A 70,372-nucleotide genomic window follows, 5' to 3' on the forward strand; every position below is an offset into this window, starting at 1 on the left:
AATAAAATATAAAAATTTGAAAATAAAATAATAAATTAATAATGATAATAACAACACTGTAAAAATAATAATAAAGAAATACAAAAATGAAAAGATCAAAAGTGAGAAACAATATACAGTATGTACAGTATGTTGTGTTGTCAATAGTAAGAGAAACAACTGAGACCCTGCAATTGTGTGTAAATGAGGCAGAAAGTCAGATAAGCAGCCTGGGACTTGGTCACAATTTTTGTGATGCCATGTGGCAGCAGGGTCTACCATTAGACAACACATTATGTATCTTCCCAGGCGGTAGTACCTCCCTGTTTTGCGAGTTTCTTTTTTATCTATTAACGATTCTTGTGTATTAGCGATTTTTGCGTATTAACGATTCTTGTGTATTAGCGATTCTTGTGTACAGTATTAACGATTCTTGTGTACTAGCGATTCTTGCGCACTAGCAGTTCTTGTGTACTAGCCCTTCTTGTATACTAGCGATTATTGTGTATTAACGATTCTTGTGTATTAACAATTCTTGTGTATTAACGATAAGTGAAGTGCGTAATGTAAATGTCGGGAGCGGTTCTGGTGGTGATGATGGCCATAGAGAAGGTCAACAAGGAAAGCCCCAAGCCAAGCGTGAATACCGTAAAGGGGTAAAGAAAAGGAAATACAACCTTGAAATGAAACGAGTGATGCTTGAAATGATCAAAAGTGGTGCTCTTATCTTAGGAAGAACAAGGAAGCCTTAACTGCTTCTGTGAATGTATTCTCAAGATTTTCTCATAACAGGACATTCTCCGATACTCCACAACAAAACCTACTGCTTGTTTTCACAGAACATTACCTTCACAAGTGGGTGGAAAGAAGAAACTGTAAGAAAGGCGATCTGTCTGGGCCACAGATAAGGCATCAAGCACGTGTTTATTATGCTGCAGTTGCACAGAAGAAATACATTAACTCCACCACCGTTCAGTGCTTCTGTTGGTTGATTGGCTGCTTTTAAAAAGTGTTATGAAGTCAAGTTTGCCCACTACCATGGGGAGAGTGCATCAGCTGATGTAGCAGCAGAAAAATATCTACTTGTCTATCAAGATCTTGTGAAAGAGGGTGGTTATTGCCTAAACCAGATCTTCAATTGTGACGAAACTGGTATTTTCTGGACGCACTCACCTAAGACCACTTTCATTGCCAAGGATAAAAACCGACAAGGGGTGTAAAGACTTCAAAGGACAGGATTACAGTTTTATTCACAGCTAATACAAGTGGAGATTTCTTGATGAAACCCCTTGTTGTTAACCATGCTGCCCATCCTAGAGCCTACCATCATGCCAATCTGTTGCAGCTCAATGTTTATTGGACGTCTAATAAGAAACTTTTATGCACTGATTGGTTTGACAAGCATTTTGTTCCTGATGCCCAACAGTACTGCCGGAGGAAGAACATTGACTTCAAAGTGATCCTGGTGATGTATAATGTTCTACTATCAGTCACTCTATAAAGACTTTCGTCAACAGGCAGATTCATTAGACGAGTTACAACAAATTGAGGCAGAACTCTCTCACAGTGACCAGGCTCTATCAGCTAACCAGGAACAGGAGGAGAAGATAATAGACGACCCAACTCCTACCACCTCACCACCCCGCAACTGTGAAGTGTTATCAGTTTGTGAATTTGGGAAGAAATATAATATTAAAAATGCAGTGGACAGAATTGTTGAGGTATGGCGTAAGATTAATGTTGCAACAGTGCTACACGCATGGAAGCCTTTGTTCGGTAACTCCTAGGTAAGTGGGGCAGAGCAGACCAAGGAAAGTGGGGAGAGACAGTCTGTTTCCAACACTAATAGACACAGTGGAGGCAGCACGGTCAGTCCCAGCTCCAGGATTTTCGGTTGTTCAGGTTGAAAATTGGCAAGAAATCGTTGGTCAACATCAGCAGCAACCGACAATTGAGGAAATGTTGGAGGAGGATAAAGAACAAGAAGAACATCAAGCAACACGAGGATGACGTTAAGCCTGGTGAACCTACAACACGCCAGCTGACTGAGGTGCTCACAACCATCGCACGTCTCAGTGAGCAGCTTGATGATTATGATACCAGGCCTCATGCTCAGAACTGTATCTGCCCTGTCATTGATAAGGTTATGGAGGAATGTAAAGCCACGTACATGTCCTGTGTTAATGCTCGTCAGCAGGCCCTTATTACTCGCTACCCGCGCAAGGCTCAGCCTGTTATTAATGCCTTGGCAAACATCACTTTAAGAGATGATGATGGCACCACCGATGATGATATTGAAGTGTCGGGTAACTTACTGGTGGAAGAGCTATCTCAAGACCTTGAGAGATTTGATGCTGCTGTTAGAGGTGTAGATGAGGAAGCAGTAACCAGCCCTTCCTGCTTCGGAACCCATCAAGCAGCACCGTCAAGGATTTCACCGATTCCATCAAGGTAAGTTATTCTACAGTATGAGTGTATATAAATATTGTTACCAACAATATGTACAAAATAATATGTATGAATACATTACAGTAATGCCATTGTCTTGGTGGGTTGTAGGTCATTATGGCGGGGTTTGGGTGACACCGCGGAACTGATTAGGCTTATTTACATGTATTTCAACGTCACTCATTTTGCGATTTTAAATTTCGCGATGCTAAAACCTGTACCAATTAGTCGCGAAACTTGAGATCCTACTGTATTCAATTATCATAAGTATGGAGACAACCAATTAGCAACTTATTAAATAATAAAAAATTCTCCTTCCTTATATGACACTTGAAGTACAGTAGGTATATGAGAGCTAGCTCTGGATTACAATTCTGTTAATTAGATTTTTTCATATTTTAGTTTTAATTCACTCTTATTCTCCTTGCTGTCTATATAATTTTGCTTACATTCTTCATCTACATAACAGAGAAGGCAAGAAGTAGATGTTTCTAAAATTGTAGAAGGGTCCCCACTTATCACTGTACATACTGTACAGTATATACATTCCATAAAAGTGTGACTTTAAGTGAACACTAAATCAATAGACTTTTCTCCATCGATAATGTAAATACAGAAGGAGGTTGCTTGTACACTATTGTATCATGCCTTAGCTTGTATGACAGCCAGACTGAAAGGTACAGTATGCTGGTTCTGATCATCCATCCAACATGAGACAAGAGCAATGGCGGCTCGTCGGTAGGCACTGTGGAACTGCAGCACCCCCTATTTCACCCGATATATATGTATTATATAATATATCATATCATATATGTTTATTTATTTATACTTGTACAAGACATTTAAAACTATTATCAATAATCCTTAAACTTAATGTCAATGGCCATCCTCTAATTCAGAGAAAACAACAAAAATCCCTGTATGTGGAACTGTCTTACTCTACAGTTCCAATAACAGGCGTTTGCTTTGTCGCACGCATGGCATGTCCTGGAGGCAAGTGGGGGCTAGCACTGTGGATCACACAGTGCCGATCTGGTTATCAGTGTGGGAGGTAGTGTTTATGCATCATCCTGTGTGATGCTTACGTGCTGTCTGCTATATCAAGAGTATTTGAATGTGATAAATTGTAGATGATGTGATATCATACTGTATGATATCACATCATCTACAAATCCCATGAACTGATTTCAGGACCTACTAATTTTCTTTGCACTTAAGGATGCAACACATTGGGCACTGGCCCTGATCTTCTCAGCATTACCCAGAATAGATCTTCCCATGGTGGGATGCAAGCCTAGAGCAACACCAAAGTGGACAGCTCACTCACCATCATCAGACCACCTTAAAAAATCCAATTTGGCAACCAAGGTACAGTAATTATTTTCATAACATTCTTTGTGCTAGGCACTGCATTGTGACTAGCTGGGCAATTTGGTAGATTGACCAAAAAGAACAAAATTCCGCAGGGTACAAATATGAACATCTCTGCAGCCAAACTGAGGTGGAATGCTTCTTGGGTCTAAGCAATAATTAGACAGTAGCAAACTATGGCCATTGATACTTAAAAAAAAAAAATTGCACTGCTAAACAGACGTCTTCATTAGCAACTTCTGAACAAAATAACAATTAATGGGGAGACAATACACAAGCACCCCATGTTTCCATCGTAACTGAAGCCTACAATTAGTCAGAGCATAACTTTATGAGTTGAAGATAGTCCTGAGATGTATAAGTCTATATACAAATATAATGAGTTGAATATCAAAATAACTTTAAACCCCTTCACTACATCTTACAATATACTATATGTGAGCTATGGACATTTAAATATTGATGTATTTATTGTTTCATTAACAAAAATTAAAGCTGAAAAAAAATATACCGGTATATATAAATATATATTTTAAATTTCTAAATAAGTGTTCTTTTATATTGTTTAAGATCAAAACAAAAAATAGTGTATATAACACAGTACAGTATGTATACATAAATTTCCTAATCCTCTCTTTTTACACTAAATTATTCATCAGTAACACCATTATCAAATTGGGTGGTCAAATTCAAATTTTTCAACAATACTTCTTTTAAATTAAACATTACACCCTAAAAAAATTAAGGCAATGAAAATTTGGTCAATGAATGATAGCAAAGAAAGGGAATGCAGAAATTAGAAAGAAATATAGTAGTACTGTATATACAGTATACTGTACAGTACAGTATATACATTTGCAGATTTTGTTAAGTGCAGCCTAATATTGGCGATTATAACATGGTTGAATAGCAGATAAAGCCTCAGCAATTGACTAGAAGAATTTTTGCATAAATAACAAGAGTTGAAGATTTCACACAGTTAGTGTGCAGTACAGTAATACCCCGCTTTACGCGTTTCAGTTTTACGAGTTTCTACATTTACGCGGTACCCCGCCAGAATCGGAATTCCCACTTTACGGGGTGCATCTACTCATATACGCTTGAAGCGGCGTGGGCAGGGTGCGCACAAGGTCGCCCAATCATCAAAACATTACCGAGTTCTTCACCCGCCACCCACCACAGCCGGCCCAAGTCAGTGATAGTGAGGATATGGACTTTGAGGGGTTTGACAAAGAGGCCCTGTAAGCCTCTGTGGTGGATAGTGATACAATTGATACAAGTGATACAGGTGAGGGCCAATAATCTGCCCTCTGCCTCGGAACCAACCCCCCATCCCCGTGTGCCCAGCCATCTTTTCTACTAGTGTAAGTGTTAAAAAACCTAATATTATTGATATTTCTCTTAATTATTAATTGTGTGTGCATACCATCATAAAATTAAGAAGTTATTTTTACTACAACGTAGTGGAGTTTGGGGGTCGGCCCAGTCTCTATTTCAATTAATCCCATATGTTCTGTTGTTCCATTTATGCATTTCCCGCTTTACGCGGGCCTCCATGGGTTCAATTGACCGCGTAAAGCGGGGTTACACTGTACTGTAATATGACAATTGGTGATATAAACATACCAAAGTAGTGATGAGGTTAAAGTCAGAACTACTCATTAAGCTAAAATATTTATGTTTTAGCTTTAATGATATTCAGCCTTTATCAACCCCTAGGCTTCGGGTCACGTCACATGACGTTTTGATCATTTGTGGGCCTATTTGAATAAAAAGGGGCAGACCTGGCTTGATTATGTAGCCAAGTAGTATATATCTTTCACTCACACATGAGAGCCTCCCAGTCTCTTCTAAGTTTTTGTGATGTAGGAATCTTGCCCTTGGACTTGACTCACTTCATCATGTGTTTCTACCCCCAACCCCCAAGCACAAGTCTACCTGTAGTACAGGTATTGTGATCAATTAATAGAGCAGTAATAATGATTGTTAGTAGTGTAAATTTTTAATAACATAGTAAAACAAGTGTCCTGTACCTCATACTGACTACAAATTAATGTGTTTATCTCATACTATTTTGTCACACACACGCCAATTCACAAACATTCTCGAAGCCCAAGGGTTAATGATGTAAATTAAATCTGGTTCTATAACACTATACATATACACTACAAGCTATTCCTTTCAAAGTAAGCTTAAATAAAATTTCGGAGTAAAAAAATCAAAACTAATGAGCCATCTGTAACTTAATAACCCGGTACCAGGGTAATGACTGGAAGACATCGAGGTGACATTACACTGTCAAATATCCATGAAATATAATTACCTGTACGTATACCAGCACTTTTCATAGTACTGCACAGTATGCAATGACCAAATGGACCATCTACTAAAACGTAACTAAACATTTTCTTTTCTAAAAAATGACAAAGTACAATATTTTTTTACTGGCACAATTATTACCACTCAGATATGCAACAAATTAAATAGATTATTTACCTGACTTCACCACTTATTTCACTGTTATAGTATTCATAGCTATAGATAATGTAATATTGTACCAGTGACCGATCGCCCAAGCGGCTAACAAGCCGATCAGTGGCGAAGAGGATAAAAGTAAAAGAAGCACTACAACATGCTAAAGAATTCAGCAGTACAGTAAAACTTACTAATAGGGGATCTAGCCCTTACGAATTATGAGATTTTACGAAATATAAGGAACGCCTAAACAAAATTTAAACATTTCTAAGTACAGTATCTTTGTACCAGATTTAGGTTGATGGCCCATGGTTATCTGATATACCGGTAATAGCACAAACACTGGGAAATGACGGAAAAACAAGTGGAAAAAAGCTTGCGCTGTAGACCGTAAATGTACACTCCACAACGGACCAACATAACTGACCGTGACTGACACGCAGCATAGTACATGTACTTTGTTAACACCGAGATGGGTGGTTGGTGGTCACATCCCAAATATTAAAAAAATATATATAAATATATAATATTTTAAAATGTCTCATACAGGATCTGTATATTGAAATATTACCTAATAATATCAAATTTGGGTAAATTTTTACTTTAGGACACGAGTCCTTAGGGGTTGACCAATATGTTTTTCCAGTGTGTTTTAAACGCATCAGGCCTTCATTTTTGGCGGAAATTGCTCGTTTTGCCTCCCCCCTCCACACACACAACAATAATGGGAAATCGGGGTTTCTGTGGGGAAGAGAAAACAAGTCATCTAACCTAACAAAACCTAACCCTTAACAGGGGATTCCACCCCCGGTAGGCATAGCTTCAACAAACCTAAATGTTTCAGTAGTTTAAAACATTGGGGCATGCCATGTACAATACCTTAGTTAGAAGTGGAAGGACTAGGGATAAGTAAGAATTGGATATAATGAGCGTCTCGTAAAACTCGGCAATAAACTTAAAATAATCGTAGGAGACCAAATGACAACCAACCTCCACCACAACCATTGTGAGACTGGTCAAGGAAATTAAAATCGTACCCAGGCTACTTCTTTTGAAAAAAAGCAAATGTGATTGGTTGAAAAAAAATTTGCGTAATGAATCGATACATCATAGGTCACAACTGGATGATGTCAGTCAATATCGCACATGCGTGATGCCGATAAGATCTCACAGACGAAGACTGAAAACTATGTCAAATTAATTAAATTAAATTGTGTCGCTATTATCCATTTCCGCCTGATGTATGCTCAGAATAGGGAGATCTAAATGTTTCAGTAGTTTATAACTTTCGGGTGTGTGATGTCCGAAAGTAAAATAATACCAAAATTTGTAACATATATTTTGAAACAACAAAACAATGTAATCGCAGTCATAAACTAACCTTTCTTTGTTGTTTTTAAGAATACTACATTACGTTGTATTCCATTAAGCGGAAGCACCATATTGCTGTTTGCTGGCAAACCTCCAAGTCACTTCTTTATTCTTGTTTATGTCAAAGAACATGTCTTTTTTTTTTAGACCTTATGTCTGCTGCAATTTCTGATCATTTTCTCAATACTCATAACACTCAATGATTCCAACTTTGTTTGCAACAGAGTACTGTACTCATATCCTTCCTTCCCCATTGGGACCATGAACTCTCACTACCATAACATAACACAGATCACAAACTGAAGGGTATCACTGATAAATAGCATGCATAATAGATAATGTGAGTTAGTGTACATGGTAGCAAATGATTTGTGAAATAGACAGCAAAACAAAGTACTGTACAGTATACAAATATATTAAATAAATAATAATGTACCTGTAGTGCTTTGCTATTTCACAAAAAAAAATAAAAAAAATACTACCATGCTCTATTCTTTTCAAGAGAGTAGCAGAGATGAGAAAAGTTACCGAGGTAAGTGTCAGTGTTAGTGAAGTCTCCAGGTTCTGTGGGAGGACCACCACCAGCACTGACCCCTAATGTATCACACTCTAGGACAAGCAGCATCTGGTAGTATAAGTCAGCTCAAATCTTTAATTTAGTGACTAATAATATTTTAAGAATTATTGTAAACACATATTATTTTATTAATATAAAGGCTATTTATTTAATCAGACAAAAATTATTTCTGATATTCTTACTTTTCGAAAATGTCTCCAAACACTAGATGCTTCAGGGAGCCAAATGTTAACACCTTTAACATACAATGCAACTTATAAATATTAAATTTAACCTTTTTTTTTTAAGTACACATACCCCCTGTACAATAATATTTTCTATACAGTATTTAGTTACTTAAGAAGTAAAACTGGTCAATTTATAGCAGAGGACAAAAACAGGTGATTTTCATCTTTGACTCTTTTGGCATATTTTACCCATAACCCAGATATTATGAGCTGGAAGTCAGAAAGATACTAGAAGAATTCTAAGCTATTAATGCATTTGTTGCCACCAACTGAATAGTTATTTTTTCTCTGCAAACAATAGTTTAGAGCAGGGTTGTCAAACTCAAAACCTTTCGAGGGCCAATTCTTATTTTAGTTATCCTCTTCAGGGCCAACACAAGTGCTATATCACATATTTGCAGTTTTGAAGTTTACAGCTTCACACATTGCCTTACCAGGAATATCTCATTTGGGTTTATCTTATCATAAGGATGTAAAATTAATTTTACTTAATAAGCATAATTAATGCTAATAATAGAATAGCAAGACATTTTCCCTTGACAATAGTTATTACTAGCATTAACAATATAAATTCAATTATTGCCATAATGATGTAAAGATCATTTCGGAATTTACTGACTCATTCATATTTGCATTTTTTCCTTCATATCTATTTCTATCATAATTTCACGGGCCTGTGGGCCATGAGTTTGACACCCCTGGTTTAGAGCTTTAAACAATTCGAGGACAAATTTCTTCTATGATGTTTCCCTCGTAAAACTTTGATATTTATTATGCTGAGGGATCGGTTAGGAAGTTAGGCAAGGTTAGGCAGGTTTGATTAATGTAACTTAACCCTTAGGCCCCGGGTGATGTTCCAGAGCGTCCGACTAGCGCACCCTGGATGATGTTCCAGAACGTCCGCCTATTTTTATTTTTATTTTATTTTTGGAAAAATTAATTTCTTTTCTCAATTTATCCCCGCAGGGGGTTTACTGCCAGCAGCACCCTAACCCGGGGCTTAAGGGTTAATTGGGAAGACATGGTTGATAGCAACAAAGAAACCCATCTACCCTTACCTAAATTTCCCGCACCCCCCAGCATATTAAATATCTTGGTACTAGGTCGTTTGAGGGAAATGTCATGAAAGTGTCTTAGAATTATCTAAACTATTATTTGCAAAGAATAAATCATGAGATTCAGTTACGAGTATAATACGCCAAAATGTCCTCTACTATAAATTGACTGTAGAACTTTCAACTAACTTTGTGTGTGTGTGTGGAAGCAAAAGTCATTATTGCTCACAGATAAAATTAAACCGAATCCAGAAAAGAAAATGTCCATTTTTGGGTTCTACAGAATCCGAAGATCCAGTTTCAAGGTCGGTAATATTGGAGTAGATGGCTAACACCAGAAGGAGTTACAGTATTTGATTTCATTATTTTTTTCAACTTTTCCACATATGTTCTTTGGGTGAAAGTAAATAAAACAATAAAAAAAAAATAATTTAATTCTAATAATTTTTTATTTAGTTTTCTCTAACTATGATCATAAATCACCTGTAGTGGGCAGGATATGAAGGATGAAGGAAATTGACAAGTAAAATATGGTAAAAAACTGATCATATGATACTAAAATGGTGTCTCTACATGTTTTGAATATGAAGAAATTATTTACCAAAAATATTCCTCTGAAAAATTTGATGTTGGCGAGTGTTGTCGTCTCTCTTTATTTGTATACATGCAACAACAGATCCGCTCAGTCCGATTGTACTCTCACATTCACAAAAAATGTCAAAATACACCATGACGCTTCAACAATGTTGCTCTCATTGGTACCAGATATCAAAATAAGTAAGTTTTGTTTAATATGGCAGGGAGTCCGGGGGACTCCGTCCCCCAACTAGGAAGTTAGGTAAGGTTAGGTAGGTTTCTTTGGTTGGTTAGGTCGGGTTTAATTAGTTTCTGTACATTTTCCTATTGTTTTTATTACTGTTGTTACTATCATCCAAAGAACATGTGGGAAATATGAACAGAATGAAAAAATGTGTTCAGGTGTTAGCCATCTGCTCTGGGATTACCCAAGGTCTATCTATACCTGTAGTACAAAATTTGCCCAAAATTTTCCTGTACAGTATATAAAACATAAAATTACCCATCCTGCAGTGCAGTTGCTAATTACTCAAAGATGGCAGTCAGTACAGTACTGATAAACTGCACAGGAGAATATCTAAATGTGCAAAAAAGGAACATATAGCCTTACACGCAACAGTAAAAGTATCTGGGCAGATATAGAGGAAGGTAAACTCAAAGTATTTGCAACGAAATTCAACACTCACACATGCACCCCTAAACATGTAGACACTTTACTATAAACCAAATTTTGAACAGTGATGGTAAAAATAAAGTAGCAGTACTTTAATACTTGACTTAAGTAGACTTTAAAGGGATTTCTTTGAAACACTTTGAGTTTGGGATACTTTTACTTTTCTTATATTTAAGTACATTTTCAGATAAAATGATACAATTACATCAATGCTTTTTTCTGAGTCTCTTTATTTGCTCCAAGAACCTGATTGTCATAGTGGTGTAAAGGTTTTCAGATCATTGAGTTATTGGGTAATTGAAAAAGTTGTGCTCCAGCCAAGTAATCAATCAGCAGTTTTATGTCCCTCCACAAAGCACATCATCTGGGTGGATTAATGTAGTTTCTACTGGGAAGCATCAAACTCTGAGCAGTACAGCTGACCTACCTAATCCCACATCAAAGGACACCAATATTGCAAGCTAAGACATGGTCATAAGAGGTCAAGGCAATCATTGACACTATTGGTACCTGATTGCCAAGCATCACTGCCTGACCTAAAATAACCTTAGCCAAACCCTCATGAACATGCCTTCACATCAGGATGCATTTTTGTTGTGAGTCTATAAATGTATATAATGAATTTTTTAATATATATCAACACTCCCCAAAATGCTTCTGCAACATATGAATTCTTGTACAGCTGTAATACTGGAATTCAGCTTTGAAGATCACCTGTTGGTAAAACCCAATTCTTTGTTTTGCTAAAATAATGTAAATAAAGGCAAGTTTGTTATTCTTAACTTTTTCTCATTACCTAATATATTTATTTAATATTCAGTGAAGTAGTCTTAAAGAAAGCTACATTTATGCTTTTACTGGAGGCACATTTTCAAATACATTTTCCGTCACTGTTTTTTAATAAATACACACACATATGCACATGAATGTATGTACTCACACATAAACAAAAGAAAAGGACAGGATACTTGCGCACACACACTGTAAAAAAATGAGCACACTATCGGGTGTCCTTGACTGGAGTGAACAACCCCTCCTTGAAATAGCACCTTGCCATTAACTGCTATAGGCTAAGAATCAGGCAATTACCTGTCCAGCCACTCTACATCCAAACAGGAAAAGGCTTAAAACCATAAAAAAATATTAGTTCCATAAACCAATGTCAAACATGTTCTCAAAGAAAAATATATTTTATATACGTACATATTTGAATATAAAACTGCAGACTTCATATTAGCAGTAATCTCTACAATGTATGATACACAATATTAGTTTTCTAAATATAAAATAAGTCTTCTATACAGTATTAGTTTTATAAATATTTATTCTAGCAACTATACTATCCATTCACTAGTCTCCATATTTATAGGAGCATAAAAGAAAGAATCTTCCTGAAATATTAACTGCCATCCTCCACAATTAAAATAACTTGCATCTTCCACATCCTTGATACTTGAATCTTACCCGATTCTAATTTAAGGAGCCTTTGGTCTCTATGCAATTTTACATGGTGTAAAGTATTGCCTCTCTAGCTAAGACTAATGACGATAACACCTGGACTGAGGTATAGAGAGAAAGCTTCCCAAATCCCTCATAATCAGCAAATAAAAATGAAATCCTCTCAACATTATAAGACAGCAATACAAATATAAATGAATAAAATTAATTGCAAAGGCTGCACAAGTAATCTAAACCCCTATTTTACTTGGTTGATGTAGGGAAGCAGGTACGGACAGGTGGCATCAAAAACACTTGAACCCACTGTTTAAAAATGTTCACGAAGCTGATACAGCACGTGTATTTAGAAAGCATGCATATGTGCATTTATAAACTGGCAGATACATAAACACTGTTCTAATAATGAGATTAATATACAGAAAGCCATACTAAAGTATAGGCACCTCCAATATATTATATAATATTGCATTCACTTGCATAATGCCTCCCATCTCTGATGCGTGTATGGAACTTATAAGTCTATAGGGGTAAGGTGGGGGCAAATGGTCAGGCTTGGGTAGATTAAATACCAAAATAAGGGAACTTTGAAACGTGTTTTCTTACACAGTTTACATCCTTCATGGAGTAAATACTTCGAGCATAGTATCAAGAATACTTTGAATAAAGCAATATATAAAAATAAACCCCAAGAAAAATTATCTCTTATGTCACTCAGTGTGCATTCGGGTGTGTGTGTGTTTGGGAAGTGGGAGGGAGGTAAAAAGTATATTATGTGTCCGTATGTATGAATGGGGAGGTAAAGCCTAAATATGCTTGACTGCAATTCATGAATTCAAATCAGAAACAGTAATAAGCAAAATTTTCAATACTTTAAACAGAAAACTGTATAGCAAGCTCATAATTTCCAAAGTGTTTCTTTCACTACTACAGTATATAATCATGAAAAGATTTGGACATCTGACACCTCTTAATGCAACCTCAATGATACAAGTCTAATCTTTGAATGGAGCTTTGATGTTGGATTTAGTCAAATATATTTTGACCACAGCCAAGGTGTATACAGCCTGAAAATTATAGTTAGATTTTTTCCAATCAAACCAATAGAGTTTTCAAGGTGTAGGAGGTCCAAGGTAGAGAGGCACAGCAATAATAAAATAATATTAAATCTCATTATCAACCATCCTATATCCAGAATATCTCAAACAATTCAACATTATACACTATTGTACAGTACAGTATTTCAAACCTCTTCATTTCTCATCAGTCACGCTCTTAATCCAAAAACAGTCACATAAAATCTATCTCGACAATTTACTCTTTACTGGTCATATTTTGCTATGTGACACTTATATCAATAGTGTTGCTTATAATATTCAGAAAATATTTTCATTATCTTATTTATTTTCATTAAAAGAAACAAATATATTTATCAATGAATTTCACGACTAAATGTGAAGCAATCCAATATTCTAAGAGAAATGTACTTTAACCCATATGTACTAAGCTTGCATTTTTATCAATTAAAACAGACGGATACTGCAGACAAGAAAATTCATCCCACCATAACTCCCTGGTTACTATATACGTACTCTGTACCTACTATATTTATTCTCTATTTACCATTTCACTTAAATCTTTACAGTACATTGTAATAGTTTTTAATATACTCTATAATTCCATAGTAATACATCTTCCAAGTGAAATTAACTACAGTATAGACTGTACAGCTAAATGTATTGTTCCGGCTATTCCCCCAAAAGCTATGTAAATTGAACTACATAACCCATCCCTATTTTAATTCAAATAGGGGAAATATCTACTAAGTAATATTGCAGAAAGGCACCAATTTTCTAGGTTCTGGAAAAAATAACTCCCTAGGAAAACAGCCTCAATGAATACTGTACATATATTGTGCCAATGTCCATACTGTACCCATTTAACAAAGCTTTGAAATGAGCAAAGACCCAACCTCAATTGAAAAGAGGCATGGGTGGTGTGTCTGGAAGGGCCTACAACTGTTTCCCCCTGTACGATCCCTTCAGAGTGTAGATATGACCCATTACCTCTCCCCCCCCGCCATTTTTTTCTTTCTTTTATCACAGTGGCTATTGAGCTTTATCCAGTTGAATAGTCTGGTTCTGGCTGCATAGACAGGCAGGATATTCAGCCGTCACCGGTTGAATAGACTGGTCTATGCAGCTGGCTGGCTATTCAGCAGTGAACCGATGCATGACAAGACCAGACGTAAACACAGTTTTCAGAACGAAATGTCCAGTGCAGAGAATTTAAATACTCTGGGTATTTTCTTGTGTATTTTTACTGAACACATTTATTTATGCAATATTGTATACCAATATTTTTGCTGACCACAAATTGTGCAGGAGGGGATATCAGCAAACTATCTAATCACTCTAAAAGGTCCACTCATTAATATCATGCACCATATACCAACATGAGTAAACCTTAAACATTATCAGCTCTATGTAGAAAGCAGTGATATAGCCTCAAAAATTGTCATATCTATATAAGAATTACTATACTGTATAGTGTACTATTTGACAAACCTGGCAAGACCTTACTCTCCCTCCATGTGACAGCTGACTCACGGCCAACAGAAAAAGCCATGGAAGTAGGCACCAGACTCTTCCCACTGAGCCACAACTGAATAGCTGAAGAAACAGGTTTGTGTACGAAGTATATTTTACATAGGACTATTGTATTTATAATGGGTGGAGAACTGCAATGGTAAAAATGTTGGTGAAATAATGAAAATAATATATATATATATATATATATATATATATATATATATATATATATATATATATATATATATATATATATATATATATATATATATATATATATATATATATATATATATATATATACACTGTATGACTCCTACATCTGCCTTTCTTTGCTCTCTTTACAAGCCATTAAATTTTTAAGGATTACCAATTCTCCTTAAATCACAAAACAATTATTTGACATTTTCCTAATCACTATCACAATAGAATTGATTAATACATGCTGAACTGATCCTGAAATCTCTTCATATAACTGAGTGAGTTCATAGTTTGGTAACCTGTATAAATTATGATCTGGGATTAAGACCTAGGAACCTCTTACATTGTTATGACTTGGACCAACCTTATGTTCAATCTACTTCCCCATTGGAAGCAGGGACTCAACCTAATGGCAAATCAAGTGAGGGTTTCCATCATGGACAAGAGAGGGTTGGAGAATAAGAAGTTGTTGTGTCATAATGGCATGTAATTCCACCAAGTTGAATGAGTCATCCATCTTGGATGGATTCCAAGATCATCTATTAAATTCCAAATAACTTTCACTAACCTTGGGAGAAAGGAGGGTGTCACATTTCAGGATGCTATCATTCCGCCAAATTCTAAAATAGATATGCTAGGCCTCACTATTTCCTCTTATATGTCATGGAAGCCACACATCCTCAACATTGCTAAAGCTGCCTCCTGAAAGTTGGGAATGCTGTACAGAGGCCGTAGCTACTTCACTCCTGAGCAGTTGCTTTAAGTATATAAGGATTCATTCGTCCTAACTTGGGGTACTGCTCTCATATCTAGGGTGGCTCTTCTTTCCAACTGTTAGATAAGTTGGAATCAAAGACATTTCGTCTTATTAACTCTCCTCCTTTCGTTGACAATCTTTCTTCCCTTTCTCTTCGCCGCAATGTTACTTCACTCTCTCTTTTACAGGTACTTTAACGGGCAATGTTCAGTGGATTTGGCATCCCGTGTACCGCTGGCAAGACTGTGGGCTCCTAACATATGTCTTGCCCGCGGTGCCCACCATTTCTCTGTGGATGTCGGTCACACTAGAATAACCAGTTATAGTACATCCTTCTTTCCTCACACAGTCAAACTGTAAAATGCTCTGCCTTCTTCTGTGTTTCTATTCTCATACAAAGTCTCTCTTTAAAAAGCTGGTTTTCCGGCATCTTCGCGGTGTAGATTAATATACGTAACCTTATCCTTTTCTATTTTTAATTTCTTAATTTTTTTTTCGCCCCCTAGGCCCCGATGTGGGTCGTTGACCTGTGGGTGGGTGGGCCAATCCCCGTAAAAAAAAAAAAAAAAGCCTAAATCATAAAATAGAATTTTAGGATTCAACTTGCATTGATGACTTAATGCCTTCTGCTTGGTGAATCTAGTACTTCCAGTAACTAACCTGACCAAACAATGCCCAGACTTCACTGGCTGGAAAAAAAAAAACACAACTTTGTATACCGACACAAAAAAGGTATCAAGTTTGCAAGAGAAATAAAAAACACTTCACACTAACAGGTTAGATGATACGGGTAACAGTTGTGTAGAACTGAATGGGTGACCCTACAATGCACCGAAGATGGCTGACCCATTTGGCTTGGTGAATTGCATATCAGTGTGACATCAAGACCTGCTAGCTTCTAGTTCCCTACTCTCTGTGAGGGACACTTCTGTCTGTTTTGTGGCCTGAGGCCCTACTTGTGATGGGAAAGTAATATTGGTTATAAGATCAGTCCCAGCCTCATCTATGTTAGAGGTTCTTAGATCCTAAACCAGTGAAAGGCATTAAATCATAAAATACATATTACATGTGCTGGAAATTAGGTTTTTCAAATAAAGATACATATTCCTGTGCATGTAAATCTTAATACAAAAAGTTATCTTAAAAATCAACCATGATAAACTACAATTAATATGTTTTATTTGAGAAGCTTTCACTACTGTAATTGATAGATATTCTATCAATCTTAAGTATACAGTAAATCATAGTAAAGACACATAACTGTATCTACAATATACATGCCTTCAAGGTTATCATAGTAATACTGTACTAAGTCTAAGTACAGTTCATCTTTATAGTTACCATAGTGGAGTCACAACAATGTATTTCCACATATTCCTTGATGTCTGCCACATATAAAAACTCTTATGAAGACAAATGGCCAATTAAGATTGATATGGATGCAGTTAATTAGCAGTAACTGTACTGTACTCACAAACTACGAATACAGTCTGCCAGCAATGATGATAACATACTGCACTGTAAAATATCAACTCCTGTGAATGGCAGCAATACCAAGCTTATATCAATGTACAGTTTATTTTACATATTATATATTACAACAGCATAGCCTGTCTTTTTTTTATACAGTATATACTATTAACTTTGTTAAATAATTCCTTCACATTCAGTGATAAATTAAGCATTGTAACTCAGATTCCTTGTGAAGAAACACACCTACAGTATACAGTATTAAAAATATATAAGAAACCACTAATGCAGCCATGATGAAATTAGGGGAAACTACATAAAACTACCCGATTCTTTACTGCACTAATATTTCATGCAATTTAAGCATAGACTTATATATATGATTTATTACATACTTCTCTTAGTGCACTGGTGGACTGCTATAATGCCTAGATACAGCCTAATATTGTACTATGTAATGGACATCAAAAAATATTACCATACATGATGTGTCTGCTACCATTTTGTAAATATACTACACTGAACAAATGTAAGACACACTGGTGAACTACAGTTTTCTTCCTAAAACATACACTATACCATAATATTGCATTATTTATAACAGTAAATTTAGTGCTCTCTCATGGTGTCCAGAGTTAACTACACAACCAATGTACATTTGTAATGTTATATATTTACTCCTCCAAGCCAGTACTATCAACTAAATGTACAAATGGAGCTGCTATCTACTTAACAGAATTTGTTCAAGAGATAGTTTAAGCGTGTCAAATGTGGAGAAACTAATGCCCACGGCAATTGGTCCTTTAATCCAGTTCATGGAAAGACCTTTGTAGAGCCCATGGAAGAGCCCTTCTTCCCTGTAAATATATAACATAACATTAAAAACTTACAATGTCAAGTAATGTAATCACCCAAAATAGTATTATGACATCTTAGACTGAAATGCAATGAGTCCTGTGTGGGTCCCTCCCAAATGATGTTCTCTCAAATCAAGATAAAAGTCCCAGATTTGAGACCACAGTTAACTGGACAGACAATTTTCAACCCATTTAAATAAAGCCATATCCATATACAAGATGTGAAATGGATCCCATAGGCCTCACAGCCAATTAAAGGCAGTGCATACAAACCCTTGGACCTTGATACACAAGGAGTCTTTGGTTGGTACCACTCTCATAGTTGGGGTTGTTAAGTGGATATATAAGTTAATTTTTGTTTTTAGGATCACTGGGGCACCATTTCAGTATCTCCAATAGTGAGTATTGTACATACCTATCTTTACACCTGAGTAAGTGCATGTAGTTGAGTGCAGTGCTGGCCACACTCCTCTTATGTACCAACGTACTCTTATATAAGGTATAGTACAGTATATGCACTGCCCCTAACAGGCCATCAGGCCTCTGGAACTAAATATACTCTTACCTGTACACTTTGGAAAGGGTTCCTATAATAGTTTTATAGGAGTTTCCATTGCCTGTAACAGTTGCAGTTTGCATACGTCTTCGAACGATGTCTAGTGGGTAGGATGAAGACTGGCCAACTAAACCTGCCACAGCCCCAAACATCATTCTCTCTAATGGGTTTGGTTTGTCTCGATCAGAATGCACTGAAAAGAAATAACAAATAAAAATTAGTAATTAGTGCAAATGATAAATATTCATTAGACACTCGCCAATATGAAGATTAAAAAAAAAAAATTATAGTATTGACGTTGGGTTCCCACACTGTACAGATGGTCAATCACTCGGATTTTGTAAATGAATATATTATTTGTATGTAATAAACTAGCTGTGTGAATGCAACATCAAACACATTTTGAAGAAAAAAGTTAAGTATTACTACTCAATCTCTGTCTTGTAAATCATATCCCACTGCCTATAAAATGGTGTCGACAGTGCCTCCTCCTCACATTTTTGAGCTTCCCCAATCCTGCACAGTTTAGACAAGAAGCCCTCTATCTCATATAGTCACTTTATTCATTTACAGTACCTCATTTCCATAAACTTTTTGTTATCTTTACTCACCACCATCCTCTTCATATTCCCATATCATATTCAAATTTTACCATTAATTTTTCATCTATCCCACTCCTTCCTTTCATAAACCAGAGCCCAAAATTAAGGACTAGACTTTTAAAATTGAATTTGTTGAAAGAAGGGTGTGGCAGTTTCCCCTGTGCAAAGAAAGTTGAGCATCTTTACTGCCATGTGCTCCCCAATCCTCTTCTGTCTGGATTGGCAATAAAACATCAAGGGAGAGAGGGAATCAGAGTTAGAATAAAGAAGTTCAAGATCAATCCCTCATTTGTAGCCTAGTGCCAATCTCAGGTGATTCATGAATGCCTAAATCAGCTAGAACAAGGAGGTAAGAGGCACATAACAATGCACTCTACTTGGAAAATCACACTCACTACCAGGTATTAACTACAAAGTAAGAAAATTAGTAAAGAAAACTACCCTCACAGATTCCCAAGTGAGGTATCAGGCAATAAAGGTTTTAACTGATATCCATCTGATTCTATACTGACCTAAGAAACATTTAACACATAAGGACCAAGGCTAACAATACCTCTGATATAACAAAACTTGAGAAATGCTATCAGGTTCTGTCCCATGAATGGCTAAACTTCATTTGAACCTGACCTACTACTACTGGGCCACAATGCTATCTGAAATTCATCCAAGAGTACAACAGAGAGTTTTACCAAATCACCCAAGTGAAGTAAGCACAGAAAAACCCATGATAATGTAAGTGAAATGCATAAACTACACTACAGGTATTGCACTTGCTGTTCAACAATTCGCTCTCGGATGATGCTTGTCTAGGTCACTCTATCATGTAAGTGTCTGTAACATTTATCTTCTTCTATTTTTTCATTTAAACAAATTTTTTTGGTACTGTAGCCATCTATTCAAGTTACCGGTATGTGTTTTCTATATTAATATTTGAGTGGTCTTGAGATGCAACACATTTTGTAACAAGAATATTTTGTGTTAGTATTACAGCTCCTCCCCGACTTACGACGGGGTTAGGGACCCAAATCCAGGTCGTAAGTCGAAATGGTCCTAAGTCGAAATGGTCCTAAGTGGAAAATGCACAGAATATCTAAAATAGGTGTCTCCTTTTCTTCTCAGCACTACAAAACTCTCACTTTTAAGCTTGCCAGCCATTTTAAAGTGAATTACAAACGAAATTTTTTTCTGTGTACTGACTTTGGGACTCAAAAATACGTAATTTGACAAAATTTTGGTACGAATGAGGCAAGTCGTAAGTGCGGGTAGGTCGTAAGTCGGGGAGGAGCTGTATTTGCAATTTATGCCTTTCATGTGGGGTTTCATGATGTAACTTCAAGAAAAGTATGGAAATTAGTGTATTCATCATTAATAAGTCATACAAATTCAAATTTTTACTATACCTTGATGATTTTTCTTGAGAGTTTCATAAATGCCAAAGCTTGTACCAGCATATGGTATAACACCAAGCATAGTTGGTGTTAAACCTCTATACAGTGTTAGTGGTCCTTCATTCTTCCATATCTTAACAAATACCTGAAAAAGAATGAATATTAGTGATAGTTCTGCGTAACTAAATTTAATAGAAAATGACGTGAATACAAAATCAAAATACTGTACAGTATATGTAAAAATTTTATCATAATCTCATCAGCAATGCCTCCCTCCCCTGGGAAGTATCCCTCTGAGAGGACTGCCACAAAAGCTTCCAAACCACCTTTTCACTTCATATTATGTTTACCTTATCCATTTCCCTTTTCCCCTCTCTAATGTATAGTTCTACCTTTCCCTTTCACCATATAGGCTCTTACTCTTCTCTAATACACCTGCATTACTGTATTACCTCTATATACTGTACCTTCTTTTCCATCCTATCTTCCTGCCTTCTCCACACATGTCCATATTACCATTGAATACCTCTCTTCACCCATTCCATCACCATAATCTACATCCTCTGTCTTCTCATCATTATGAACACCCTATAAAATTCACTATACTGTACCTTAGCCCTTCCAGTCTGTTAACTTTACATGCAGTCCTCAGTAACATTGCTGAAATTTGAACTTCAGATCACTCTCTTTATGTTAAACCCACGTTTTACTGCCACATGTCATGATAGGAATAATTATACTATCTTCAGTTTGTGATCTAAAGATTGACAAATGAGGATCCGATCTTCCGATCCTCTACACTTTTCCCGGTCATTATACTCACATAAGATTCCCCCAGATTTCTTTCTTTTTTGTCACTTCCTTTTTCTACTGTGAGGAGTCAGGTACATACTTGCTTGTATACCCACAACCTTCCTCCACACTTTTACTGTCACTTGAACTCATAATATGCACTTGGAAACACTAATTACATAGGAAAAATTGGAGAACTCATGTGGTGTCTGATAATAGCAATGTCTGAGAAACACTATGGTTACCTCTCCCAAGACCACACACCCTCACATTCTGGGCTTTAATTGGCTTAGCAAGTGGTGCCACAGCTTCGTGCACCTATGACTGGTCACACTCTGTGGTGCAAGTCAGTATTCTACCGAAGCCACAACTTACATACAACACGTGAAAACTACGCAAAATGCCGAAATTCCCACTTTTTTAAAAAAATTGTCTTTGTTTAAAGTTGTATCTTCCCTCCCAGCTTAGCTAACATTACAGATTCCAATTATTATTTATATTTTTACAGTACCTTTCATTCTAATGAAAAAATGTTAATATTCAAGGAATGTCTGACACTTAATAAAATCTGACATAGATAAACAATAAACAAAAACAGCCAAACCTGCAGTAGAGAAGAATAGGTGTCCTTGTGTGTGACAGCCATGCGTGCTCTTGCCATGTCTAAAGGGTAAGTTAGGAACTGTGATGTTACACCGGCCATTGAACCCGCCAAAAATCTTAACATTGGTGGAGTGCTAAGGAGTAAAATAAGATGGGTTTTAATGAGTAAAAAGTGAAATAAATACATGTGAAAGTCAGTCTTATAATATAGGACGAATTATTTAAAATAGGATTATATTGATCGGTAAATTGGGTCTGAAAATAAAACAAAGAATGGTTGATCCTGAAAACTACTTACTGGTTGAACCCAGAACCAGAATGTACTGTATAATATTCATTATGTGAATAGTAACCCTCCTAATTACAACCATTATCCTAAAAAGGGAGAGTAGAAGCAGGGATTGTCAAGGACTACCTAAACTGGGGAAACCACATTCAAGTCATTCAGAGTAAAATCAATATACAGTACAATATACACAGTCTGGCATCCTGTACCGTACTCATCAGTCACCTGCTCTTGCAATAATGAAGGAAATCTACTCTGATCTTGTTTACCAGCACTTGATTGACCGTCATACATAATGGGGGGCCTCCGGGCACAATAAAGACACAACCTCTGTTACTGCCAAAAAGACAGTAGTGAGGAAAATGGCCTACAGGTACTTCAAAAAATGACCACAAACTACCAATTTGTTAAATTGAAGAGGTCAGAATTTGAGGATATTAATCATTTTGGGGGCTATATTTGTACATAGAACAGTATATCACTTGATTGAGAATATCATTTCCAGTTCCAATAATCAAGTGGTACAACTTAAGATACCTAGACCTAAAGTCCCTGTACAAGAGAGAGTAGCGACCATCTGAATTTGATGTCATTGATGCCATCTTGTTGCTATTATATACCATATAATTATATAAACTGTACCAAAATGCAGTACAGTATTGCAGAGTATCCTTTTAAACAACTGATAAGTTGAATATTTCCTGTATTTTTATCAAAATAATTATGACAATAATACAGATAATATGGAAAAAGGGGAGGGCACGAGGTTAGACTTCACCCGGTATCTTCCACTATTACAATCATCTGCTTCTCTTGGGGATATTATTCACTCTCACTTTCTATGATATAAATTTCTAGGTAAAAGAGGAGGAAGCATCTCTACAAGTGTTTAACAGTACTGTACTTCCTCGACACAATGATGATGGCTTTCCAACCCAGACAACTGATTCTATTTTCCCGCACTTTCCTTCTTTCAGGATCTGTTGGGAATTTGTGGATCTTATATCCTTTATCTGACCTATAGCTGCATCCAAATGCACAACATCCCAGCATAATGTTCAGAAAAATCACTCATCCACGGATGGCAACAAAATGGCGCCCACTGATCATGTGATCTAATTTTCCGGGATCCTTCATGTTGCGACCCTAAGTTGCTATACATGGAATCGACCCAGACCTACCAAAACTACCCCTAAGCACTCCTCTCAATCCCAGGATACCATAAAATATCTTGGCATCCCATATGGGGCAACCAGCCAACTGGGGTGTTGTATAGCATGTATTAAGATAAGCTTCCCTCCTTATGAAATAATAACAATTTACTTCTGTTAAGTGCTTCCTTGTGCCATGATGGTCCATCAGCCAGGCCCAGTAGAAACAGAAGAAAATATTTCATGAATACCCCACCCAACCTTACGGAACACATTTCCATGTTTTATGATAAACTGCAGTAGTGAAAAGCTGTGTCCTGAGATTACATAAAGATTCATTTTATAATGAAGAGCATATGCCCAAGAAAAGACTGTACGTCAAACAAACCAAATCAAATTAAGGAGACATTACAACTTAAAAAAAAAATGGACAATGCCATACTCATGTAACTCTCACATTTCATAGACATGAAAACTATCAAGTATTTTAATGTTAGCAACTAATGAAAATTTAACCTACTCTCTGTTAGGTGCATCAACTCTGAGAACTCTCTTATATTGTTCATGAGCTGTAAATTGAATGGCCGCATAAGGGACAATGCGTGCCATAGTAGCAGAGTTTCCCCGCCATAGACTAAAAAGCCCTTCTTTTTTGTAACACTCCCCCACGAATCCAAGAGCACGGCGTGCAGAAAATTTTTGCTGTGTTGCCTGCAAATAAAAAAAGAAACTATTATGGTACATTATTCATATAATTAAACAGAGACCGCAGAAAATATGACCATAGGAAAAAAAATATTTTTAATTTAACCCTTTCATGGACTACGGTACAGTACTGGATTTATCTGGTAGGATAAATGTGTAACTTGCAGTATGATTGATAGAGTTTTCCCTCTGTGAATTTTTAAAATAATTATCACAACTCCAACTCCTCAACTAACTTATCATATGTCCTCAATGCTGTTGCCACTTTAGACTGGTATCATCCTCAGAGAATTTAAGCCCATATTGTATTAGTTTCCACACTTGATGGCAAACAGGATAATGGAGGTACAAGACCCTTTCATGCTTTCACTGAACAACTTCATACATATTGCATATTATAGTACAGTAATGTAGTGTTCTGGTAAATTTTATGCTATAATTGCAATTTAAAACAAAACAAGATGACAAATAATGTACTGTAATGACATCTGCCATTTTTATAAAATATAATAAACTTCCAAAGGTCAAGACTGTTAAAACAAAAATTACACAAAGAAATTTTTGAATAAAAAAATGTTACAATCTCAATCTCCTTTACTTACATGATCTTTAACTATGATGCCAATTGTCACGAATTGATGAAATTTTACTTGCAGCTACCAGTACATTAGTGTATAACTGTTCATTATAGAACAGGTAACAGTGATATACAGTACAGTATACAGTAGTTATGAGAAGTAATAAATAAAAATGACTAACATTATATACTGTACCTAAGAAAAGATACTTTTAAACTATAATGTATATCACTGTTTCTCAGGTATCAGCTATTGAAATAAACAAAAACATGATGGATTTAGAAAAAGGGTTCTACTTAGGAAAATACTTTCATGAGAACTGCCATGAAACAAATGCAATTTAGTATACATTACAAAAATACAGTATAATAAACTACAAACCTGGAAATTTATTTTAGTTCTGTCCAAAGGTGCAATAGTTGTCTTGGCAACAGCTCCAGCCATGGCTCCAGCCACCAAGGAGATGACAACCAATTGTGTGTGTGAGGTTGCCTGTGGGTGATAGCCTCTAGTTAGTTAATAATAAAAACACAAAAGACTGTACCAATATAGCCGAGTTACTGAGATATTTTAAGTAACAACCATTCAGTGCACACTTATGATGCCCTCCCTACATTAACAATGCAACTGTACTTAGCAGTCTACCATCTTTAAGTGTGAACCCAAAACTAAGACCAATGCTCATTCTCATTTTAATACTGTAGTTATTTTTTTACTGGGTCCTATTTCATTTTTATATACTGGTGACTTTCATTTGAATAACAAACACTGAAATACCAAGTTCAATTCCTCCAACACCTGAAAGAACAGATACAGTATACAAAGTAGTGTACAATGACACCAAGTCTTTCAGCCACAATAAGCCAAATGATATGTAGGAAAAATTGGCACAGGAAAAGATGTATCAAGTCACTCCACCTTACGGTACGGTAATCTAGAAATTCCTTTACACATTGTGTTTTAGATAAATCTTGTTAAAATCTTACAACTCATCTAAGTCTAATTTATTTGCAATTCACCTCATCTATTTCCTGAGCATCTTCCTTACAGAAACCTTTCTTGGTGACTAATACATCCTCTTCACTCAGAGACTCTTCATGGGTGGATATGGATGGCAGCACATCTACTGGCTGCTCTTTGGATTCTTTATTATCACCAACTCTGAAATTAAGGTTGAATGATAAATCACATTATTCTACAATTCAATTTTTTTACAGAAAGAAGACTACCTGGCAACGTTAAGCCATAAAAGAATTGTAACGGCGAACACCATTTTAATGGCATATGTTTCCACCTACAGCTTCAATGCATAATTTTACTTCAAACCATATTCCCTACATCCTCAAAATACTGTAGTTAATTGTTCTATTATTTCAATCTCTCTCTCTTGTTTCTTCCCAATTTTCATATGAAATTATGCAACTACCTAAGTGTTACAGTACTTGTACTTAGAATACTGCACAGTACTATCAGTATGGTAATTACAGTACAGTATTTCCAAAAGTATTCCCCCAGACAAATTTGGAATAAGATCATTAATATCATTATTCAAACTACAGGTATTACATATACAGTAAGTGTACTGTACAATACTGTACTTAGCTTGGAGTAAAACATGAAACCATGCTGTACATTCAACAGTACTGTACTGTGTTAACTTTATACTATAATCAAAATACTGCACTGAACAGTACATTTACAGTATAAGCCCTTGATCATACAGTACAGTACTGTACAGTAATAAAGCCAAACAGTGACACTAGTACTGTATGGTACACATAAGGTACCACCCCTGTATTATAATACTGTGATAAAAAATTATTAGTAAGACAAGTTGTGAAGACATACTGTACTGGTTGGTGTTTGTGCCTGGTGACAGTAATGGCCGGGGCAGTGATGTCACCGATCACTACGGTCACTGCCCGACCCTCAAGACTGTGGCTCATTGTTGATGCATCCTCCACTCTGTAATGTTAGAAACAACAACCTTTACAAATATGATGACACAACAATGATGCCAATAATTTTCATATCCTTAATGCTGCAGGTATTAAAAAACATTGCAGTACTGTACCGGTACTTAATATTCACCTCTACAATTAAAAAAAAACATACTTACAACATGTGAGTGTGGTATAATCATAGTGTTAAACAGAGGTGAACAGTGGTGAACAGTGCTTAAGTCAGTGAGAACAACTCAACAGTAACAGTCGTACCCAAGTTAACCTTCACACAGTGAAGTCCCAGGTACCCAGTGATAACGGCCCGTGAGACCCAACAACAACCAGCGATGTGTTAATCCGTCTACAATAGGAAGGCCTGGGACCACACCTCACTCATATAATGCCATCTGTGAGGGAATTACTACACCATGTCAGGTCCCTCATAACACCATATGTGAGGGAATTACTACACCACGTCAAGTCCCTCATAACACCATCTGTGAGAGAAATACTACACCACGTCAAGTCCCTCATAACACCATCTGTGAGAGAAATACTACACCACGTCAGGCCCCTCATAACACCATCTGTGAGGGAATTACTACACCACGTCAAGTCCCTCATAACGCCATCTGTGAGGGAATTACTACACCATGTGAGGCACCTCATAACACCATCTGTGAGGGAATTACTACACCACGTGATGCCCCTCATAACACCATCTGTGAGGGAGTTAGTACACCACATGAGGTCCCTCATAACACCATCTGTGAGGGAATTACTACACCACGTCAGGTCCCTCATAACACCATCTGAGGGAACTACTACACCACGTGAGGTCCCTCATAACACCATCTGAGGGAACTACTACACCACGTGAGGCCCCTCATAACACCATCTGTGAGGGAATTACTACACCACATCAGGTCCCTCATAACACCATCTGAGGGAACTACTACACCACATGAGGTCCCTCCTAACACCATCTGGGAGAGAGTTACTACACCACGTGAGGCCCCTCATAACACCATCTGGGAGGGAGTTACTACACGACGTGTTTGCTGTTCAACACCTTCATTAATCTGTATGTTCACTGTATGTTCCTTTACCTTTCTCTAATGAAGGCTTTTGTTAAACCACCAATGCATGTAATAAGTCACTTATGTCCAATGTATATTTTCAGCCTTCGGGATGCAGAACTTTTTCAATACACCGTTAATTATTATTATTATTAATTACCTCACTTTATAAAAATTATCTTAAAAAAAAATAAGATACAAGAGTGCAAGTGGGTACAGTATTAAGTTATGATGGTGAAAGGAGGAAGAAGGAGAATTGTATGGTGCACATACTGTACTTCAACACTGAAGTACAGGTAGTATGTGGTTTGTGAAGGATGAATTACTATATAATACAGTATAGTATACAGTATAGTCTGCATTTACGCGGTTTTTGTTTACGCGTTTGGTCATTTACGCAGTGCCTTGCCAGAATGAGAATGCTTTAATTACGCGGTAAATTTGGTCATTTACGTGGCGAGCGGCTGGAGAGGTCCAGACCGCAGCGCCATTTTTTACCCACGCGGTCCATTCTTGACCATACGCGGGAAGCGGCGCGGTGAGTGGTGCGCATTAGGCCGCTCTTACGTTATCGCTGATGTCATATGACGTATCGGACTGTGATTGGGCCACGCATCCTTACCACCCACGCATTCCCTCCGCCGCAAGCTGTGATTGGTCTAATGTAACACGACATGCCCTGCCACCAGAGGGTATAAGTCGCTGACCTAGCAGGGCCTGTCTCATTGTTCTCAGTCGGCGTATACAGTTCTCTCTTGTGCCCGCTATTCCCCTCACAACTCACAATGGCTTCCGCAGGACCCCCACCACCAGAGAAAAACATTGAATTACCTGGTCCAAGCCATGATAATGTGAAAGAAATGATCGAGTTGGGGGAGAAAATTAAGCTCATCTTTGACAACGACCCGGACAAGCATCGGTATGAAGCGTCTAATAACCATCTGACGAAACTTATGGAGCCGTATATCCAGATCTATATCGACAACATCAATGCTAGTCGTCAATGTGGTATTGAGGACTTTCTCGCCCGCAACCCACCACAACCACAGCCAGCCCAAGTCAGTGATAGTGATATTGACAGTGAGGATATGGACTTTGAGGGGTTTGTCTGGGAGGCCCTGCAAACCTCTGCGAGTAGTGAAAGTGAAAGTGATTCACCGGAGGGCATCTGCCCTCTGCCTCAGAACCAGCCGCCATCCAAGTGTGCCGACCCAGCTTTTCTACTGACGTAAGTGTTAAAAAACCTAATATTATTGATAATTCTCTTAATTATTAACTGTGTGTGCATACCATCATAAAATTAAGATGTTATTTTTACTACAACATACGTATTGTGTCGGAAAAAGTGGAGTTTGGGGGTCGGCCCAGTCTCTTATTTCAATTAATCCCATATGTTCTGTTATTTCATTTACGCGTTTCTCGGTTTACGCGGGCCTCCACGGGTTCAATTGACCACGTAAATGCAGACTATACTGTATATTATTTCATTAAAAGCTGGTACTTATATGAAACAAATTTGTTAATGAAATTTTTTCATTAACAATACAAATAACAGAATGGAGCTAAAGTAAAGAATTTCTAATACTAGTTAGAGAAGCAACATGACCTGGGTGAGAATTCCATGTTCGTATGCACCAAACACTAAAATATCTTCTACACTCCACCTGGTTCTTTACATGGGTAACCTTAACCTGATGTTCCCTGGTACTGTAGTTCATATTGTAACACTGATAAACAAAACAATCAGCTTTATTGTGCACTGCTGATGAAAAGTTCAGATTCTAATACAAGGTACGTATATACGGTATACATTTTTTTTTTTTTCACACGGAGAAGTGTTCATATTATATCACATACTTGCGAAGACTCCATTTAATGGTTTTTCATTTCATATACAGCTTCAAGAATGAAAAAGATGTGCCCCACAACCAAACTGCTCAGGAAACACCGGGCATGGACCTGAAGTTTGCAAAAACAACTCCAGCGTGTATATGCTTGCTTGCTTGCTTTCAGTATTTTCTTAACTTATATTTATCTACCACCTATATCCCTTATTGATGTTATTGCCTCTTTTTATTGAAGGAACATTACCTTATTTCTGTCTAAAAACTAGGTACTGTAATGTATGAGAACACGGCTACCACAAGAAACAGTAGGGGGTATGAATATTTTTCCTTTTTCTTTCATAATATATTCTTATCATTATAGTATTTTAAAAGAAGCAACATTTACTAGAACCTGACCTAACAAACCAAAGAATCCTATCCTAACCTACCTAGCTGGAGGCTCTGCACCCTTGGACACCCCCCCCCCCTCCATATTAAACAATATTTTGATATCTGGTACCAATGAAAGCAACTTTGTTAAAGCATCATGGTGTAATTTATTTACATATTTTTTTTCTTTTGTGGATGTGAGAGTACGCTTAGACTTAGCGGGTCGGTTGCAAACAAAAAGTGCAGACAACACGCACCAATAAAGGTAGATTTTTCCGAGGAGTATTTACTGTAAATAATTAATTTCTTCATGTAAAAAGCAGTGGAATCATTTTAGTGTCAGATGATCAGTTTTTCACCATGTCTTATCCTGCAATTTCCCTCATCCTCCATACCCTGCCCACTACATGTGATTTATGATCAAAGAGAAAAAAAAAAATACTTATAATTAAAATAAGTACAGGTATTATTATTTTAGTTTCGGTCACCTGAGGAATCGGCTAGGTTAGGTTAAATACAGGAATGACCAAAACTAAAAATTTTACCTAAAAAGTTGTCACCTTCTGGTAGTAACGGTTTCCTACTAAATTACCAAAAATTACCTTAGATCATCGGTACAAGTTGGGTAGAAATGCAATGGATGCGAAGAATAAAAAACATATACAGATTATGACAGGAGTCTGCGCTTAACCCTTAAGCCACGGGTTAGGGTGCTGCTGGCAGTACCACCCCCGCTGGGTAAGTCGAGAAAAAAATAAACTTTTCCAAAAATATTTTAAAAAATAATAAAAAAAAAAAAAGGGAAAATAGGCGGACGTTCTGGAACGTCACCCGGGGCGCACTAGTCAGACGTTCTGGAACGTCACCCGGGGCCTAAGGGTTAAGAAAAGATCGTTCTCTAAACAGCGACACGTTTTGTATGGTGAGGGAGCTTTGAAAGCTCCCTCACCATACAAAACGGCATCAAAGCTCAGCTTTGATGCCGTAAATAGTTAAAATAGTTATGATAAAAATAGAATTAGTTTCTTAAGTACAGTACTATGTACGGTTTCTATGACAACGGAGCTCCTCGAGAGATTGCGTGGCAGTCGGGAGGTCAAACATTAATTGAATGATGTAATCAGTACCGGATTATCCATTAGGCACAGTAGGCACAGTGCCTAGGGCCTACGAGATAATGGGGGCCTACGGAAAATAAAACGAGAACTTTTCTTCCCCTTTTTCTACAGGTTATTATTAAATTGATACTGAGGTACTTTTTTTCCATTTATTTATTACTTAATCCTATTAGTGTCCACCAGCTAGCTGTGCTTCTTGTAAACATAACTATTTCTGTACTGTACAAGAACAGCTGATCTAACCCATTTTCTTTTACTCAATTCATGGCAAACATCACTGAATCTTATTCTTTCGACATCACATTTTATAATTAGGTACTAGCTTGTGTTATTAGTGAATATGCTGTCAAATGGGGCCCCATATCTTGGAGGTGCCTAAGGCCTACGAAAGCCAACCCGGCCCTGGATATAATAGTTCCTCTCTATACAATATATCTTTCTTGAGTGATTTTCAAATGTCAAGGTTGTTGGTACAATCAAGAAACTTTTATCACGTTCCAGCCGTTCCCCATCGGTCCTTACTGATCACTATGATAATAACTACTACAACAGACAGTAATTCTCCTGGGGTCACCGACAGATACTGGTCAACACATTTCACAAAATATACCACCCCCACAAACCACAAATGTTGTGCAACAACAAATACCAGAGTCGCACCCTCCTTGCTCACACCATTACACCTGATTTAGGTTCCTCCTCAGGGGCGGATTAAGCTTAATAGGGGCCTGAGGCACAGATCAACTTGGGGCCCCCTACCCTCATGGTCAGGGCTGTCCCTAGGAGGGTGCGGGGCCCGGGGCAACTCAGCCGCTGCGGGGCCCCAGAAAATATATACAGTACTGTATATGGAGTCAGATTATGCGGTCAGAGGAACCCACCCCCACCAACCCCCATGGGACTGTCGCTATGGATGGTAAGGTCACAGTTGCGATGGTGGCGTAAGTCGTCAGGTCAGATTAACTAGTCAACAGGTTATGTGTCCGAGGTCACTGGGTTTAGTGCTGGCCCCCGCGGGCCCCCCCCCCCTAAAGGACGGGCCTGCTCAAGGTATATATAAATAACAAGAACAAAATATACCCAAATTTATCAATGATTTCATCAATATTAAGCTTCTGCAAAATAACACATTTAATGTTCATAAGAGACAGAAAATTGAGACGTTGCTAGGACATCGTTGAACGAAGTTCATGTTTTATACGCTTCAACTTTGAGAATGCTTGGATTTGAGCCTCAAATTCTGGGGGCCCCTTAGAGTCGGGGGGGGAGGCTAGTGCCTCATGGTTAATCCGGCAATGTCTCTCCCAGTTCTTCCTCCGTTTTAACTATATCTTAACATCCAGTACAACATTTTATGCCTGACGCAAGAAAATTTAATAATAATAATATCGCCAGTAAAATGGTTATAACAATCAAATAAGTGTTACAGGCAAAACTAGCCTTAAATATCAATAGCGGTGATGTGTGGCCTTACTACTTCAGTAGTGGGGAGTCTGTTGGGTGGGAAACATCTATCAGACACGCGATTAGAACTACGACATACATTCGTTTCTTAAGTCAAGAATCGTAATAGCATGGAACGTGACTAGTTTTTAACACATCCATTGAGAAAAAAACAGGGAAGGGAGAGACGGATAAAACAAAAAATTCTACACACGGTTTCGAATTTCTCGATAATTCACAAAAAAGATCATGCATGAAGTTCTACAAGTTCCATGTTAGTTTATTCTGGATGTCAAACAACTCATTTTGATCAAATCAATCAATGGTTCCCCAATAAATATTTCACATCTACCATAGAACAAGACCTTGAATAGCAACGCTATGTGCAAAATGCGGCGAAATGAGTTCCTTTATGAACCTGAACTGACAAATCAAGCATAATACGTGTTAATCTTCAATATTACAGTGACCTAATTGCGATTTTTTGAAGTTTTACATCACGTAGTGCATGCACAGTAAACGTTTATTTAAATATCAACAGTTAACCTCACCAGTATTAAGAGAGAGCCAGACAGAACAATCTCCCGACCACACACACAACCACCAAGGTCGTGGCCACGTTCTGTTTAGATAACTTATTTGGCGTGATTAGGTGCCACCATCACTTTACCGAAATTACGAAGAACAGTTTTTAATAAATCTTTGCTTATTTTTATTCTTAACTAAAAATTAATAAAGGAATATATATTTTTAATCAATCCTTGCTTATTCTTATTCATAACTAAAAATTAATGAAGGAATATATATTTTGTATAAGTATAAAAATGGAAGGATTTTTAATTGCTAAGCCTAAAGCTAGGATCCCATTCACGCGTTAGCGCCAAAATAGATCACATTGAAATGTACACGGTTGTTTCCATTGGCACGGTTGCGTTAGCGTTAAGCGTTTTCAGTACATGCCAATCGCTCCCAGAAGCGATTGAAAACGCAAACGCACTGCAAATGCGTGAATGGAATCCTGGCTTTATTCATGTGCTAAGCTTGTGTGAGGCCTTTATTCTTGAGCTGGCTTTTCAACAACTCACTGGATAAAGCGATGTTCGGGAATCGGAACCAATCAAATTGTGGAGGCTGTTTGTTATACCTATAATTCCTCTTAAAATAATTCATATGGTGCAACTTTGGCGTGCAGTCTACAAAAATATCCGTATTCTTTAGTCTAACCTAACCTCTAATATCTTGTAGACCGCACGCTATACAGTAGTGGCACCATTCATATTTTATTCCTTTAATTCATTCACCTTAATATATTACTAAAATAAACAGTATTGTGGGGAATCGTCCAAGTGGGATGGCAAAAGGTACATAAAAAAGACGATCGTCCAGATGGGAATCGTCCAGGTATTTGTAAGTGGTTCGTTCGAGCTCCCACGCAACAAGATAACGCAAATCTGGTCACAAGATAAGCGTTGTACTTTGTGAGGGACATACATACAAACACATTATGTACGGTGTATCATATAACTCCCACTGGCCCTATACCAATCGAGCTAGAAATATGGACATTTTAATAAAAAAATGGTCAACTAATCCCACAATTCACGACAGAGGGGACCTTCACACGGCGCCCACCCCACCTCTCAAGACACCACAGAAGCCATATTGCTGCAAAATATGGTAACATCCCCTTACGACTGCTCTGTAGATGGTATGTCTATTCTGCAAACAAAAACACGAATAAAGCCATTAAGGATAAAGTTACAAATCACAAAGGTAATTTCACTTACCTCACTAGTTTACAAGGTCAGAGCTCACCGATTACTGACTCGATACAGGTCATGTATTGAGGGCAAGATCAACATTTAGTGGTCATTAGCTAACAGTAAACATTCTGAGAGTAATTGGATTTTTCACGAATCACCTGACGAAATTGGATTTTTCACGAATCACCTGACGAATCTCCTCCTCATGCAGCCCGTCTCCCTCCTGGGGTTGGAGATTCTTCGTGTTTGTTTCTTAATGGTTGCCTCCTCATTATAGGAATCTCTGTCCTTTGGAGATTTACTGGCCTGGTTTGTGCATGGGTGACCTGACTCCAGACATTAATCTGACAATAGGAGCTAGACTGGGTAATGGGTAGAGACTACAACAGTAATAAAATCATAACTTTTGTTTGAATTATGAAGTTCAATAATTAAATATAGCAGTCAGTTAAAATTGTATAGTAAAGACCTTAAATGTATGAAGAAGCTATTAAATATTTTGTGTGTAGGAGACACGTATAAAAGAATAAATTAACAGAGAAGGAAACACGAATAGAATAATAAATTAACAGAAGGAAACATGTATAGAAGAATAAATTAACAGAAGTAAGTTCGGCTGCAAAATAATAAATCAAAAACATTTAAGTCGCCAGGTCCAGTTAAGTCAATTCCTGGAGTCTTAAGTGATGCAAAGAACAACATACAAGTCCGTTGGTGAACTTTATATAAAGTACAACTAAGGTTCAGGCGTTGTCCAGGATAAGAGCTAATGTAACACAGATTTTTAGCTCCATAAGATAACGTGTAGCTCGCCACCCTGAGGACATTAACCTGTTCTACTATTTCTGGTAACATGGCATCTTACGTTAGTACATCATGTATCACTGTCAGAGCGGCTGTCGTTGTGGGGGGTAGCCAGGGCATCATGCTATATTCTAATTATGTCTCATCATCAACTGGACAATAATCCATCCCTCTATTATCTCGCATAGAGGCTTCTTTTCCCTTGTGCTGTACAAACTACTCAATATAAAATGGTCACCGATTCTATACCGATTAAAGTGGAAAAACATACGAATAAAAGTAACTGCAGTATGTATATGCCTACTGATTCACGAGGCAAGCTACATATTTCATATAAGCATTTATATATTCACCATGACAATTAGCGAGCTCGGCGAATTAACAGACATCACCAATTAATAATATTTGATTTCAATATGTTATTTCCTGCTAAATTAAATGAAAAGGGTAATGATTTTTGTCAATTATGTGCGAGCCGAAAATGCAGAGCCACGGTATGCCTACCTTTGGATGCAAAGTTGACTGGCCTTCCTATACCATTTCGATTAAAATAAATATGAATAAATTCAAGGCCACCATTTAATCACTAAACACTATTATAGTTATCTCCGTAGAAACCAAACACCGTAGTACAATCAACGGACAGCAACGCCATACAATCAGATGGTAATTATCGTACGTTGGCAGCACTCGGGGTTATCGATATTTTTAGGCTGGACATAAGGGCAAAGCATGGTCTTGGACAGACTAACTTGCGTTGTTCGCCACATTTTCATCATTAAATATAAAGATCCCCAATGCTTTTGGTACTAATAAATATGACGTATAGACTGACATCAACTGCTTGTCCTAAAAGGATTTATTAAATTACTAAACCACGTTGTCAGAACACCAAAAAGGAGAGCTACTGCCAAAGAATTTTTTTTAGCTAATAATGCTGACGCGTAGTGAGCAATACATTTAAGTTACCAACCAATCAGGATGCAGCAAGGAAGGGGTGTGTCGGTGACGTCACAGCCTTTGTTTTGGCACGCGACGCACCACGAGGAAGAAGTGGTTTTACAATTTGAACACCCCGCACTTATATGCAATTATCATTAATATGAAATATAGAGAAAACATGGGCAAAAAGAGCTTCCTAAAACCTTATTACTGAGCCTTCTAACCAATGGAATTAAGCTATTGACGACTTTCTTGAGCTATCCTTGGTTGAATGCACTACGTACATGTTAAGCCAATGTGAACTTCCATAATGATTTAACGAATGAAAATGTTCATTTTATCACTCCAAGCAATTAAGCATGCGTACAAATTTACTGTCAACATAACTGAATCTTCCAATGCGTAATGCAGCAGCAGTTCCGCTCCCGTAATTTCGAAGTTTAACAAAGTTCTTAAAACTAGGTGGTATAACTGGGACCGCCAGTTGGAAGTAGTTCATTTTAAGTGCTGAGGGGAAAAAAAAGGTTTTTGACATCATTTAAAATTCTCCCTCCAGGCAGGTGAAGGTTTGAACTCTCAGACTGCGCTAGCACTTGTAGTTCTAATCGTAATTTTGACAGAAATTTTTTTACATTACAGTTTGTGATGAAACGTAAATAATAATTACCTTTGCATCTATTTACCTCAGTCATGAGAAGCTTATGGCTCACCAAATCTAAATTACCTTTTGGATTTCCACTTACGGTTATTTGTCCAGTTAGTCTCGATTCAGGAGTTTACGTTTAAAATTCCATATTTTAACAGCTAACTTACACATAGGTAACGTTTAAATTTTGTTAAGTACTATGAGCTATATCAAATTACCAATAATTCTAGTTATAGATGTCCCAGCAGCTAATGATATTAACTTCTCTCGAGCTATTAAACGATCACGATTCTAAAATAAACAAAAACAAGGACTTACAATGAGCTTATCAAAAACGTTTTCAATTGAGCCAGACGTCTCGCTTCCTGCTTCGTAATCCAGGTTATGCTTAGTGATGATAGCTACGTATGATCTTTCGACAATTACTCACTGTTCAGCACTTTCTTTCCAATTCTCAATTAAATGTTCACACAACATACACAAAACACCAAAAATTATACACCAAGCTGCCAGCTGTGCTTCTACGTGCACAGGGGGCTACGTGACAACTAACACGAGCAAGAGCAATAGTTTGCTGGGGGGGGGGGACTAAAACCCCATTCCCCGTAAAAAGGAGGGTATAGGTGGAGTTGCAAGGCGCAGACTACTGAGCAGACGCCAGGATTACGTGCACCAACACTCCGGCAAGAGACGGGGCCCACACTACTGAGAGAGTGGTCGACACTGATAGAGGCCGCGCCTCCTCGTCTCACTGCCTGCTACCGCCGCTTTTAAAACAATTCATCATTATACAATAAGCCCTGTTTAATTTTCTTGTTAAAAATATTAATAAATATGATTGTGGTGTGTTTGACATCAAATATATCGTAATAACTATAAGAAATTAGCATATAATAAAGACGGGATAATCTTTGTTTGGCAACTTCAAAATTGACTTGGGGGGGGGGGGTCGATTTAGCGACGCATTTTTCAACTTTTACAACAGTATATTGGAATATTTTCAAATTAAAAAGCATTTTTGCTAAAGTAATATCTACAAAAGTAATCAGCATTATCCACATTTCATATTTCAATTGTATTTGCACAGGATTCACGGAGTTTAAGAACAGGGATTAATGATGTCACCTCATTTTATGTACTGTAATACTGTTTACAGGTCAATTTATTTTCAGTCTGCTGCTCTTGATTTGAACCATAAAACTGAAGAACAATAATTTCCCAGCCGCAACGGATATAACCCGGTCTTGCTAAACTGATGGTACAGTGTTATTGATTCTGTAGTTACGGTCACCATGATGCCTAAGAAGAGTACCTGGTTGAGAGTGAGATACAACTTATACCATAATTGACGGGATGTACACTATCAACATCTGAGTATTAGTGTACCTTTGTGATTTAAGCCTATAAATAGAATACATGTCGTAGAACAGGGGCTTGGGGATCACAATGTAACGTTAAGTAGACATTACTGACACGTGATGTTGGTGCTCTTGTGACACTGTTGGCTCGGTGTAGCGGGCACAGTATACTGATACCAGCCCCATAGATACTGTAGTGTAGTGCCAAGCTAGACGTCAGTCATCTACTGGCAAACTTATATACAGGACCGACAAAGCATTCTTAAAGTAATCACTTTATTTTCGAAGTGTTGTAAGTGTTCAGTTAATAACCGAGTTGATGAATTGTTTATCTTCTTTCTATAAATTCAATGTTCTATAATTTCTGGAAATGGTCACTGATATACTACCAAATCTTACTTGATCCTTTAAACGATATACATGATGACGAGGGTGGTATTGAGCAAGCAGGCCACCATCCATCACCAAGATAACGATATACAACCAGAGCTCTCAGTGTGTGTGAGGTGAAAATATCATTATCTGAGAAATAAGAATACAATGAGAGTTAGCGGTCCCGCTCAGCCCGCAGGCGCCACACACACCAGCCCTTTCAGTACTGTATTAGTATTAGATGTGAACACTATATTGAAAATTTAATCAATATAAAGTGAGGTATAGGTAACAAATATAGTACATCCCTTGTGATCCTATTATAATAAGAGTGGTGACAACCGAGTTCAAACAAGGATTATTACTGCCCATACTAGATTATACGGTCCCGTTGTATCTTCATACGAAATCTAAGAGAATGGTATTTTACTACACCGGAGCTTAGGTTACCGTTCATAAAAAAAGTGTTGTTAACGAGGGCTGGGACCATGGCCGGGTTAAGGTTGTGAGGGGCCTATGTATGCACTACCGTATATTATGTATGCAGGTATATTGTAAATAATTCATTAACTCTTCAAACAAATTGTGAAGTTGTAGCAAAGATTCAAATTTAATAAACATCAATAAAGCCTAAACTCGAGGGCCTGAGACTACTGTACAGCCTTATTAGCATTTGGTTAATCCGGCCAGGGTTGGGACAAGAACACACTGACATCCAAGCTTCTGAACAAGACTGAAATTTCGTGTTTATGAGTCGTCATTGTTAGGCCGTTTCAATCTTGTTCAGTACAGTACTATCCTATTGTTAGCTTACTTGTTAACCTGCCTCACAATTTGTTACCCGCTTAAACAAAATTAATATGCAAACAACCCAGATATACAATAACACTTTCCACCCACGACACTGTTACTGTACATTGTGATAGAAGTGACTTAAAAGATATTATATAACAATCTACCACCGAGAACTTAAATTACTTCGTGGGAAAAAAAAAATATTTGTATCTGGTGACAATTGATCTATTGAACTGACTTTGTTGTTTAACGTGTTCCTCAAAGTCCTTCATTATTCATCTGTTATTGTCTCGTCTCGGTAACCACTATTAATCCCACATTATCCATTGTCAACCTTCACCCCATCTACCGTCGTCAGGTCTCCCTCACTCCCCCAGCCAAGGTCTATACAGTAGATCTATAGACCTTGCTGCCAGCCATCACTCATCACGTCACCCACCAGCCTCCATTTCCTCGATATCGCCCACCTCCTCCCTCACTCTATTCATTTTTGGACCCGTTGTTACACTGTTAACTCCCAATAGCAATGTTGTCCACCTATGCAACGGAATTCCATTATTTTTTACATAAGAATAAAAACAACATTGACATGGCGTTATCTTTAAAATGATCAGCTATCTAGAAGGCAACTGATAAAGATTACATTTATCTCAAGAAAATTATCATAAAACAAGAATATCAGTGTTAGTAAATACATATTGAACTATTAACACTCAAGATATCCTTCAACCGTGAACTTAAAAAACTAAAAGATTCAATATACAGCAAACAAAGTGGTGAGAGAGAGGAGAGTTGTGTACCGAATGGCCTTGGAGCTGCTGCAGGGTAGATTACCACTTACAGGGGACGGCATCAAGAGGTCGTCCAGCCGCGGCGAGAGTGTATGTTACTGGGGTATGACAAAAAATATTCTCTGAGTTTTGATGTTAACTGATTTATTATAATATTTTCAAATTAACTGTTCATAGCAAAATATTTATAGTTTTAAGATCTAAGGATTAAGTATCTTCGTTAACCTTAGTTTGGATTTGCCGCTTAATGTTAAAAGTATTTACTAATTATATCAAAATAACCAAACCTAGGGAACGTCAATTTAAAATATATTAAAATCCACCAGTTAACATTAAAACTGACAAGTAACTTCCCTCCCTCTTTTATATTGCAGTGGTATATTTTTCTCAGGTGAGTTTTGTTCGTGCACCTAAGTTATCAGATGGCCCCACCTTAATGATGTTCCCGCTAAGTACTTTATTATTAAATCTGTTCTTATACCGATATTTCTGAGTACAGATTGATTCTACAGTATATCTAGTGTAACCGACTTGTGACACCTGTGAATGCTAGCACACATACACACAAACCATGGCACATCAACACCTCTGATATATACGAACAAACACTGATAACAACACCAGTAGCTGTGAGAGACGTAGCGTACTAAGTGCCGTATCAACACTGTTATATCACCTGATAAGGTTTTTCGTAGCGATCAGTGGCCGGCGGTAGATAAAGGAGTGTATTAAAGGGTTCTCCGTGGCGCCCTCCTTCACTCACCACACACACCAACAAACGTTTATCACACACTGCAAGATTAACATTTACAACACCTTGGACTCCTCACCACCGCCTCCACCTTACAGACCGCCGCCTTCTATCATGTGCTCAGTGTAGTTCGTAATCGGGTATGGACTTAGGCCCTCTAGGATTCATGAATTACCACCAGGCAACACACCCGGAATGGTCATATACTGTACTGTGATTATATTCCACAAAATTCCCCATAAACAAAAAGCAGGTCACATGAAGATACCCCCCACAAAAAAAAAATCACCTTAAGATTCACCACAGTAACGCTAACCTCACACTCCCGAGCAACGTTAGCGTGTTTAAAATTGAGAAGAAATAAACTGGTTTGCCTAATCTTCGTTACCCAGATTCGTAATTATCGTAAACTTCCATCCTATTGTCCGCTACCGTAACGACCATCTCACAAGCACCACTATTCCACCCTAATCGTCCTAAGCCTCTCAACTGAAGGCAATTAGGGTATCACTAAGAACATGAGATCATATGAAGATTAGAAACCCCAGTTATTCCCCGATCATTAAACACCTTGACACTAAAGGTAGAGTTAGGGTGTTTAATAATCAGAGAAGATTAGCTGGTGTGTCTAATATTCTGAGGCTCAAAGCAACACAGGTGGCGAGGATGTTAAGAAGATGTGATCGATCACTACACCTTTTCACATATCCGTTGAGACATTGTTATATACCATTTTGACAAATTTCATAACCGAATGACAGAACACATATCGAATGACAATCTAAAATAACTGTTGGTGGTATGTCATTCTCCAATTGTTACATTCTCAAACTATATGTAGACTGTCGGTTTATTGTTCACGTCTGTCAACTTCATAACTTCAATCACTTCCGTTAGCATGAACCAACAGTTATTTTAGATTGTCATTCGATATGTGTTCTGTCATTCGGTTATGAAATTTGTCAAATAGGTATATAACAATGTCTCAACATATATGTGAAAAGGTGTATTATATCAAGTGAGTCTCCCTCGTGGGGGAGCACTGCGGCTGTAATCCCATTCCCTGGAAGAAGGCTATAAATAGAAGTGGTGTTTGTCCAAGACCAGAGGAGGCACGTGGACCGCCCACGAACCATCACAAAACCCACTTCACCTCCCCAGCCTCCCACGCCTCCTCCTCTGCCTTGCCTGCTTGTGAGAGTTTCAGGGTAAAGGAGGTGAGAGAGCTGTCGAAGGTCGTCCCCGACCCCCCCACACACACACACAACACAATTTTTGTCACCTTCCTCCTGGAGCACCTGGTTATACTAGAGATGCCTCATGAAGTGATAAGTTAAATTCCAGAAGGAAGCAGGGCGATCCTCCGCCAGTTGCTCCATGTAAGCAGTCTTCCCGACAGACTAACGTTACCGTGCTTTTTGCTCTCGTTTTCTTGACCTCGAGACCACTGGCTCACTCTAACTCTCCAGACATTATCATCATTCATAACGTTGCCACTAAAGTCGCCAAGAATAACTCCTCTGTCTTAGTGCCTTTGGTGGTCTCTCCAACAACAATTGGAGGTCCAGATGTAAGACCTCTAAGGATTTGATCAAGGAATATCTAATAAGGAAGCGCAACTGACACACACCCCCCATTATTTTCAGAAAGGTCCCAAAATTTTACTACAGGGCCGCTTGTTACCGAGGGAGTGAGATCCGGACGTTTCAGAATAGTTGAATTGGGTTAGGGTTAGGTGTTTCCTTTAGCTTTTTTTTTTTTACGGGGAATAGTCCACCCCACCCGTACACAGGTCATCCACCCACATCGGGGCCTAGAGGGCGAAAAAAATAAGAATATGAAAAGGAAAAGATTATATTAATCTACACCACGAAGATGGCGGAAAACCAGCTTTTTAAAGTGAGACATTGTATGAGTGCGGAAACACAGAAGGCAGTGCATTCCACAGTTTGGCTGTGTGAGGAAAGAAGGATGTGGGTAGCAGTTATTGGTGGTATTACTTATTATAAAAACACTTGTTATCTATGGAGTGTAAATTTTATCATTGGCCAAGCTCATTACTGATTTCACGTTATTTTGGTTTTAAGAACTATACTCTAGCTAAGGGCCGGGCAGAGGCGTCTAAAGGATGCGTTCACACCAAGACCAGAAGCAAACATTCTGACGCAAAACATCCGGTGACAGACGATATGTGACACCGCGGCTGGTATTATGATTTTCTCAGCTTACCCAATACCTGTTAAACGACTCTCATTTTTTTCAAGGGTAAAATTTTAAAGACTCGGCCAATTCGAGTCAGTTTATGTTCGTTCCGGCCTTGATGTGAACGCACTCTAGAAGATCGGATGAGTGACTCATGCCGCCTGATTCACACCCCATCTCGCTCTCTCCAGCTACCGCTCCAATTCAGTGGCCCTCAACACTGCTTCCATCTACCCCTGAAGGTCAAGTGGTCTTCGCCACCTAGGCTAAGGGAACCCTACTCACTACCGTCATCCACCCCTCGAGGCTCAGTGGTCATCTTCCACGTCCCCAAGCCAAGTGGACTTCATCTTCTTACTGTTAATGTTGAATGTTAGTCAGTTTGGTAAGCCAGTGTTGTGTAGGAGCTTTTCAGTGTTCCTGTTTTATGTTTGGTTTTGTTCTGTGTTTTGTATTAATAAATTCAAGAAAAACCTGTAATTTTTTCAAGCCCTTCAACCAAAAAGAAGCTGACATTCACAACCTACTTTCTCATTTTAATAAGCTGATGATGAGGCGTTTAGCTCATGACTGTCGTCCATCCCCTTAACATCCATTAGTGGTCTGTATGTCCATCACTTACTACTACAAATATTACTCCTCGAAGGTAAAACCCGTCCCTATAACAAACTTAATATCCTCCCAACTGCAGCTCGCCATCGCCCCCTCTCACCCCCCTGCAGCGCCGCCATGCTAATCAGATATTTGTTCAGTTTCATCTGTAACGTATTCTGCAGCACCAGTTTTATACGTACTATGAATACTCCACGTTCCGATACGACAGCTCTTTTTTTTTCCAGCCAGTTCGTCAACGGTAGATCCATCTGAGTTCCGAGGCTCCTAAAGTTGCTAAAGCTTGGACAGTGAACATACTATTCATACCTATTAAGTCTCTCTCTCACGAATTTTCTCAGATTCAACATCAGCACATAGTCAGGCGGTTGAAGTTATTTTCATGGTCTGCTTAAAATACACGTGTGGAGCAAGGGAAGCAACAAGTGTCAGTAACATTGTTGATTAAGAATAACACTCCTGCAGGTACTAACGCTCTACTACATCAAAACCTGAACTGATCAAGCGGTGATTTAGTTTCTGGATGGTGAGCTGGTGTTGATCTCACGCGTAAAATATCTCAGTTAATATTCCTGGTAAAACTCCTCTTAAGCTCGAGTCCAATAACATATCATTAGTATACAACGTCACGGTGCAGAAATCACAACTATCAACACACTACTTGGGCCTGACCTTCCATCAACTATTCAAAGCTAAAGAATAAAATGATTAATTACATGAATTTATTATACATGGATTAGTATCATTGGATATCTTGTTGTATACATGGAGACGGATGTAGAATATTATGTAAATACCAATGTTTTGGACATGTAACTTGAGTAAGTAAACAAAAACATACAGGGAATTTGCAAACACACTGGACACAAAGCCTTTACACCTGTGCCTCTTAAATTCCAGAGCAGCTTGAGTAAAGTTCTTTATAAGTTGAACCTCGGAATTACTGAACATTTTGAGCCATGTTCCACACTTGATGAAGCCTAGTCTCAACACTAAAATTCAACTTCAATTTAAGTTTCAATTTAACGAAGTAGTACAGCAAGTTTATTTTATTGCACTGTTATCGTCATCCCAGCCGCTACTCTGCCTTTAACTAAAAGAAATGAAAAACAGCTAGGATAAGGAAACCGGCTACTGGCTATAACCACCAGTCACAAACTTATGGTCTTATTCACCTACATCAATAGTTAGACGATGGAAAAACAAAATCGATGGAATTTGTCGAAAAAAGCCAACCAAAGTTCGCCTAGTTGACATATATATGAGGAAAATATTCGTATAAATCTACACATTTGTGACAAGCTCTTCTAATATGTACTGAATGTAAACAAACATAAAAATAACCCAGTAAAGTGTAACGCAGAGGCAGAAGTAGATTCAACTTATCCTCGGGGCATCTTATAAATCCGTTAAGTCCTGTCTGGAACCATCCTTTCAATAGATGATAAACATCGTAAATAAATACGCGCCAGATAATCCGGCTGTACCCCCTCCAAGCACAACTCTTCCATGAGCAAGCAACAAAACCACACTACTCGCGGTGTATCTGCTTTGTATTAACATCAGTGTGTGTAGGTCTATATGGCGGGTACTATAATAAGCAGATCAACACATGGTGGTGAGCGTGCCAACAAGTGAAAGTGACGACACAGTGCCACACTAAAATACACCAGCGTGCCACCTCAGCCCCCCACCCCAACCTACGCCAACATTACAAGGTCGCCGTTACTACCACACCAACATATGCTGGCTAATACTTCACCCAAGTCTCAGGGCTGCACACCGGCTGTCCCTGAGTCGCGTCACATGCCTGAGGCAAGCATTAAGTGCCTCCACCTGACGGCTCTGACGACTAGCTCCTGGCAGACAATACCTTATATATATATATATATATATATATATATATATATATTCTACAAACATCTTTTTTTAGAACATGTCACTGCCACATATCATGATGTCCGCCAGCCTCCTTGGAAAGCTGCTGTAATGCACCACTCTTGTAAGAGTTCTTAAGTGTGAAAATTGAATGAATTTTGCCTTGTACAGTGGTTAGTTTATTGTGAACCCAATACTCATCCTGTAAGCGGTAGCGCAAAAAGATTACAGAGTAGAGGTCACAAAGGGTGTATGTAACAGACCCCAGTGGTCAGGATATTATGACATTAAATGTTAGAGTATTTCAAATACATTCTTTGTTTAATTCTGTTCATAATGGGTGACTTATTCACAATTACGTGAGTACAGCTGTCAGAGGCAAAATGCCTGTACAGCGCACCTTGTTATTCACGTCTGCGAGAGAGGTATTCACGCGCACTGTGCTTAGTCCTATGACCAAGCTACCGAGTACCCCCAAAAATAAAAACGATCTTAATATGTCAGCTATCTTGCCATTAGATATAAAATATTGTGCCATTTAATACACATTGTGCTTGGACCTGTCTCTAAAGGGTTCTCTCTTAACACAGTCAAGGAAGTAGTATTCGAGTGTGTGGCCAAATGTCTGGCAACACACTTTGTTCAAATCTGCTTGAGGGATCTACTGCCAAAGGTGCTTACTAATCTTAGTTTAGCGGTAACAACATTGTGCAACCTAATGATCTTGTTCTTTCTCCATATACCTTTACACATGTTTCACTTAAATGTGGAAGAGTAGGTGTGAGGTACGTATTTTCTTACTTTACAACATAAGATGACAATACAGTGGAAGGGTGATGGCTGCCTAACTAGAGAATTGGCCTTGGATTCTGAGTGTACAAGATCAAGTCATGTTTTGTGATGGGCCGGTAATATTAAACAATCTTCACTTAAAATTGGTAAACCAAAGGAGGTTGACCGCACACCCTAAGTGGTACTGACAGGTACTGACTTGTTCCCTGCAGGTCAGTGTCCCTCAGTGCGATACGTTTTCCTCGTTTATACATACAGGTTCGGTTAGTGTATGTATCAGTACATACAATCTTACAACCTTATCCCCCGTTGACACTTCAGTCATTACTGCCCATTTCTTCCCCCATACACGCGATTCACTATCTTCAGTATTCCCTCACTCTCAGTGGCAATAAAACCCCAATAAGGCGCCTTGTGCAACTTAAAATATTGTTTTATTTCACAGTGAGTTGCATTTACCGTAACTGTCCGCCATGATAACAGCGTTAACAATACATATTGAGGCTTCAATGCATTATAATAATAAGAGCATTTTTTTTAAATAACATTGCATTTTAATATACGAGTTTTATAAAGAAACAGATACAGTACGCCAAAATATTATTGAACTCAGCCTAGTATCAATTAACTTGTACATTATTCACGAACTTTTATTTGGACTCCCACAGGTTTTCTTTACTTGGTGAACGTCAACACCTTTCAAGGATGGGCGGATAGACAAAAGTATAGCGCTAAATGCTTCCCCCCCCCCCCATTACTGACATGGTGAAGGTTTAATATGTTTAACTATTCAAAAGTATTGTAAATGTGACCAAACAACTGCTTCAAAACCAGCAGATAACACACCAAGATGAGTGAGCAAAACGGTAAAGGTAAACAGATTCAGGTGGAGAGACAACACCTGTTTCTTATCACCATGTGTCCCCTACCACCCACTCTGGTGTGGAGTTAGCCAGCGGGAAGTTACAGACGGACATATAACATTCACTGGGAGTGATGCTGGGACCTGGAAGACCCAACTGTACTCCTTAAAATTTCCATCACATAACATAACATCCAGCATCACTCACTCTAACATGTGGAAAATCAGACTCATGTAATTTACTCAGAAATATCTCAACAAGGGCAGATTTAGAAATAATGGCAGGTGGTAGGCAGCTATCAAACAGGGAGGTACTACCGCCTGGGAAGATACTGGAAGCATAATGTGTTGTCTAATGGCAGACCCTGCTGCCATATGGCATCACAAAAATTGTGACCAAAATCCCGGGTTGCTGATCTAACTTTCTGCCTCATTTACACACAATTGCAGGGTCTCAATTGTATCTCTAACTTTGACAACATACATATATCGTTTCTCACAATTGTTTTAATTTTTGTATTTATTTATGGGCACACCAGGCCCAGGGCGCAGGTCATTGACCCACATCAGGGCCTGGCGGGCAAAATATAATAATTAATAAAAAAAATTATATATAAATTTATATATAAATATATATATATATATATATATATATATATATATATATATATATATATATATATATATATATATATATATATATATATATATATATATATATATATATTTTTTTTTTTTTATTAATTATTATATTTTCGCCCCCAAGCTCTGAGGCGGATCAATGACCTGCGCCCTGGGCCTGGTGTGCTGGTGCCGTAGCCTAAACATCAACCTAGAAATATACACAAGATAACTCAATCTATTGGAATCACCCTGCTTCATTATCATCCTGAACACACTGTATATACAAAGATAACATCTCCAAAAACCAGATGGTCCACCAGTGACGATAATTTATTAATCCCGCTTCCTCTATCAAGGAATAAACTATTGAAATTGAATTGAATAAATTTAAAATCCTAAACGAAGACACCCGTGTCCCATATACTGTACGGTATTTTTCACTATCCCTGTACACAGTTGGCTTTATTTAGTAAATCATAATAAATTATATTTCCTCTGTATCACACTGATGTTTCTTGCCAAGATAGTATGGCCAGAAATAAGAAATTACGAGTTATTGTGATAAACAGGTTCACGTCACAACAGGTACTCTTGGATAACATTACAGCGTGACTACTGGCCCTCCCTGAGACCTCCCCCTGGGGCAAGTTAACATGCCTCAAGTCTTAACACTGAGCTCGACAGACTTTATGACTATCTAAAGCAGAATATCATAATATGTACCAAATTATTGAGTTGGCAAACAAAGTGTTTTTTTTTTTTTAAGAGGCAACGATTATGGTGAGTGTTAACGGTAATTTCCTTTGTACACACTTGTTCAAAAGGTGACCCAGTTGGCAAATAAAATACATTCCACAAATAATTTTATAGTGTAATCGTAATGTTTGAGTACACCATTTTTTCACATCAGCTAATACATACAAAGTGCCTTGAAAAAATTACCTTTGGTAAATAAGAATTGGTCATCCCCAGCTTACAATATTTCGTTTGACGATTAAACACCATAACACTTACCAAACCTAATCTAACCCCCAGGTAGCGTTAAGGTGTATAGCATCAGATGAAAGCAGGGTTATCTAATTTTTGTGTTATCCTAGTTTTATTAATAGCGGGCTCACAATGATGCAATACTGTGCCAGACTCAAGGAACATGGGGCAACCAGCCTACACAAGTCCGGTGGCGTGTTGCCAATGGAGCTGTAGGTGAGGGCAACCGGTGATTTTAACAACAGTTAACCCTTATATCGCAGAAAACAAACAACGTCGGATGTAGCACATGGCGAGTCTGACGTAATTGAAGATTTGCCAAATATATTTGTTGGATCCAATTTGTGTCCGCGCTTTAACGACAGCAAATATGTTCCACTCCACGAAAACTTTGCCTTCCAACTTTTTGGGGGAAAAATCAAGGTCAAAGGATCGTCGAAAAATTTACTCACTTGATGGAGCATAATGGAGCTTTTGCCCGTATTGTCAACTCACATCCTTGTATGACATGAGCACACCATCAAGTCGTCCCTTCCATGGTCAAAATATACCCTGACCGTATCTTCAGTTTTTCACCTTCACCCCACTTGATGATAACCGTGATGTCAGTAGGCCTACAACTGCAGGAACGATGGGAACCGTGCACCCATTCATAGCCGGACAATCCACGTACAGCATATTGACTAGTGAGGATTATGGTACAGTACAGTACAGTACTATACAGTATACTGTATATTTATTTATTGCTCTGAATTACTCTTAATTTTGACTTTTTTTTATGTGTTCATATTTTTTTTTTATAAATTTAGATTTTCTTAATGGTTTCACTTTTAGATTTGTTTAATTTTACATTTCAGTGAATAATCAGGTTCCTATTTCTATCTTCAGTAACTACCTTTTAAGTAAGTGATGTGGTTGATAGAAGATACTATGGTCATCTTTATTAGCCATAGTAAATGGAAGGTCTCAAGGTGTCGTTTGTCTTTAAATATTACAGCCTATGCTTGACTTAAAAGGTTTAACTGATCTTATTAATCTTATTTTACCTGTTGATTAAACACCCTAACAATACCTGTTGAGATTTGGTTAAATTAGGTAAGGCTAGCACCAGGATATTTAATCCATATGTGAAAGAAGCTGGGGCTAATAGATTCACTACTGTCTGAAGTTGTCCAAATGGAAACCAGCTCGAAAAAAAAATGTCATCTGAGCTGATGTATGTAAATGATATGTGACAAGCAATTTATGACAGTTGATATACGAAATAGAAAAAAATATTTTGAAAACGTGAATACCCGACAAGTCACATTGAGATGCATTTACAGTATAGACGAATCCTTGAGTGGCCCTACATCATTGTAAATTTGCCATATGACTCCTGGAGTGGCTTTTACCTAATGTAGAAATTTACCATTGGAGTACTGTGCACGAGTGCCTCTTCATCATTACACAATACCGGATGACGTCTACAGATTTTTTTTTGTTTGGCTAATTCAGGAGCGGATACAGGAATATAAAAAAGGGGGAGGTCCTAGAATTTGTGGGTGAGGGAACATGGCTAGCAAAGCGAGCCCACCCAGAAGGGGAATTAGGAGGGGGACACTGTAAGCCCCCAGATTTTTTTTTAATCTGGCCAATATTATGGGCATTTTGAGACCATTTTGAAGCTATGTGCAGTTGATATTACGAGATACAGTATTCTGAAATCATTAGTACTGTAATTACTTTTTACTATGCAAACACCTGTACAATACTACATTAAAAAAATCTTAGAATTTTCTGATGAAAAGGGGGTTCGACCCCCCATGGATCTGCCTCTGTTCGTTAGGCAAGTTTCTGCATTGGTCATATAGAAAAAGAATTTAAAAATAAACTCTCCCTCCTGAAAGATAGACGTAGTGTTGCGTCTTTTCTTAACTAGTAGTGAGGGACTTGACCCTGTGTATACTTAAGGCTTTTAAGTTGCACAGAATAGCTAACGCGTTAGCTTTCCCGGACTGTCAATAAAAAATACGACCCTACTGCATCTTGGGAATAACTGTTGTACAACACAGTCTTCGGAAAACAATAAAATTAGGAGACCTGTACGTAAAGGACACCGTGATAGCTTTATACTTCAGTAGCAGATTATACTGTAAGAATCAAGGATTTGTGAGGTACTGGTGTAATATCTTTCCTACATTACAGTACTTGCATGGCTTAATCCATTTTTTCTACAAGAAAGGTGCTCCACAGCCTCCACTAGGTATGTTCTCTCGTCTCGAGGCTACATTGTGTTGCTTACAGGTGTTCACACACATAAACACGAAATAATTGACGAATTTCAGGTTCCTCTGTCTAAAATTTTGCAATTACAGAACTGTAATCAACTTGTCCACCCTTATTTAAAGTATCTTATGAGTAATGATATTAAAGTTTTAATCATATTTGAGTAATTAGCAATATTTTACACAAAATTCACGTGAAGAATGAAATCGGACAGCACCCAATAAAAAAGGGCGGAGCCAAAACAGGTTTCAACGAGGCGCAATCCTATTCAATTCTTTCACGCCATACGCTTTTGTTTAGGTCCTATCCAATATACTACCGTATATTGAATTATTTTGATTATTATATAATTTTTTTATTGTCTTATATACCTCCAACTCTTCAATATCAATCAAAATATTCTCCATAAGCGGCCATGATCCGCATACAGTATTTACACAGTGTTTCAGTGGGAGAAACTCGCTGATTGGTTGTTAGCTATTCGTGCACCTCTGCCCACTGCAAACGCTAACGCCTGATCGAGGCGTTAGCTTTTCCCTCTGAAAGTGTCATGAGCAGAAGTCAGCAGCGTCTGGCAAGAGACAGAATAGCCAACACGTTAGCTATTCCATGCAGCTGAAACACCTTACAATTAACGCATTTACACTGTACTGTAAACAGCATCACCATTGTTTATCCACTATTTTTAGTTAAAATAAATGCAATTTATCAAAACCCATCGATTTTTTTTATCTATGCCAAACTCCAATATAAGTATCAATGCACTTGAAATTTGCCTTCATATACTGTACACCTAACTTTAAATAGGGTTCCAAATGTATAATGTGCCTAGGCATTTAATTAACATTGAAATTTTGCCAATAATATTGATACAATTCAACTTGGAAATTATATACTGTAGCTCAGGGGAATAAATACTAAGGTAATTTTAAATAAAAAAAAAATAATAAAAAATGAAGCTCATCAAAATAAACATGTAATGACATAGTTTTACATTCTGATTTAAAAATATATATATTTTTTCTTGGAGAAAATAGTAGAAAAACCGAAATCATTAAACTCAGAAATATCATGTAGGTTAGGTTAGGTAGTGTACATACAGTAAGTCCTCGCTTAACGCCGGGTTACGTTCCTAAAAATAAGACGTTATGCTAAAACAATGTTAAGCGGACCAATTTGCCCCATAAAAAATAGATAAAATACGGGAGTTACGTTCCCCAGCCTCCCTTTGCCCCATGAAAAACAGTACATATACAGAAAATCATTGCCATTTCTATAGAAAATAGTATATATACAGTGTATAGAACTACAGTACTAAATTTGTATTGGTCCTCACCGATGGGCAGAGGTGGTAGAGCGAGTGTGTGGTGAGTTGTGGAACGAAGGAGGGGGATGGGGGGAGGGGAGGAGTATGGTGGGAGAGGAGGAGGGTGGATGGCGCAGTTGATATATCAGGAAATGATCAGATGAATGCTTATTCTCAAAAAATTATAAATCTGGTGACAAATGTTTAGGTCATAGATGACTATCAGTGCAGATGGGATGAAATGGGCCCCAACTATCAGTTCTAGTGGGGTGGAATGGACCCAACTCATAATAAAATGGCACGGCTCCAAAACAGTTCCCAGTCCACCTCTACAAAGAGTCGAGGTTGGAAACTTTTCAACACAAGAAAAGTTTTTCAGTTTATCAAGAACATCCCAAAATTGGTGGAGTTAATAAATTTTTGCAAAATAAAAACATCACCAGGAACCTAACTTAACCCCTTTCAATTACTGTATTACTATAGAGTACATGTCTAATCTAACCAGACTATGACTAGAAAAACCAGGGCCTGACCTAACCTCCTATTAAGGGGACTTCACTATAAAGTACAAGCTTTTTTTTTTTTTGGTGTGGGCACAAACATTATATATTCACTGACTTACTACTGATATGAAACACTCTTTCAATGAATCAGTCAATTTGCAGAAATGACGAAATGAACAAGTGGGATTAACTAGATAGGTAGCATAGGAGTAACAATGCTCACGGTAACTTTGAAATTGAATATAAAATCTTTTTATAACACAGGGACATCCTGATTAGTGGTATGATGTACAGTAACTCTTAAGTGTTGGTAATATATGATAGAAGAGCCATTTGATTATAAAGTTTTATTTTGGTATTATAACTAGGAATACTAAATAAGTTGTCTCTGAATGGGTCCAGTGATAACACAGGAAGAACCTGGAGTCTCCAGAGAAAACCTGCAATACTGTACTGTACTGTACGTATTCCGTAGGGTCAAACTGACCTGAGTAGGCATCAGACCCAATTTCCTGAACCATGACAGTAGTGAAGAATTTAGAAGTGGTAATCAAAAGTCAAACTTCTAAACACCCAGCAAATAACAGCTTATAATGAGACCAGCAGCAGTGTAGTGCAGTATTACTAAACAGTACATCCTGGTGGGTGTGCTTTACTGATCTCCATGTACCTTCTATCCCCCATCCTTGCTTACAAAATTGCTCTGCATGACCTTTTCTCTTTCATCCTTAATTCCTTTCTATCAAATAACAGTGTGTGTAGTTATGGACAGTCTATTCAATGGCTATCACTACTGATTTGGGGATTTCTCAGGATATTGTACCATATCTTAGGAAGTGGCTATTGAGCCAGGTCGGATGGTAAAATAGTTCAAAGGCTAGTGACCCGAGTCACCATATCTTAGGAAGTGGCTATTGAGCCAGGTCGGATGGTAAAATAGTTCAAAGGCTAGTGACCCGAGTCACCTGGTTCAAACACACACACACACATTACCTGTCCTTGAGACATATCAGGTCACTTCCTGACCTGCCTTGACTCGAGGTTTGTTTAGGTTTATTGTTGATAAAAACAATAAACCTCATTGTATACAAATGTACACTGTTTTACCCGGTGACCTGGTTATAGCCATTTCTTTTATCTTAATAGCTACCTGTGCAGATTTAACCCTTCAAAGCTCCTTCCAATTGGACTACCCGAATTTCACAATATAAATCCTTTATTGCCAGACACCATAATATACAGTATCCTCATTACTCTAGGATGATCTTGCATACAATACAGTACAGTATTAAGTAGCAGGAATGATATTCCACCCTACCTCAAGTTTTACTATGACAGTCATCATGAGACATTTAGTTAGTTACTTCAATGAAGAGTGGGCTTATGTTCTGAGATAGGCTATACTTTACTAATTAATAGTTGGGAGCCACTTATATAATCCATCAGTAGGCTGGGTTTGGTGTTTTGACACTACCTCTATTTGGTGCAGAAGAGTCATCAAAACAATCAACAATAATGGCACTAACAGAAAACTCATAGCATTACACACATCTTGCAGATACATACTATACTTCCATGGTCAGTGTCATGATAATGTCATCGCCACACTCCCATCATTGACCTATGAGAGGACCCTTGCCTATTTCATTCATATTCCATCATTTATACCCCAAAGTCGCATTCTGTGTAACTCCCTGCCACAGACTACTTTACCAATAGCTTATAACCTCAAACTATTCAAAACATCTTGCTTCACTTATTGTCAGTGTTTGGCAAAGGGGCAACATGGTCAATAGATTTGGCAGCAACACTTGTCTGATTTAACCACAGCTATTTACATTAAATTTTAAAAATAAAACATACCTGTACAGTTCTACCTGTTTTGTAACCAGTCTTCCACTTTCACTTTAAACTAACAATGAAGCTGGATTACAGCCGAGTTAAATGTACAGTAATGCATATTTTGAGTGCCAGAACCTATTTGATGTGAAGTTGTGAGCCACAATGCTATTGGATAGTGTTGCTTAGTTCTAAACATTTCATGTTTGCTTCATGTGTAACCATAGCTTAAACTTATTACAGATCTTGAAGTGGAGTAGATTACTAACTTTTATGGCCTCTAGTGCATACTGTAAGTGCTAATCTTATGCTGCGAGCCCAAAATCTTGTGCTTTTGAGTACATTTTGTATGCACATTAAAATCGACAGTTTCATACTGATTCTTTCATTTAATCATACTGTTTATACTTTTGTTTACTAATACAGTGTACTGCAAAATTATGGTCTTCATTGAGTGATAATGATACAGCCCAGTATACTGTATAGGCAACTATTGCATTTCATATGTGATATTAATTATGCTGACCATTCGGTTTTATTTGTTTACTTATATGGCGAGTATGGATAGGAATTACTTATTGTTGTAGATACATTTAATGATTAAAAAAACATGGATGGTACAAATTTCCAAAATGAAATATGAAAGGACTTCAAAAGTAGAACATAACGATGTACGTACCATGAAAACCTGGTACTGTATTTTCATTATACAGTATTGTATCTACCAACTCATCAGTCACTAAATTCTCTCATCAGATATAGTGTTAATAGTGAGTGATAATTGTGGCGATGGCAATAGTCACAGTGGTGATGACTGTAATGCCTGTAGTAGGCATTATGGTGACAGTGGTGTGATGGCACAACTTTGGTAGAGGTGCTACTATAGTGTGTTGTCTATGAAGATATCTTTAGTCTAGTCTAGTCTAGTCTAATCTAATCTAATCTAATCTAATCTAATCTAATCTAATCTAACCTAACCTTACCTAACCTAACCCTGTCATATTAAACAGAAAGTACTTATTTTGATATCTGGTACCAATGAAATCAACTTTGTTGAAGCATCATGGAGTAATTTTCCATTTTTTGTGGATGTAAGAATACGCTCGGACCGAGTGGGTTGGTTGTTAACAAAGAGCAGATGACAACACACAACCATAAATTTTTTGGAAGAATATTTATGGTAAATAATTAATTTCTTCACGTACAAAGCACATAAAAACATCTCTTTAGAGTCATTTGATCAGTTTTTCAGTGTTTTACCCTGTAATTTCCCTCAACCTTCATACCCTGCCCACTAAAGGAAATTTATGATCGTTGATAAAGAAAAAACATTATACAGTGGGGTATGCTATAACGAACGGATCCTACTACGAATATTCCTATAACGAACGGTTTTACCTATAAAATTGAGAATGCTATAACGAACGAAACTCCTACAACAAACATAATTTTTTTTTTCTAATTTATTGTTTTATTATTACAAATATTAATGATATTCTTTATTTCAGGGGTTTAGATGCATATTTATGCACTTTTTTACAATTTTTACAATTTTATATTATATTTTTCAGTGTTAAGTGGTTGTATTTGGGGGCCTGGAACGGATTAATCCTATAACAAACGAATGCTATAACGAACAAGGTTCTAGAACCAATTAGATTCGTTATAGCATACCCCACTGTAAATAAAATTACTCATAATCAATATAAAAGTTGTATTATTTTTATTACTTACAATCACCAAAAGAATACCTGTGGAAAAAAATGAACAAAAGTGAGCCAATCCTGGTATTAGCCATCTGTTCCAGCATTACCCTTGTTTTTGGTAAGATGTTTATCAATGTACAGTTGGTAAAAAAAAAAAACTATCTTTACTGGGGTGATCGATGAATCACAGCAGGAACACTACAACTTCTGTTGTTTCGTTAGAGTTGTCAAAATTCATCATCTGTTGTGTCATATTGTTTAAGATAATTTTTTGATCGACTGTACATGAGCACTGTTAGGTTGAATACGTTTACCCTTTGGTTCGGTAAAATTTCACTTGTCACCACCCAAAGAATTTTGAGATTATGGTTGCAATTAATAGTTTAGACAATTCTAAGACACTTTTCGTCTCTGACATTTCTCTCACAAATGACCTAACCTAACCTCCTAATCGGCCAGGCATATAAAAGTCATTTGTGAAGGAAACAGATTAGAAGAAAAGTCTTAGAATTGTTTAAATATTGATTGCAACCATAAAATTCTCAAAATTCCTTGGGTGGAAACAATAAAAATAATACCTTTGATCCTTTGGTATTATTTTACTTTCAGACAGCGCACCCGAAAGCTATAAACTACTGAAACATTTAGATCTACCTATTCTGAGCATTTTGAACCCCCATATATACCAGGCGGAAATTGATAATAGTGACAATTGAATTTAATTGATTTTAAGTAGTTTTCAAGTCTTCATCTCTGTGAGGAGATATTATCGGTGCATCAAGCATGCGCAATATTGACTGACGTCATCCAGTCGTGACCAATGATGTATCGATATCATCACGCGAATATTTTTCGACCAATCACATTTTAATTGTTTCAAAGAAAGCAGCCTGGGTACAGATTTTAATTTCATTGACCAGTCTGACACTGGCCGTGGTGGAGTTTGACTGTCATTCTTGCTCCTACGATTATTTTGCACTCCCTCGAGAGACGTAGAGTGAGGGGCGATATAATAGAGGTGTATAAATGGAAGTCAGGGCTGAACAAAGGGGACATTACAAAGGTACTCAAACTATCCAACCAGGAGTGAACTCGCAACAATGGTTTTAAATAAGACAAATTTAAATTTAGGCGCGAAATAGGTAAACATTGGTTTGGAAATAGAGTAGTGGACGAGTGGAACAAGTTACCAAATATCAACATTAACTCGAATATGCTGGATAGCTTCAAACATAGGTTGGATGGATATATGAGCAATAGGGGTTGGGTGTAAATGGGACTGCCCAGTATGGACCAATAGGCCCGCTGCAGTTTCCTCCATTCTTTGTTCTTATGTTATGGCCAAATTTTACGAGAAAGACGATCACGCTATCCACTTCTAACTAATGTATTGTACTTTCGGACGTGGTGCACCCCAAAGTTTTAAACAATTGAAACATTTAGGTTTGGTTAGGTTAGGTTAAGCAAGGCCTACCAGAGGTCCCGACTAGGTACCAACTAGGGAAGTTAGGAAATTAAGGATTATCAAGATATTAATCTTTCAATATTATTACATTTGCTCAGTCACAAGTTTCACACGAAAACATTTAGGTTTGGTTAGGTTAGATTAAGCTAGGCCTACCGGGGGTCTGGGGGCAGAACCCCCGACTAGGTTAAATTAGGAAATTAAGGATAATCAAGATATTAATTTTTAAATATTATTACATTCGCTCAGTCACAAGTTTCACCATGTCTTGTTCACTTTTGATGGAGTAGGTAGTATTGCACCAGTCTTTATTTTGATATTAAAAATAGGTTTTTCCTATGGCATTTGATGAGCTTCAAGCAAATTTGATATTCATTTTGGCCGGAAATCATTAGTTCTTTTAGATACCCCCCCCCCCTTAATGGAAAAGTTGGATTTTTTTTAGTAAATCACAAATAAATACCAAACAACCAACCAACAAAGCCTGTATGTGATCTACTAAAGAATTCTTTTAGATCTCGTGACTTTACAAGTAAGAAAGCGTCATTTGCTTACCCTAGCATTTTTCTCACGACACGCCACTGATTATAACATATGGTTGCTCTGCACACCTGTTAAATTTGCTTTCACAAGACCTGCAAAATCAAGAACATTAAGGAGCACATTACTGAAATCATTAAATACTTCAGAAATCATCACAGCCCAGGATCTTTGTATAGAAGAGCAGGAGGAACAATGCTAGTACAGGTACTGCAATGCCATCAGACACACGATGGAACACAGTGACAGATTCTATTGAATCTTATTTAAAGAACTGGGAAACCCTTGTCAAAGTGTGCAAAGAAAATAGTAAAGACATTGATAAGAAAATTGAAAGGAAAGTTAATGATAAGGCATTAAAAAGAACTGCAGAAGACTATTTAGAAAGACTTAAGCCTATTGCTGTGGCTGTGGCATTGGACTGTGTCCAGAGAGAACATACCCTATTAAGTGATGCTGTAGAAATCTGGGTAAAACTGAAAACTGATATTAAGGAGTATTTAACAGATAAGAAGGATATGGATAATTTGAAAAAAGAATCAAAGTAGCATTGATACCTGCCCATTTTCTAGCTAATGTGATAGATCCAAGGTATCAGGGCAGACATCTGACTCCTGACCAGCGAGACATTGCAGAACAGTATGTGTGCGCGTCTCTTCCACATTCCTTTCAACATTAATGTCCTTCCATGGAAGATGTGCACCATTTAAAGAGGTCTATTTTGGTAAAGATGTTGTAAAATCTCTCTCACCCCTTGCTTGGTGGCAGTATTTTGCCAATGATATGACAGAAAATGTAATGGATATTCCTAGGCAATTATTTACAGCTGTTGCATCATCAGCAGGGGTTGAGAGAATTTTTTCCCCATATGGATTTGTATACTCAAAGGTAAGAAATCGCCTAGGACAGGAATAGGCATCTAAGCTTGTCACAGTACATAAACATTTCAATGTTCAACTAAGCTAATTTAAATGTTTTGAACTATTTTTGTTGTTTACAGAATGAGAATATTGTGTTGACTTGAAGTTATTACCGGTAATTCTTAATACACTATAATCCTACAAATGTAAGAAAATAAACTTGTTACCAGAAGAAGTTAAGTTATTAATTTTTGAAACACTGTAATCCTATAAGAGCATTTATGTTAAGTTTCATTATTACGTTTGGATTTGTGCATTCAAGTGTAAGATATGTTACCAGTTTTCTTTTATTTTACAAAAAGAATATTAATGTGTTAAATTCCATTGGTACATCTGCTGCATAAATATCTTAATGCCAATTTTCTGTTTATTATCCTGAATAAGCTTTGGTTGAAAAATACTGTTTTTATGGTTTAAAAATACTATTTCAATGCAATTAGTAAAAAAATAAAAAAAATCGATTTAAATTAAAAAATACGATTTAAATCAAATAAATCGACTTTTTTATAAATCATGATTTTTTCCAACCCTGCCAGAAATACACCTTGCTGTCTGCGTCTTACCTTATGGCCATTGCAAGGTTGACAGACGTTTCTTCTGTGCCTATTGACATTAAAGGCACAAAAGTCTTCTCTCTTATTACATGATGTACGTATACGCCGCACTATGAAGACAATTATATTATTTCTGACCAGCTTTTGTTCAGTTTAAAATTTAGGTGAGGACACAGTACAGTATATTCAATAAGTTTTACATTGTTACATGATAAAAGATGACTTTAAATTTTTTTGTTAACTGTTTTCACAAATACGACATTGTTAAACGTCTTCTCCTTTTAATATAAAAAGGGTTTATGAGAACATTCACTACCATACACTTCCTCTTAGGAGCACAACACTGGATACTGTACTACCTAGTTCACTCAGTCCAGACGAGACAGTGACCAGTCTCAGTCACAGCTGTTTACTGTTTACATAATTTCTTAATGTTTAGTATTTTTCTTTGGCTTAGAAATTTCATATGTTTTGCTATCGATTGTAATTTAAAAACCAAAATATGTCAATATTCAGCCATTTGATATACATTTACGTCTAAACTGATAGTTTAGACATTTTTATCATAGAAAATGTCAAAACTATATGGGTAACAAAATGAAATTTTAAAAATCCTAGTGTAACACCAACAACACCAACAACAATAATAATAATAATAATAATTCAATAGTCATACAGATTTACAAATGTAGGCAAGTTTATAAAATATGTAGTTAAACAGTTCAACATAAATATACAGTAGATACAGTATGTAGAGATATATAAGTATATGGTCCTAGTAGGCCGTGGGAATATACAGTTTCCTACAAGAATTCTGGAGAAATAACCCTTGCTCTTAACATCACAGCACGTTGGCAGGCTGGAGGGGGAGGGATGGAGTCCTGTTGTGGTCTCGTTCAATACAATACCCTGTATAGTAATTTTAGGTGCTACTTTAGCGTGCGGTCTTCAAAGGTATTTTTAGTCTAACCTAACCTAAATATTGTGTAGACCGCACGCCCATAATAGCATCAAATTTTAGCAATTAATAATTCATTGTTTTGATGTGTTAATATTTTTTTTCGTGAGGCATTAAATTTACTCAATGCTGTGGTTGATCTGGTTTACCATATTTAGTTTTTTTTTATATACTATTGCATGTTAATTCATCATTTATGTCTGATGGTACAAGCGATATTGCCGAAACCGTTGTTACCAATTAAATATGTTGCTGTCTATTCATAAGTTGGTGCGGCTACTCATCTTGCGTACTGTATACATATCCCTGAGGGGTAATTATTTGGATCTTGATTGCTGCTAATTTTGGTCTCATTTTGCTGAATAATTGGTGACTAATGCATTGGAGATAGTCTTTTTAGTGGAAACGCTAAACAATTTGTTTGTTTTTTCAACTTCGGAGTTGAGAATCACGAAGTAAAAAAACGCGTTTTTTTACGAAACTTCGACCGTTTCCCGTTGAAAAGCAACTTATCATATAACCTAACCTAACCAAACCTAACCTTAGTCACGTGTTGTCACACAGTGACATTACAAATTGGCTGCTGTGGAGAATGATCAAGATTTCAGAGAGGCTGGGACGACACCATCCAGGGGCGGATCCAGAAATATCAAAAAGGGGGGTCCAAGAAGTTGTGGGTGGGAGACCATGGCGAGCACAGCAAGCTCACCCAGCTCAGTTTTTTAGAGGAGGGGGTGTAAGCACCCACAGATTTTTTTTTAATATGACCAATATCATGGGCATTTTGAACCCATTTGAACTTGATATTAGGAGATATTCTGATACCCATGGTAATTACTTTTTGCTATACAAAATGTCAGAATACAATACAACATTATCAAAGAAAAGGTATTGGAATTTTCTAATGTAAAGGGGAGAGGGGTACGGATTCACCAGGACCCACCCTCCTGGATCCGCCCCTGCAATCTTCAGTCGATAACTTTCCCCGCTGACAAAAACTTCTCAACTTGGAAGTTGAAAAATCACTTTTCCTGTTAAAACCTTTGTTTTTTTCTTTTATCTCCATTGCATTAATCGAGATGGGTTTTTAACTCTTTCACAGAGGGAGTTTGCCCCCCCCCCCCCAGCTGAATAAAATCGTCTGGAAGTAGCCAGAACAAAATGGCAAGTGCGTGACACGCGGTGAAAGGGCTAATCGAGATAGGTTTTAAGCTTACATAAATTATTGAACTAAATGAGCCAACAATTATCCGCCAAAGTAGCAACAGTCAAAATACAACATACATTTAATTTAGCTCTTGAATTGCGAAAGAATATGGAATAACCTTTTTTTTTCTCTGATTGGCAAATTATTTTATAATTTTACACCAAATTCATATAAATTTTAACAGTTGATGACTTAAATCGCTATTCATTAATTGCTTTGTCATATGCAGCCTACATACAGTAGATAAGAATTTTGCAATAATTCTTTTTATCTGATATAATGACACTTCAGTTATTTGTGAATCATGAAAATTTCAAACACCGAGGAGTGTTTTTTTTAAATATAACACGCAATGTAAGAAATTTCAGTGAAAAATCCCTATGAATATTGCACACGGGAGATTCTTGTTGTTAATTAATCTCAAAGTACATAGATAAAGATATAAAAGAAAAGGATTCTAGAACTTTCGTTCGTTCGACGTTTTCCCGCCATAGGTTCGCCGGTCGTCAGCCTACTCACCGCGTCTCCTCAGTTAACCGGGGATATTGACGGAAGAAGGTCTGGTCATTCTCTTGATTACTTGAATATTTATCTTATTTCAAGATGAGTGTTAACAGAGTCATTACAGTGAGTAAACAGGAGAGACTACATGAGGAACTAACAAAGGAGGTATGGAATATTATAATTCAGTGATTTTTGTTAGGAAAGGATAATTCATGCACCAGTTAATTTTCTACGACAGGCAATGAAACTTAAAATTTGGGTAATCATTTTCGAAAAAATGGCTATAGCTACAGTACATTCCTTTTGATATATTTATTATGACTAGAGCAATAGCTATGTCTTAGTACGCGATAACCCAGCAGAAGTTCCCGTTAGCTCGGCGAGAGGACATGTTGCGTCTTCATCCTCGCAGCGGTTGATTAACGATGCATATAGTTTTTCTTTCCGAATAATAATTTAAGGGTCATAATTTTGAATCTTAAGAATTCTTTATCATCTGCTATAAAATTTATTGTACTACTGTTCCCTTTCCACACTAACCTGGCCCATAGGCCCCACTCCTCTTCTATACTAATAGCTGATTGGTTCATAGAAAATTCAAACTAAATGTGTTCAGAATTGGTAAGCAGACCTGTTAATATCTAAAATAATGTTAAATATATGGATTATCAAAAGGCAAATTATTTCAAGGCATTAGCACTTCAGAGAGGATGCGAGAAAAATGTAAATATTTATTATAAAAGGTCGATATATATATATATATATATATATATATATATATATATATATATATATATATATATATATATATATATATATATATATACACGCAGTTGAGGGGGAGGGGGAAGGTAAAACTCTCAGGAGAACCAATCAGCTATTTGTAGTTATAGACTTATGGGCCAGCTTAGCATGCAAATACTATAGCTTATGACATACTATAACTACCGGTAAGCGACATGAATTTTAATGTTTCATCTGTAAATGTATTAAGTGATCTTTTTCCAGGTTAACAACATTGATGAGATCATGGAAGATCTGTTTCAGCGGGAATTCGAGTTGTTTCGTAACGTTGAAGGCGTGGCAACAACGCTTCAAACCCTTCGAACTATAGTTAGGACATTGAAAGGTTAGTTCTCATGAAAGTTAATAAAGATAGTGAATTTTATATATACATATGCTTTACGCTAAGTACAGATAATCGCCAATTAAACTATTTTTTTTCACTTGTAATGCTGTATGCCTATTCACCCCACTTCTAGTGTCTTTCATCCCATCCTTCCATCTTTGTCTTTACCTTTCCTATCCGCCGATTTTGCATTGTACTGGTACCCTTATGTTTACTAACGTTTTATTCATTCCTTCATTATATCGCTACCCGGGACTTGCTTTCATGTTTCAAAATTACCGTTTTTTTTTTATTTACTTTAGGGTGTCTCAAAGGTTACTTCCCATTTCGACGATTCACTTTTATCGCCAATGAAGTCACACATGCACGCGTACATAACCTTTTACCTAATACTGTATAACAACGTATCCTAAGCTAAGCAAGCACTACTTAACCTAACCAGGCACTACCTAAAGGTGTTCAGAGGAAGGCGACATTTTGATGATCACATGATGGGAACTGGCTTAACAACACCTGCATATAAATTAACTGTTAGGTAGGACATTCATTGCTGATCTGACTTTCTGTCACATTTACACGCAATTGCAGTCTTAATTGTTTCTCGTACTTTGAGAACACAACATACATATATCGTTTCTCACTCTTGATCTTTTTAAAAAGATTTGTAGTTCTTTATTATTATTATTATTATTATTATTATCATCATCAGTGTTGCTGTTATTTTATTTTTTATTATAAATTTTATTTACTAAGAACTAAGTATTATTGTTATTACATTTTCGCCCCCCAGGCCCTGATGTGGGTCAGTGACCTGTGCCCGGGCGGGCTAATCCCCGTTTAAAAAAAAAAAAAAAAAAAAAAAAAAAAATGGCCCTTTAATAGGATTTGGGAAATTTATAAGTAACTTTATAAATATATATACTGCATAGGGAAGATAAGAAGTTATATGGGAATTGGGTGTATAGGGTAGTGCTGATAGTGATAGTAAATATTAGTTGCAGATAAAACATTGCGGGTTCCTTTTATCAATGTACTATAACATTACAGCAAAGAAGACTGAGAGTTGTATAAGCCAAGAATTGCATCAGAAAGAAGAGTCCATTGTGGATGCCAGCATCAAGTAAGTTTTTTTTTTTCATATTCCATTATATAAACGTACAGGTATATGCAGGAGGCGAGGTACTGTATATTGATTTGCCCCAATCTGTCCGTGCTTAATTGTGTCCCACCCAAGTTCATCAGCAGCGTCACGTAAATGGTATCCAGAGTAGTATACAGTAGCCTACGTACTGAAATTTTATAGGTGTCATTATTTTTACCATAGATTAAGTAAATACATTTTCAAACATGCATTAGCTTAAAATTGCGGATATTTGAAATTATATTGCTGTTTTCATCAGTTCTAGTGAATTTATTTTGTGTTACTCTAAATAGGGATAATTGCGAAATAACTTTGTAACCTGGCCATAGATGATCTTGTAGACAACCATTATACAGTACAGTACTGCTGAACATTTAAAGGAATAGCTTCAGACATAACCTGACCTACTCTAGGTATACTGTAATTTGGTTATCTTATGATGGTAAATGATGTCATAAAGGGAATTGTTTTTACCATATACTAATAAATTTCTATTGTACCAATAAAAACAAAAAAAAATTCTTACTTGGCAAAAACGTCAGTTGCTTTTTACAGAGTAATCGATGAGTATTCCTATTTAGTGACTGTGTGTGTGGAGAAATCATGAATACGACTTTCGTCAGTCTGTTCATATCATTTCAGTGATTTCTTTTACCTTTTCTAGGGTGAAGACAATTTCAGTTTTAGATAAAAAGTTCTTTTTGACACTTTGCCGATCAATTTGTAAAGTTATTGTGGATTTGAGCATCCCCAGCAATGCCCTTGGGACTTGACCATTGGTTAACAGTCATCCACTGGTAAGCTATCCTAGTCGCCATTCAACAAGGCCTTGTTCGGTGGATACCTAAACAGAAAACAGGACATTTAATCTGAATAAATTTTTCGTTTGGTATAACCATGGTATCCAGTAACCTGGTACTGACTTCTTGTTCCACAGTAAATTTATATACTGTAGATTACTAAAGCGGATTCATAAACATAAATCTGGGGGTGAAAGCACACTATTATATTAATATTTTTTATTTTATTTTTTTATTTTTGCCGACGGAATGAAACGAGTGATCTTGAATCCTATCTCCTCTATAGCTTGGGATTTTTAATTGGCAAGGCACTGAGAAGCTTCAAGGGGCGACCAGTAACCCCATAATGGAAAGTGAGTCTTGAAATGCATCGAACCTTGAGAGTTAATGAATCCTGACTTAAAGCTTCACTGGTCCTTAGGAAAACTATTGATTCTGGATTTGTTTGTGAGAAGGCTGTTATTTCCCACATAGATAACGTAATCTTGTCATTAAGTATTGCATGCTCTTTGGGCTCTGCCTGGGGGTATTGTTATGCTATATCTCTGTCACTTGTTTCATGCCAATGGCCATAAAATGGATTTTTTTTTGCCTCGGTCTTTCATTTATGACAATAAACTTAATGTTTTATTAATGTTAACTCATGTCAAGGCACATTTGCATTACAGTGAGAAGACAAAAGAGCTAGTGGACAAACTAAAGACTGAAAAGCTACCCGGAGACCTGCAGAAAACAGAACCGCTGATGAGCGTGGAAGAGCAAAAGGACAAAATGGAGGGGGCAGAAAATGTAGAGGACAAGTCGGAGGTAAAAGAACTCGATGGAAAGCTAGAGAAGACAGAAGACCTAAAGGAAAAACTGGAGAAGACAGAAAAACTAGAGGACAAACTGGAGAAGACAGGAAAACTAAAGGACAAGCTGGAGAAGACAGAAAAATTAAAGGACAAACTGGAAAAGATAGAAAAACTAGAGGACAAGCTGGAGAAGACAGAAAAACTAAAGGACAAACTGGAGAAGACAGAAGAACTAGAGGAAAAACTGGAGACAGAAAAACTAGAGGATAAGTTGGAGAAGACAGAAGACCTAAAGGAAAAACTGGAGAAGACAGAAAAACTAGAGGACAAGCTGGAGAAGACAGAAAAACTAGAGGACAAGCTGGAGAAGACAGAAAAACCTGAGGACAAGCTGGAGATAGAAGAGTTAATGAGCAAGATAGAGGGAGTAATGCTTCAAATAGACGAAATGGACGAGGTAATTAGCAGTTCATTGAAATATCAGGCAATTTTCTTTGCGTCAATATATTTAATTTTTTTCTCCATATTTCGAATATGCCAACTTGGTTAGTGTTTTAGGAAGCATCAGTAACTTACGTTAGCCACAAATAAGCATTTTACAGTACAGGCTCTCTCTCTCTCTCTCTCTCTCTCTCTCTCTCTCTCTCTCTCTCTCTCTAATTTATTAATTTTTTTTTCAGAAAGGGACAGGGGATTCAGATACAAGTAAGTCATCGCTGGATACAACTTTAGACGAAGTCGGAAAATTAGAAGATGAGTTAGCAGAAATTGATGAGAGTGAAATTACAAATTTCCTGTTTAATTTTCTGTAAGTTTGTTTAATACGTACTGGTTTTGAGTTAAAATATTAATATACATCTATCCCTTGATTTATATTTGGGTTAACATCAACTGTAACGGGAATTGGGAGGTGTTCCTGGGTCAGAAAATCCGCATCATGATTACCAGATATTTATATCTCACCGATTGATGAATTAATTATTAGTGTACTGAAGGACTGACAGCTCAGCGCCGATAATGTGAGAATTATGGAATTTATTTTGGTCAAAGTGTTTCAGTTTAGTTTAATGTACGGAAAAGTTTTCTCTATTGTACTGTACAAGTGAAAGATATTATTAGGAAAGTAGAATGAGATGATATTATTTTTTACCCACCATGGTGGGATGGTGTAGAACAATAAAGTTTAACTTTAAGTAGGCAAGGTTTTCTGTAAAACGCTTGAAGTAGTTCAGGGTAACTGCTCTTGGATTTTATACGCAGGGTGCGCATGAATTGCTTTACCAAGAACTATACTGTATTTTATATACTATTAATATTCTAGTTAGTTTGGTTAGTGGTAGTTATTAAATACAGTACATCTCGGTAAAACGACTAACACATCACCAACTGTGTGTTTGTAAATGCATGTCAGTGAATTTGGTTATAACACTCCGATGCCATTACATTTTACAATGGAGTGTCAGGATAGCGCACATTTTTTCCGTATGCCTAGTTCAGTGAACTACTGTAGGATACAGAATTACTTTAATGAGAACTCAACGCAAGCCATATTCAAAGAAGTGACTACCCTGTAGTGATCAGTTATACAGGGAAATTTTTAATTAAATGTGTATGTATATTCTTATAGTTCAAAGAAAACTGTACTTTTTAACTAATTCCGATGCAAACTTAATAGAACCCGTATCCCATCGACTGTAAAAGTAGTCAGGTCACTTATGACGCGCTTAAACTCCATACGTGGGCTGTAAACAATAAAATAGCATCGACTGGAAAAAAAAAATACAGTATCTTGCCCCTTGTTTAACCTAATATTTTTCGCATTACCTTAATACGCGTATACAACACGATTATATGCCAGTTTCCGGTGGTATGAAACAAATTTGGCTTTCCTTCCCTTATGTGGGGCTTGACGCTTCATCAGATAATGCCCTTTCGTGTGTGTGCACCGGAAATGAAAGGTGTATTTTCGTTAGCCTTTATCATTAAGTTTGACCAAGATTGGTTGAATTCAAAGATTTTAGTACAGCAATGATTTTAGACGATGTTCGACTCGTGCATTTCAGTTGTCATTTGTATAATGAAGATGGGTTGGATGTTGCTGGCTCTACGTTTTCAACGCCGATTTGGAAAAAAAAATATTACTATTTTATATTTGTGTAAGCTGCCATGCATAACTTGCAAAAACTTGACAGTCTGTCTTGAGACCCGTACATCCTGTTAGTGTGAACATAACATGGTGCATGTGATACGTTTAGGTGATAGGTACTGCATTTTTATTTCCTTTCTAAAGCCTTGTGTAATTTTTAAAGCAATTACAACTATCAGAAAAACTATTGAAAGCAGAGTACTGTAATGTTAGGCGATCTCAAAATGTGTTAAACTGTCCGATGATTGTAATTACCAAATAAGTACTTTACTGCGGATTTAACTTCATCCATATGTGAAGTGCCCCATAGAGCTTTGTATTGAACACAAATATCTAAGACTTAATACCATGTCACGTGACGTATCATGATGCCTAATACCTTCTTTTCTTTTTTTTAGGTTTGGTATCCGTGAAACACTGGAAAATATACTTGATGAAGCTATTGTACTGTCTGAGCACGAGGTGTCACTAAAAGAAGAGAAGGCTTCTCTAGAAGAATCTGATAAGCTCCTGGTTCTTTAACGCTCTCAGAAAACGTAAGACGTTGATATAATACAACACATGAAGAAAGGCAACTACTTGTGTCCTTTAAATTTAGCATATCTTACCGTATATAACTTCCACATGGCTTGCAGCGGGGTATCGAGTCAAGTGTTACAGTTTCTGAAGGATTATCCAACTGAATGTTCATATAAAGAGAAGATTAGACTTCATAAAATATGCTGATCTAAGGAAGAAACTCATTTTTACAAGAGCAAGGAAACTATTTTTTTTGTTTAGTTTTCCCAAGAGTAAGGAGCTATATTCACATACAAGGATAATTTTTTACAGGTGTATAATAGACGTCATGGAACAGTTCTTTAAAGGGTTAAGTTTGGTTTATGAAATAGGTAAACGATATAATGAGTACACTGGTTCTGATTATTGTCTATCTTACCAAAGTATAGAAACTGCGGTGGATGTTGAGGAACAAGTGTAATTGATTTTCTTACATTAAAATATTTTTTTTCATGTAGTTTATTAATTTTTATACCTTTAATTTAATGCTTAAATTTACAATTCTGACCCAATAATAGCCTTAGGTGGGAAGGAGCATGGACAAATATAAATCACTACGTGTGTATTATTGGGAACATTGTAAAGTGGTTTTATGGAAGAATACTAGGGACCATATTATAGGAATATCTTATAAATATTATCTTCCATAAGGGGAGTTCTCCATAAAACTCCCAAACAGGAAGATATTTCAAATCTTCCACATAGGACAGAAGATATTCACTCTTCAGTGAGGACTTATCTTATACATAGGAGACGGTCTTCAACCGATGGATATGTTACGGAGTTCTGTCAAGTGACAAATGGAAAGTTTGCGGCCTTATGAAAATGGGTCACCAAAAGAACAGACTGGAGGCTACGTAGCCGGGATGTTAAGTTAGGTCGGAAAAGTCATGTATTCTCGTATACATTTACTTTATCCTCTTCGCCACTGATCGGCTCGTTAGCCGCTTGGTCACGTATTGATACGCTGTTGACAGTGGGCGGTCGGTCACGTAGTGATACGCACTGTTGGCAGTGAGCGGTCGGTCACGTAGTGATACGCACTGTTGGCAAGTACTGGGCATGGACTGTCTTGCGAGAGTCGTTATGCTTGGTTCCTTAGGTTTACGTGAACATAGTCGGTACCAACCAGTGTTAGCTATTCTCACGTTTCACAATTATCAACCTAACCTATTACCGAAAACTAAACAAAAAATACCTGGTAATATATATTAGGAAACTTTTCAATCGAAATTTTATTATTTACATAAAACGTACTGTTACGACCCTCCTTTCACCGCTTACCCAGCTTCCACCAGCGGCTAGGGTCTAT

General features: G+C 37.2%; 2 protein-coding genes across 3 annotated transcripts; one reads left to right on the forward strand and one right to left on the reverse strand.

The window, feature by feature from the left end:
• Window positions 1–16,312: 16,312 nt before the first annotated feature.
• LOC121870998 (mitochondrial coenzyme A transporter SLC25A42-like) lies at window positions 16,313–60,212 on the reverse strand. Of its 2 annotated transcripts, none has more exons than XM_042373018.1 (9): window positions 59,833–60,212; window positions 26,593–26,709; window positions 25,764–25,905; window positions 25,126–25,236; window positions 23,982–24,172; window positions 22,026–22,158; window positions 20,642–20,774; window positions 18,649–18,832; window positions 16,313–18,083 (listed from the first exon to the last, which is right to left on the reverse strand). In XM_042373018.1, exons 1-9 carry the CDS (start codon window positions 59,880–59,882, stop codon window positions 17,948–17,950), a joined length of 1,197 nt encoding a protein of 398 aa, XP_042228952.1. In that variant the 5' UTR covers window positions 59,883–60,212; the 3' UTR covers window positions 16,313–17,947. The 2 variants fall into 2 exon arrangements, with proteins under 2 accessions (XP_042228952.1, XP_042228953.1); XM_042373019.1 differs by lacking the exon at window positions 59,833–60,212 and adding an exon at window positions 37,017–37,064.
• A 2,327-nt stretch (window positions 60,213–62,539) lies between these two features.
• Window positions 62,540–69,513, forward strand: LOC121870910 (interactor of constitutive active ROPs 1-like). Its single transcript, XM_042372882.1, has 6 exons — window positions 62,540–62,657; window positions 63,501–63,621; window positions 64,669–64,741; window positions 66,231–66,813; window positions 67,037–67,164; window positions 68,901–69,513. The coding sequence occupies exons 1-6, from the start codon at window positions 62,592–62,594 to the stop codon at window positions 69,022–69,024; spliced, it is 1,095 nt and encodes a 364-aa protein (XP_042228816.1). The 5' UTR covers window positions 62,540–62,591; the 3' UTR covers window positions 69,025–69,513.
• The last annotated feature ends 859 nt before the right edge of the window (window positions 69,514–70,372 follow it).

This window comes from Homarus americanus, unplaced genomic scaffold, assembly GCF_018991925.1.
Source record: "Homarus americanus isolate GMGI-L3 unplaced genomic scaffold, GMGI_Hamer_2.0 scaffold52512, whole genome shotgun sequence".
Classification (NCBI taxonomy): Eukaryota; Metazoa; Arthropoda; class Malacostraca; order Decapoda; family Nephropidae; genus Homarus; species Homarus americanus.

Excerpts from the sequence above, each read along its gene's own strand:
- LOC121870998 (XM_042373018.1), bottom strand. The coding sequence starts at position 59,882 with ATGTCAATAGGCACAGAAGAAACGTCTGTCAACCTTGCAATGGCCATA. Across the intron at positions 26,710-59,832 it reads AACCTTGCAATGGCCATAAG|AGTGGAGGATGCATCAACAA; the intron begins GTAAGACGCAGA and ends CTAACATTACAG. Across the intron at positions 22,159-23,981 it reads GTTGATGCACCTAACAGAGA|CACTCCACCAATGTTAAGAT; the intron begins GTAGGTTAAATT and ends TTTACTCCTTAG.
- LOC121870910 (XM_042372882.1), top strand. The coding sequence starts at position 62,592 with ATGAGTGTTAACAGAGTCATTACAGTGAGTAAACAGGAGAGACTACAT. Across the intron at positions 62,658-63,500 it reads ATGAGGAACTAACAAAGGAG|GTTAACAACATTGATGAGAT; the intron begins GTATGGAATATT and ends ATCTTTTTCCAG. Across the intron at positions 64,742-66,230 it reads ATTGTGGATGCCAGCATCAA|TGAGAAGACAAAAGAGCTAG; the intron begins GTAAGTTTTTTT and ends TTTGCATTACAG.